We start from the raw sequence: 72089 nt of genomic DNA on the forward strand, positions 1-72089 counted from the left end.
AAAAAAAAAAAAATGTACTTTGTCACACTGTGTGCAGCGGTATTAGAAACGCTTATTTTTTTTAATTTAAAAAAAAAAAAAAAAAAAAACAGTAAAGTTTGTGGTTTTATAGAAAAATAATCTTACGCCTTACGGCATCTTCCCCTCCACTTGTCTCCATGTCCTGCGTGGCCCCTCTCCTGCCGCCGATAAAAGTGATCTCGTGGCGAATCTGCCGAGGAGACTTTTTTTTTTTTCTCACTTTTTTTTTTTTTTTGTCTCACTGAAGAAGAGTATACCAGGGTTATGGCAACTAGGTGCTGCCATAACAATACCCCTCTTCAAACAGCTGATGTAAAATGATGGGCGGTCCGGAAGTGGTTAAGATCGCATGACTGCTGTAATCGGCAATTGCAGTGGTCATGTGGTTTAAAAACTCCAATCGCAAGGAGTGATCAGGAGCTTTCAGTAAAGTGATGCCAACTGTACCACGAGCGTGCCTGCTGTTGGCACAGGTGTATTGAGGGCAATTAATGTCAATATGCAGCCCTGTGAGAGACTGCATGTTTGCGTAGGGCTGCTGCCAAGGGGTTAAAGAGTATCGGTACTTGTTAACCACTTGACCGTTTGGAAGATTTACCCCTTCCTTATGACCAGGCTATTTTTTTTTTTTTGGCAATATGACCCTGTTAATTGACAGTTTCATGTATGTGTGTTCATACAGGTTTAATAGGTGAGGTGTCCATAAACTGCGTAGTGTATTTTCCCATTTCATCTTCCAGGACAGTACATGAGTCCATGGTAGATTGCTGTCCTGGAAGATTAATGGAAATGGAGTTAGCAGGTAACTAACTCTAGATTTCTTGGTAAGATAGTCTTTGGATCTGCTTGACTACTTTTTACATTTTAACCCTGGACAATCTTGTCTGCATTTCTCTTTCAGATCTGGGGCTTTATGATGAAGCATTGAAGATAATTCATGAATTTCCACAATATTATCCATTTGGACTCAAAGGGGCGGAATAACTTTCAAGATTTGAACAAAACAATACGTTTCCTGTCTCAGGTGGTTTCAGAGTTGCAGCAACTAACTGGCCAAAGCAGGTTGTCTGCTTTCCAGAACAATGTTACATCGAATCGCCAGATCCTCGAATCTAAAGGATGATTAACAGACTCCACTGGATAACGTCACCACTTGTGTTTATAGTCCAGTCTGTAATGTAGATGGATTGATGGCCCCTCAAATATGAGATTTGTAATATTTACAAATTGTCCACAATCACAAGGGAGCGTGCTGAGAATATCCACAAATGATTTATCTCCTTGGCAGATTTTTTTTTTGGCATAAACATGGCATTCTTTTCTCCATGATGTGTGAAAATGAAATGCAACAAGCCTTGCTACTGTTACTGAATTTAAGTTGGGTAGTATTTTTTTTTTTAATAAAAATAATTTTTTTGTTTTTCCTGGTGAGGCTGTTTTTTTTTTTCCCTCTAAAATATCAGAAGTGTTGTATACATTAAAGTGTCTCTTCACTGCATCTGAGCACCAAAAAACACTTTTTGATTCAATTTTAATATTTAAACCGAATTCACTGTCATGTTGCCATGCTTTATTTTGTTGAGAAATCACTTTAAAAAAAAAAACACCACCCTGGCATTCTTGAGCGAGGGCAAATGATTCATGTAGCACTTTACTTTGTGGAATTCATCTGCCCTTAGTTCAATCCGAGTTGAGCAAACAGTTTAAGCTGAGGAGGAGTTTCCCGAACTGCCGATGTTCAGGCCAAATGTCTGCATTTGCGGGGTGCCCGGTGGGATTTTCGCCTGCCGTGTGCACCACAATGCACTGCATGGTAAGCCCTGATTGGGTAAAACTTTGCCAAATAAGGGTGCAGTGAATAGCAGGTTAAGGAGTGGTTGGGAAGTAATGAGCTGTATTTGGGCTTCCACCCTGACAGCTGAATGAAGGGTTGAATTTAAAGTCCCAACTTTTCTTTTTGATTATTTTTTTGTAGCTGAATGAAAGGGGGGGGGGGGGGGGGGGGAGAGAGAGAGACAAAACACCTGTGTCAGGTGTCAATCCATATATCAGTTTTGCTGTAGCAGGTTATATATACAGTACAGATGTGCCACTTTACAGGCAGACTAAGGGGACTTCCTAGGCACTATATTTAAAAGAATTTTTATTGTTTCACCTCAAGCATCAAAAAAAAAAAAATCACTGCTCTTAAATTTTTTTTTTAATTTTTAGAAAATGTTTTCATTGATACATGTCCCCCAGGGCCCCATATTATTATTTTTTTTTGGTATGGCCAATAACTTACAATACAGTAAGCCTTTTCCGATGTTTGAGAGTTTTGTCGCAAACTGAACCAGGGAGGGTTTAGCCCAACTCTAATTTCAGAGCAGTCAGAAGGCCCCTTTTTAGAAAACTATAGGAAGGAGATTGGCCAAAGGACAAGTCTTTATATACAGTGAAGATTGTGAGGCTGTTATTATTAACTCTTGTTTAACCAAACTAGTACTATGCAATGCATGTGATGGAAGAAACAAGAGAATACATAAGGCTAATGATAATTGATCCTAGAGTGATTGATCCTACTGTCTGTACTTAACCCCCCCCCCCTCAGGTTTTTAAGATAAACAACATATTCTAATGCTGATTGGATACTGAATAGGTCAGTCTTATGAATGGATGCATGCTAGATTTCAAAAATTGGCATCAATAAGCAGCTCTGATAGTGTGTGGAACACACATTGGTAGCATTGCCTATGGACTCACTCAATACATATGGACCACTTTTTCCAACCCATTGTGCAGGTGCCAACCTCTTACATCTGGGATTTCTTTTTGATATCCTGACCAATCACACATGGGAACCCTCCTACAGCTGGCTGTTGCTAGAGGTCACTTCTCTCACCACATAACATAGGTCTCAAAGCTGTAGAATTCTCTCTTTTCCACCATTCCTATATCAACTACAAACAAGCTAGTAAACAAAAACTGAAGGCTGTTTGGCCTAGAGAAGGGGGGGAGGGGAAAGAAATCTTCCCCAGGGACTTTTAAGGTGCTATTTAATAAACAGTATATTCAAAAAATATCTATACAATCATATTGAGTAAAATTAATATTTATTTGTATTAAATCACATTAAAATATTCATGCCTCACTTCAAGAGTGAGACATGTAAGTAAGAACAATACGACATAAACAATGTCACCCAAAAATTATTTTTTTTTTCTCCACATTAGACAGTGTAACAAGAAGCAACTACTTAAAGGTGCCAAGACAATCTGCCGCTCGATTTCTTCCCCCTTCTCTAGGCCAAACAGCCTTCAGTTTTTGTTTATTATTTAATCATGGGATGTGGTGCTTTCAGTTGACTACCTCTGTCCTCCGTATACTTTATTGCTACAAACAAGCTAGCTTCATTTTAGAGGCCCTTGGGACACTAGTCTCTCTTATTCTCGGTACTATTCCTTCTACACTAAGAATGGGGCATTATTCCTGTCTTGGATACCAACAATAGGGCACTATTCCTCTCACTGACTACAACTGCAAGGGGACCTATTCTTCCTACTGACACCAATTTCCTGCCCTGATAACAATGCAGCACCATTCCTCCCAATGATGGGACACCATTTCCTCCAACATCAGCTGAGGTCAGGACTCTGTGCAGGCCAGTCAAGTTCCTCCACATCTTTATGGACCTTGCTTTGTGCACTGGTGCGCAGTCATTTTTTAACAGGAAGGGGCCATCCCCAAACTGTTCCCACAAAGTTGAGAGCATAAAAATGTCCAAAATGTCTTGGTATGTTGATGCCTAAGAGTTCCCTTCATTGGAAATAAGGGGCCAACCCCACACCATAATCCCCCCTCCACCAAATGATTAGGACCAGTGCACAAAGCAAGGTCCATAAAGACATGGATGAGCAAGTTTGGGGTGGAGGAACTTGAGTGGCCTGCAGAGCCCTGACCTCAACCTGATAGAACAGTGGTACTCAACCTCAGTCATCAAGTACCCCCAACAGGCCATGTTTGCAGGCTTTCCTGTAGGGCTGAAACTACTAATCGATTGACAACTAATCGATTATGAAATTAATCGAATACTATTTTCTTAATCGACCAGCCGATTAGTTGGTCTGCATACAGAATGCATTATTTGTTTACATATCAGGAAATACAGTGCAGCACACATACAGCTCAGTACGTGCCTGGGAACTTGTGAATGTGCGAGGAGCAATGCCTCATGGGACATGTAGTCCTGGGCAGGAAGTGAGTGGTTCTAAAGGCAAAAGTTTTCTTTACCTTGCTATTGGGGCTCTCTATACTGCACAAAACAGCAAAAAAGCAGTATAGAAACAGATCAAAAGCAAACTGCATAGGTGTGTACCGAGCCTTATGCTGGCCACACGGATCAATTTTCAGACAAGAATATTCAGATGAAAAATCTTTGTACATTCGCTGAATGAAAGAATGTTGTTTGAAATTTTCACTTGCTTTTAACATTCTGTTTTAATAACAATGTAATTTCTGAACAAAAACCATATACACTGTCTGAAAATTCCTTTGACCAAGCAGTTTTCTAATATTTCTAAATTTTCCTGTCACTGTGGTTGAAAACAAACATCAATTCGACCCCGCTAACGATTCGGAAATCGAACGAACGTTCTTAAAATGACATTTTTTTTGAAGGAAGACATTGTTTTTGTATGGCCGCCAGCATATAATATATTACAGTTCAGTTTGAAAGTCTGCAAAACAGTCTAACTTTTTAATTTTCTTTAAATAAAAAAAAAAGATCCAAGTCTGATGATATTTACCAGATTCAACCTCTAATAGTATATACAGTATCTCTCTTCTGTCTGTTATTCTCAGATTTTGCTCTCTAACCATATAATTGGTTATTTATAACTGCATAGAGATATTTAAGAATAAAATTGCCTTTTTTTAAACTTTACATATTAACTAAAATTATACACCACAATTTTAAGGTTATTAACCGATTAATCGAACCAATAATCGGCCAACTAATCGATTATGAAAATAATCGTTAGTTGCAGCCCTACTTTCCTATATCTTGCACAGGTGCTTTCAATCAGTCAATGGCTTGGTATTTTGGACAGCTATTTTATCTTAGAGAAATTCCCAAAACATGGCCTGTTCGGGGGTACTTGAGGACTGAGGTTGAGAACCACTGTGATAGAACACCTTTGGGATGAATTAGAGTGGAGACTGCGAGCCAGGCGTTTTTTTTTTGTCCAACATCAGTGCCTGACCTCACAAATGCGCTTCTGGAAGAATGGTCAAACATTCCCATAGACACACTCCTAAACCTTGTTGACAGCCTTCCCAGAAGAGTCAACGCAGCGAAAGACACAGCTTGTGGAACCACAGAACCCAGCCACCCTCCTGAGCACTTGTGACTTCTGTTATGGGAGTGGGTGGGCCAACTCAATATTGAACCCTATGGACTAAGACTGGGATGCCATTAAAGTTCATGTGCGTGTAAAGGCAGGCGTCCCAATACTTCTGGTAATATAGTGTATGTCCGGCCTTTGTGTGTTAAAGCCCACCCTCTTTGCCATCACACATATGCGTCACGTGGGTGACAAGCGGTTAATGGGTATTATTCTCACTGCACCCAGAAATAGTGTAGGAAGAGCATCCGAGATCAGCAGATTATTCATAGTTTTGTGGGTCACCGGTCCTCTTCAGAGTGATATTTTTATATGATGTTGAAACCCAGCAATCCACAGACCTGGGGGGTGAAAAATGGATCCAGACTGACCCAACAAACCTCAAGAGAAAAATCTCACTGCATTGTTCATTATTAAATCTAGGCACAGGTCTTTATTACTTTTTGTAACAATTTCAATCCAGGTAAGCAAGTAAATACTCATTTATTTTACACAGTAAAGTACAAAAACTTTGACAAAACCAACTGTGGTCAAATTCTGCAGCTGTCCTTGTAACAGTGTCCCTGTAGAAGTATATCTGTTACATTGGTCTTGGTGGATGTCCTCTGGTTGTCATTATAGTCCATATCTCCAGCTGAATAAAAGGGAGGAGGAGGAGGAGGAGGAGGAGATGTCCTACACACAAGTCCTGGCTGTGACTATGGTTGCATAGTCTCTGCAGGCACCAGATTCCCTGTCGTATCCAGCTGCATACACTTACAGGAACACGCCGACACCGGGCACTCTGTGTGATCCCTGCCAATCATAAGAAAAACAGTTACATTAATATATCATTTGGTCACCTTTACAGTGCTATTTTAAAAGAGCAGTATGGGAATCAGTTTTATTTTTTTTGTAGAATTATACTTACCTAGCTGTCCCTCGCCAGCTCTAACACTGAAAACCGAGCGATCAAACACTGTCGATCACTCAGTTCTCACAGCTCCGTGAGCAGAGAGAGCTAGTGATTGTCAGTCACTCACTCATTCATAAGCCTGAATAGAAAAGCCAGATTAGACTTTGCCAAAAAAAAAAAAAAAAAATCTAAAAAAGCCGGACCAGTTCTGGAAAAGCATTCTTTGGACGGATGAAACTAAGATTAATCTGAACCAGAATGACGAAGAAAAAAAAAAAAAAAAAAAAAGAAGGTGTGGAGGAGACTTGGAACAGCTCATGATCCAAAGCACACAACGTCATCTGTAAAACATGGTGGAGCTTGCAGTGATATAGCATGGGCATGCATGGCTTCCAGTGGCACTGGGTCATTGGGGTTTATTGATGTGACAGAAGCAGCCGGATGAATTCTGCAGTGTTTAGAGATATACTTGTGATCAAAGTAAGAGCGCTACCTTGTGCTAAAACAAAATACATCAATAACACAAAAATGCCAATACTGCCATGAACCAAAAAAAAAAAAAAAAAAAAAAAAAAAAAAAAAAAAAATCAATGCTATAAGTAAATGATAATCCATAAAAATTAAAGTTATGCTTGCCACTAACATCTTTTCCAGTAGTGTTTCAGGACAGCCATTATGAGAGAGCTCGGCTCCTCCCCTCTTTGGGAAACACTGCGCCAGCCCATACATTTCAGCTTCCCCCTGCCAGACCTCAGTAATTTGTGTTTCCTCCGGCGGGGAGACACTGCTAGGAACCTAGTCTGACAGTCAGGGAGGCTGTGGCTATGGAGTCCTATAGGAGAGGTCAGGGCGCTCCCAGGGACTGCAGTAGGTTACATACCTGACTGCAAAAGCACACCACCCCATCTTCTCCGGGTGTGGGCAGAAGATCCGGGGGCCCATTATCCTGTTCACAGGGAGGCAGCTAGGCTCTCCCCATACATGGATGTGACTGCAGTGGAACTCAGGCGGGCTGAGTGGCGTGAGACGTCACTTCCGGTGGGGGGCGGACACTTTCCCTTTGACCCACGACTTCCGGTTTCGGGTTGTGGTGCTGATAAACGGGCCATCCCTACCACATCAAAGGGAACTCCTGGGGTCTCCAGGGAGGACACTATGGAGGAACCAGACAATGCGACCTCAGGTTCCCAAGAGGAATCAGAGGGAGAAGACTGGGATGGGGAGTCCGGGAAACCCTCACGGTACAAACTCTCCCTGGAAGAGGTAGAGGACATCTTGGGGGATATTTTTACACCACGCTTGGAATTCAGGCAGACAAAAAAAACCCCTGAAACTCCATGACCAGATGTATGGAGGCATGGCATAACAGAAAAAGAAGGTTTTCCCAGTTCATGATGTCCTGGTTAAAACAATCAAAAAAGAGTGGCAGGATCCTGAGCGGAAACCTTTGTTCTCTAGAACTTTGAAAAGAAGGTTCCCCTTTTCAGACGATTCCTCGTGTGTCTGGAATAAATACCTCAAACCGGACGCCTCCTTCTCCCAGGTCTCCAGGCATATGGATCTGGCCTTTGAAGATATGGGAGCTTTAGCAGATACTATGGACAAAAGAATGGACTCCCTATTAAAGAAAAACTTGGGAATCAACCATAGGAAATCTGAAACCAGAAATGGCCGTCACGGTAGTGGCCTGTAACCTGGAACATTGGCTTTCCCAAATTCAGGCTCATATTGAAGCAGGAACTGCCAAGGAGACCATTTTATCATCTTTTCCTACTATTCTGCGAGGTGTGGCGTATATAGCGGATGCGGAAAAATTTACATGTAAAAAGTTCATGAAACTTCAAAACTGCAGTGCTGATTCAAAAAGTTTTCAAAATGAACCAAAATAAAGTGCCAAGTGCTAAGGAGATGATCCGTGGGATCCGTGCTCCCCTCTGTATGCCCCCTCACTCACCAGAAATCCAAGAGGGTGGCTGGGTTCTGTGGTTCCACGAGCTGAGATCGATATATCGCAATTTCCGTTTGTTTAAATAATGAACAATATCCACTCACATGTTAAAACATTGCAAACAGCGTTAAAAACCCAGAAATGGAAGTAGCTATCGACTTGCGTCTCACCAGCCAGAAATTGCACCACCACCTGCTATATCGCTCTCTTTGCCATTCATCCCTGATGATTTGCTGAGAACAAGGCATGGCACAGTTGGAGAAACAGTGCATGGCCTACAGAGCTCAGCCGTCCTCTGCTTAAGAGTCTATGATTTCTGGTGGGAAGCCCTGGACTCTTGAACACCACACGCTGCAGCGAGAGACACAGCTTGTGGAACCACAGAACCCAGCCACCCTCCTGAGCACTTGTGACTTCTGTTATGGGAGTCCTGGATTTCTGGTGAGTGAGGGGGCATACATAGGCGAGCACGGATCATCTCTTTAGCACTTTATTTTGCACATATTGAAAACTTTTTGAAGCAGCACTGCAGAGTTTTGAAGTTTAATGAACTTTATACATGTACTTTTTTAATGGATCATTTACTTACATCATTGATTTTTTTATGGTTAATGGCACTATTGGCATTTATTTTTTGTTATTAATGTATTAGTAAAGGTAGCGCTCTTACTTTGATCACATATTTAAAGGCACATGCATTTTAAGAGCAGCAACCCTTATTATCTATTCTTATTCCTTTAGAAATATACTCTTAGCCTAAATTCAGCCAAATGCAGCAAAGTTGATTGGACGGCACTTCACACTACAGATGGACAATGATCCCAAAACACACTGCAAAAGCAACCCAGAAGCTTTTGAAGGAAAAGAAGTGGAATATTCTGCAATGGCTGAGTCAATCACCTAATACCAACCCAACTGAGCATTTCACTTGCTAAAGGCAAAACTAAAGGCAGAAAAACCCACAAAGAACAACTGAAGACAGCTGCAGTTAGAGCCTGGCAAAGCATCAGGAAGGAGGAAACCCAGTCTTTGGTAATGTCCATGGGTTACAGACTTCAGGCAGTCATTGCAAGTAAAGGATTCTCAACAAAATATTAAAAATGAACATTTTATTTAGGATTATATTCATTTTTCCAATTACATTTGAGCCCCTGAAAATGGGGGGACGGTGTATAAAAATGGTTGCAGTTCCTAAAATTTGTACTTGATATTTATGTTCAACCCATTGAGTTAAAGCTGAAAGTCTGCACTTGAAATTCATTTGGATTGTTTCGTTTAATATTATTCTAGTGGCATACAGACCCAAAAGTATAAAAATTGTGCCTGTGCCCAAATATACAGTATCTCACAAAAGTGAGTACACCTCACCTCACATTTTTGTAAATATTTTATTATATCTTTTCATGGGACAATTACACTTTGCTACAATGTAAAGTAGTGAGTGTACAGCTTGTATAACAGTGTAAATTTGCTGGCCCCTCAAAATAACCCAACACACAGCCATTAATGTCTAAACCGCCGGCAACAAAAGTGAGTACACCCCTAAGTGAAAATGTCCAAATTGGGCCCAATTTGCCATTTTCCCTCCCCAGTGTCATGTGACTCGTTAGTGTTACAAGGTCTCAGGTGTGAATGAAGAGCAGGGGTGTTAAATTTGGTGTTATCGCTCTCACTCTCTCATACTGGTCACTGGAAGTTTAACATGGCACCTCATGGCAAAGAACTCTGAGAATCTGAAAAAAAGAATTGTTGCTCTATATAAAGATGGCCTAGGCTATAAGAAGATTGCCAAGACCCTGAAACTGAGCTGAAGCACGGTGGCCAAGACCATACAGCGGGTTAACAGGACAGGTTCCACTCAGAACAGGCCTCGCCATGGTCAACCAAAGAAGTTGAGTGCACGTGCTCAGCATCATATCCAGAGGTTGTCTTTGGGAAATAGAAGTATGAATGCTGCCAGCATTGCTGCAGAGGTTGAAGGGGTGGGGAGTCAGCCTGTCAGTGCTCAGACCATACGCCGCACACTGCATCAAATTGGTCTGCATGGCCCAAAAGGAAGCCTCTTCTAAACATGATGCACAAGAAAGCCCGTAAACAGTTTGCAGAAGACAAGCAGACTAAGGACATGGACTACTGGAACCATGTCCTGTGGTCTGATGAGACCAAGATTACTATTATTATACGAGATTTATATAGTGCCAACAGTTTACGCAGCGCTTTACAATGTATAGGGGGGACAACACAATTACAGTACAGTTCAATACAAAAAGGTACAGGAGGGCCTAGCTCGTAGAGCTTACATTCTAAAGGGAGGGGGTGGTGGTACAAAAGGTAATAGCTGCAAAGAATGATTTGATGGGGGTGGCTCAGGGACAGCTGTGTGGGATAGGCTTCCCTGAATGAATGAGTTTTCAGGGATCTCCTAAAAGGTGAACAGGGTAGGGGCTGATCGGACATTTTGGGGCAGGGAATTCCAGAGGATGGGAGAGGCTCTGGAGAAGTCCTGAAGGCGAGCATAGGAGGAGGTAACAAGGGAGCTAGAGAGAAGGAGGTCCTGGGAGGAGCGGAGGGGGCAGATGAGGTTGGTGATGTAGATGGGGGCGATGTTGTGAATGGCCTTGTATGTTGTGGTTAGCATTTTGAATTTTACACGGTGGGGTAGGGGAAGCCAGTGAAGGGATTGGCAGAGAGGAGCAGCAGTCACGGATCGATTAGTGGAGGTGTATTAGTCTAGCAGCAGCAGAATTCATAATAGACTGAAGGGGGATTAGCCTGTGTAAGGGTTGGCCATTAAGGGGAGAGTTGCGGTAGTCGAGGTGGGAAATAATCAAGGAGTGAATAAGTTGCTTTGTGGTGTCATTAGTCAGGAAGGGTCGAATCCTGGAGATGTTGCAGAGGTTAAGGTGGCAGGATTTAGCCAGTGATTGGATATGGGGGCTGAAGGAGAGGTCAGAGTCAAGGATTACACCCAGGACTCTGGCATGTGTGGAGGGAACAATGGTTGTGTTGTTGATATTAATGGTGAAGTCACAGGAGGGGGACCGTGAAGGAGGAAATATAACAAGCTCAGTTTTTGAAAGATAAAGTTTGAGGAAGTGGTGTGACATCCATACCGATATGTCATTCAGCAAGTTTGAGATCCATGAGGAGATCGAGGGGGTGAGTTGAGGAGTGGAGAGATAGATCTGTGTGTCATCGGCATAGAGGTGGTATTGGAAACCATGGGAGGTTATCAACTGGCCCAGGGAAGAGGTATAGAGTGAGAATAGGAGAGGCCCAAGGACGGAGCCTTGGGGTACCCCAACAGAAAGAGGAAGAGGAGCAGAGGAGATGGAGTTGTGACACTGAAAGTGCGCTGAGACAGGTAGGAGGAGAACCAGGATAATGCAGAATCACGGAGGCCAAGGGAGTGTAATTTGCTGGGGAGCAGGTGGTCAACTGTGTCAAAGGCAGCAGAGAGGTCTAAAAGTATGAGTATGGAGTAGTGGCCATTGGTTTTGGCAGTTAGTAGGTCATTGGTGAGTTTTAGTAGGGCAGTTTCAGTAGAATGTTGTAGGCGGAAGCCAGACTGTAGGGGGTCGAGAAGGTTGTTGTCCGTGAGGTAGCGACTCATTTGGTCATGAACAAGGCGTTCAATGAGCTTGGAGGCAAAACGGGAGCAGGGAGATAGGTCTTAAGTTATTCAAACAGGTGGGGTCTAGTGAGGGTTTTTTTGAGTATGGGGGTAAAAATAAATAAGATAAAACTTATTTGGTTCAGATGGTGTCAAGCGTGTGGCAGGAACCAGGTGAGGAGTACAAAGACAAGTGTGTCTTGCCTACAGTCAAGCGTGGTGGTGGGAGTGTCATGGTCTAGGGCTGCATGAGTGCTGCCACCATTGGGGAGCTACAGTTCATTGAGGGAACCATGAATGCCAACATGTACTTTGACATACTGAAGCAGAGCATGATCCCCTCCCTTGGCCACAGGGCAGTATTCCAACATGATAACGACCCCAAACACACCGCCAAGACGACCATTGCCTTGCTAAAGAAGCTGAGGGTAAAGGTGATGGACTGGCCAAGCATGTCTCCAGACCTAAACCCTATTGAGCATCTGTGGGGCATCCTCAAATGAAAGGTGATGGAGCACAATGTCTCCAACATCCAGCTCAGTGATGTCGTCATGGAGGAGGGGAAGAGGACTCCAGTGCCAACCTGTGAAGCTCTGGTGAACTCCATACCCAAGAGGGCTAAGGCAGTGCTGGAAAATAATGGTGGCCACACACAATATTGACACTTTGAGCCCAATTTGGACATTTTCACTTAGGGGTGTACTCACTTTTATTGCCAGCGGTTTAGACATTAATGGCTGTGTGTTGAGTAATTTTGAGGGGACAGCAAATTTACACTGTTATACAAGCTGTACACTCACTACTTTACATTGTAGCCAAGTGTCATTTCTTCAGTGTTGTCACATGAAAAGATATAATATTTACAAAAATGTGAGGGGTGTACTCACTTTTGTGAGATACTGCATATGGACCTAACATTATAATATAAATATATATATTATATTTATATTTACACACAGCCTTAAAAAAATATTCATACCCCTTGCAATTTGCCACATTTTGTCATGTTACAACCAAAAACATAAATGTATTTTATTGGGATTTTATTTATTTGATAAACCAACACAAAGTGGCACATAATTGTGAAGTGGAAGGAAAATGATAAATGGTTTTCAATTTTTTTTTACAAATAAATATGTGAAAAGTGTGGGGTACATTTGTATTCAGCCCCCCCTGAGTCAATACTTTGTAGAACCGCCTTTCACTGCAATTACAGCTGCAAGTCTTTTTGGGGATGTCTCTAGAGACATTTTTACACCTGGAACAGCTCACAGTCTTATTTCTGAACAATGGTTTTAAAAAAAAAAAAAAAAAAAAAAAAAAAAAAGATATTCAGTGCAGAGCTTGTTATATATAAGACAAGCTCTGCACTGAATCTAGGCCATGGACCCTCGCCCGCCCAGGTCCCACATTCTCACCTGAACCAGCTCATCATGTGGCCAGCGTGGCCGCCATGCCGACAGTTGTGACACCAGGTGAACCAATTATTGAACTGCGCAACTTTCTTCTCCTTGCTGAGGTCTACCTTCTCATCAGACTTTGACACTCCTAGACAGAAAACACATCCGTTAAGTAGAGCTGAACTCCGGTGAAACAGCTAAATGCACAAACATAAAAAGAACACACACGTTATGCGAGATACACAGCACAGCCCTGTCTGGCAGGGAAGGAGACCTTCATCTCTGTGCAGTCAACCAACACGGGTCATGACAAATCCTCAGTCTGTGACTGGACAGCGCAAAGAGAAAACAGCAGACTGATAAGCTTATCTCTACCATTCTGCTCTCTCCTCCTATCACCACACACCCTGTTAGCGCCTGAGATTTTCAGCACAAATGATTGGCTCCTTGTGCCGTTTCTACCTCTCCTAATCTAAGCTCTGCTGTACAGGTACTACAAGCTTTGATAACAAGTCAAATTTAAGACCTCACACTGCTTACATTAAAGAATATGTAAACTCAGCACTTCATTGTACTGTACAGCAGAAGCTCCATTCTCCGTACAATGACGTATTTATTCATACCAATATCCACATCATACAGCTCCTCTGTGTGGTGTACAGTCTTGGATAATGAGAAAACTATTAGACCCCCGCGCTTATGGTGAAAATGAAAAACGAGGAGCTGCAGACTCCATCAATAAATTCACCCTAAGGTAAATCTAGAAGAAATGTGAAAAAGAGGGGATAGGTATGGCGCTGCTCTTATCAAGAGGTGACCTACAGCCTCTAAATACTTGAGGGGTGTGTGTCACGGGTGCATTTAGTGCAAAAAGTGACAATAAAAGTGCAGAAAATAAATATTTGTATATTCACAAAAAAATCCTACTAATCCAACCGCTTATATATATTGTTATGTTCAAATGAAAATAAAACAAAAACACAATCCTGTGCAAAACCTGCAATTCAAAGTGACATTTCTGTGCAAAAAAAATCCAACATATATGACTGGTGTATATTGTTGCTGTGAAACTGGGTTCAGAAATATATATATATATATATATATATATATATATACACACACCGTCTTTAAACCCTGGTGTATAAAAAAAAGTCCAATAAAGTGACAATGTGCTCTGGGCGGGACTATACACCGTCATTGCATCACTTCCAGTTTCGAGCCGTGGAGCGCAGATTGCTCCGCTTTTCTGTTTTTAACCACTTGACAACTGGGCACTTAAACCCCCTTCCTAACCAGACCAATTTTCAGCTTTTGGTGCTCTAACATTTTGAATGACAATTACTCAGTCATGCAACACTGTATCTATATGAAATTTTTGTCCTTTTTTTCACACAAATAGAGCTTTCTTATGGTGGTATTTAATCACCGCTGGGTTCTTTATTTTTTGCGCTATAAAAGAAAAAAGACCGAAAAATCTGTAAAAAAAATACATTTTTCTTCATTTCTGTTATAAAATTTTGCAAATTATTAATTTTTTACTTCATATATTTTGGCCAAAATTTATACCGCTACATATCTTTGGTAAAAATAACCCAAATCGGTGGATATTATTTGGTCTTTGTGAAAGTTATAGAGTCCAAAAGCTATGGTGCGAATATCTGAAAATTGATCACACCTGAAGTACTGACGGCCTATCTAATTTCTTGAGACCCTAACATGCCAGAAAAGTACAAATACCCCCAAATGACCCCTTTTTGGAAAGAAGACATTCCAAGGTATTTAGAAAGATGCATGGTGAGTTTTTTGAAGTTGTCATTTTTTCCCACAATTCTTTGCAAAATCAAGTTTTTTTTCTTACTTTTTTTTTTCACAAAATTGTCATATTAGCAGGTTATTTCTCACACACCGCATATGCATACCACAAATTACACCCCAAACATTTTTCTATTACTCCCGAGTACGGCGATACCACATGTGTGAGACTTTTACCCAGCGTGGCCACATACAGAGGCCCAACATGCAGGGGAGCACCTTCAGGCTTTCTGGAGTGCCCAGGCCAATTCTGACATTTCTCTCCTACATGTAAAAATCATCATTTATTAGCTAGAAAATTACATAGATCCCCAAAACATTATATATGTTTTTTAGCAAAGACCCTAGAGAATACAATGGCGGTCGTTGCAACTTTTTATCTCGCACGGTATTTGCGCAGCAATTTTTTTAACGCGTTTTTTTTGGAAAAAAAACAGTTTTGTGCTTTACAAAAACCAAAACAGTAAAGTTAGCCCAATGTTTTTGCATAATGTGAAAGATGAAGTTACGCCAAGTAAATAGATACCCAACATGTCACCTTTCAAAACTGCACGCGCTTGTGGAATGGCGCCAAACTTTGCTACTCAAAAATCCCCATAGGCGACGCTTAAAATTTTTTTACTGGTTACATGTTTTGAGTTACAGAGGAGGTCTAGGGCCAAAATTATTGCTCTCGCTCTACCGATCGCAGCGATACCTCACATGTGTGGTTTGAACACCGTTTTCATATGTGGGCGGGACTTACGTATGCGTTCGCTTCTGCATGCGAGCACACAGGGACAGGGGCGCTTTAAAATTTTTTTTTTTTTTTTTTTATTGTTCATTTTACTTTATTTATTTTAGTTTGATGCTTTTTTCCCCAAAAAAATTTTTTTGACCACTTTTATTCCTATTACAGGGAATGTAAACATCCCTTGTAATAGGAATATGGCATGACAGGTCCTCTTTACAGCGAGATATGGGGTCAATAAGACCCCACATCTCACCTCTAGGCTGGGAAGCCTGAAATTAAAAAAAAAAAAAAAAAAACAATCCTGGCTTCGATCGTAGCGGTGAGTCGGTAGAAGCACCGGAGGGCGGCGGGAGGCGGGGACATCCCCTCTCGCCTCCCGTAAGAACGATCAAGCAGTAGAACAGCTGCTATGATCATTCTTATGGTGTAGGGAATCGCCGGCTGAAAAAGCTGATATCTGAATGATGCCTGTAGCTGCAGGCATCATTCAGATATCACCGCACAAAGTCAAGGACGTTGTATGACGGCCGGTGGGTGGGAAGTGGTTAAAACGCATTATTTTTTTTTAACACAAAGTTATCCATTTATACAATATTTCTACCACATAACATGTACATACCAAAAATTACACCCCAAAATAGATTCTCCTACTCCTCCTGAGTACGGCGATACCACATGTGTGAGACTTCTACAGCCTGGCCACATAGAGAGGCCGGGTACAGCCGAGTATGGCTCAGTATGGCGGGGTATTGCAGAGTATGGCGGGGTATTGCAGAGTATGGCGGGGTATTGCAGAGTATGGCGGGGTATTGCAGAGTATGGCGGGGTATTGCAGAGTATGGCGGGGTATTGCAGAGTATGGCGGGGTATTGCAGAGTATGGCGGGGTATTGCAGAGTATGGGGGGTATTGCAGAGTATCGCTGAGTATGACTGGGTATCACCAAGTATTGCAGAGTATTGCGGGGTATTGCAGTGTACTGCGGGGTATGGCAGAGTACTGTTGGGTATTGCAGAGTACTGTTGGGTATTGCAGAGTACTGTTGGGTATGGCAGAGTACTGTTGGGTATGGCAGAGTACTGCGGGGTATTGCAGAGTATTGCGGGGTATTGCAGAGTACTGCGGGGCATTGCAGAGTACTGCGGGGCATTGCAGAGTACTGCGGGGCATTGCAGAGTACTGCGGGGCATTGCAGAGTACTGCGGGGCATTGCAGAGTACTGCGGGGCATTGCAGAGTACTGCGGGGCATTGCAGAGTAATGTGGGGCATTGCAGAGTAGTGCACAGCATTGCAGAGTAATGTGGGGGTATTGCAGAGTAATGTGGGGCATTGCAGAGTAGTGCACAGCATTGCAGAGTAATGTGGGGCATTGCAGAGTATTGCACAGCATTGCAGAGCGTTAGGGATGGCTGAGCATGGATGGATGGATGGCTGGATGTCTCTGTGCAGGGCTGTGGGCACTACACATCCAGCCCACAGCGCTGCAGCCATCCATCCATCTCCCTCTCCACTCACAGTGTACCGATCAGTACACAGGAGGGGAGGAGAGGAACCGGCGTCATCAGATGACGCCGGTCTGTTTACATGTGATCGCGCCGTCATTTGACGGCGCGATCACATGGTAAACGGCCGCGATCAGTGGCCATTTACCGGGACCCGGCGGTCATGGATGTGTTCGGATGCGCGCCCCAGCGGGCGCGCGAGAGGGGAATTCTGGGAGGACGTCATAGTACGTCCTCCCAGAGTTATCCAACCGCCCTGCAGCCGTCATTCGGCTATGGGCCGGTTGGTAAGTGGTTAAACACTGTTTTCGCTTTTAATGATTGTTATTAAAATGTGAGTACCCATCAGTATTATTAATAAATTTTTGGATATTTGTACGGTATCACACTATGGAGTCTCTTTCCTCTCTACATATGGGCAACATCTAAGCGGTTAACAGTGAGGAGACCACTTACATCGCAGACAAGGAGACACTTTGAGAACACAGGACAGGAAGTTTCCTCCCACTCCACAGTGGCTCATACTGTGAAGGTGAAATACCTTCTTGTGGGGTGAATAATAGCAGTGAGTGCGTTTCTTATGGGGCACTGTTTTCCAAGAAGCACAGAACAATTTGAAGGAGCACATTGTCACTTTATTGGACTTTTTTTTTTTTTTTTTTTTTTTTTAATATACCAGGGTTTAAGGACGGTATATGCATATTTCTGAACCCAGCTTCACAGCAACAATATACACCAGTCATATATATATGTTCCATTTTTTTGCACAGAAATGTCACTTTGAATTGCAGGTTTTGCACAGGATTGTGTTCATTTTATTTTATTTTTAACATAACAATATGCATTATATATAAGCGGTTAGGAAGTTTACACAGTAGGATTTTTTGTGGATTTTTGTGAATATAAAAATATTTATTTTCTGCACTTTTATTGTAACTTTGTATTAAATGCACCCATGACACACACCCCTCAAGTATTTAGAGGTTGCAGGTCACCTCTTAATAAGAGCAGTGCCATACCTATCCCCTCTTTTTCACAGTACAGTCTTGGTTGGTCACACAGACAGCTGGGTGCTCACACACAGGTCCACTTTCAGGAGAGCTGTCTAACTGGCATCATTTTGAAGCCTAATGTCAGCTTAAAACCAGCACTACAGCCAATAACAGGAATGTCCCAATACAGGATCTCTTAGTGACAAGTATCAGTACAGGAAATGCTGGATGTAGAAGAGAATGACAGATCCTCACCTGGGCTGCTGGACACTGGATTCCCCATGTTTATAAGGCACAAAGCACAGCGGGGGAGAGGCTTGCGGCACCCGGGGCAGCTGGTGAACTTGGATTTGGTGGGTGACCCGCTGACTCCGTACTGGCTGAGCCCTCGGCCCTGGTGGGGGACTGAGGAGCAGCTGTAAGAGATGGACTTCCCGCAGAAGTTACAGCTCACAAATACCTGAAAGGTTAGATCAAATACAGACACAAAGATGATTAGTGGGAAACTATAGATATTTTGGGTTCATTTTAATTCAATGTTCATATGTTTTTCTATCTGGAGTTTTAGGCCCCATTCACACTTGTTCGACTTGGGACTGAAAACTCGGACGACAAGTCGTACCCCAATGATTTGCAATGAGTACCGTTCATATCTGTGTGACTTCAAAAGTAGTCCCTGCACTACTCTGGTCCGACTGATGCGACTTGAGGGCCATAAACCTCAAGATTACACAGGCACTGCTTCAAGGCATGACTTTCAGGTCACACAAGTGTGAATGGGGCCTTATATTCAAACCAGAGTCGTGTCTTCTCTGTGCGCCACTTTTAGGAAAAGCCTTGTGCCAGAGGCAAGACGGTTTATGGCTGGTGTTTAAATTCAGTTTATAAGAAGCTGAACTGGGTATGGGGCATGAAAGACTGACAGGTGCAACGGGGTTTAGGGCTCCTTTACACTTGCTTCAAAAATATAGCATTGGATTAACTTTTCTTGAAAGCTCAATGAATGGCAATCAAATGCCCTAAATAAAATGGTAAGCTTACAGTCTTCTTCACACATTGTGTTTGCTTTGCTTCAAAAATTATAGCCCATGTCGCTTTCTTGGTGTTTCAAAAAGTCTCCAAAGCCTCCATAGAAGTCTATGACAAAGCTTGCTTACCGCAAATACAGCTTTTAAATGGCTTTTATTCAGCATTAGCTTCGCTTCGTTTGGAGGTAATGCAGGTATGAGATATCCCAGGATGCACTGGGAAATCAACAAGTAAACCAGAAAGACTTCATCGGCAGTCACTTCTGGGTTCATGTGTATATATTCTGGAAGTGTCTGGATCTGGTGTGCAGCGTGGGAACGCTATAGCAGAAGGTGAGCGCGACTGGACAGTGAGGACTAAGTGGCAGCGGATCAGTAGAGCTGGGGGACTGGAGCAGGAGAAACTAGCAGATATCACATGTGGTGAGCAGCATGTGATTAATATAGCAGGAGGTGAGTGGGGACTGGAGAGAGGAGGATCAGACAACTGGGGGATCAGCAGAGCTGGGGGTAACTACTGAGCAGGGCATCAGCAAAGCTCGGGGGGGGGGGGGGGGTAACTACTAAGCGGGGCATTAGCAGAGCTGGGGGGGGCAACTGCTGAGCATACTAAAAAGCTGGGCATCTGCTAAACAAGGGTACTAATAAGCTGAGTATCTGCTGAACAGGGATTCTACTAGGCCCCTTTAATACAAAACAGAAAATTAACACACAGGGCATTTGCTTCTTTAACTGCTTCCGGATCGCCCGCCGCTCATATACTACGGCAGGGTGGCCCGGCTGCACGAAACAATGGACCTGTACGTTCGATTCTTTTGGGTCTGGGGCGGGCGTGCGTTTATAGCGCAGAAAATAAAAACCGCAGAGGTGATCAAATACCACCGAAAGAAAGCTCTATTTGTGAGAATTAAAAAAAATAAAAAAAAAAGGACATAAATTTTATTTGGGTACAGTGTCACATGACCGCGTCAGTTAAAGCAACGCAGTGCCATATCGCACAAAATGCTCTGGTCATGAAGGTGGTGAAACCTTCCAGGGCTGAAGTGGTAAAGGTTCAAAAAAGCATCACAGAAGCAGCAAAAACACATCATAAAAGCATGTTAAAGCGATAGGAGCTTTAAAGCGGAGTTCCTTCGTTTTTTTTTTTAAAGTCAGCAGCTACAATTACTGCAGCTGCTGACTTTTAAAATATGGACACTTACCTGTCCAGGGCGCCCGCGTTGTCGGCACCCAAAGCCAATCTATCCCTCGGCTGTCGGGTGCTGCAGCCGCTATCCTCAGTAAGGGAATCAGGAAGTGAAGCCTTTCGGCTTCACTTCCTGGTTCCATACTGCGCATGCACGACTTGCGCTATCCCACTGGTCCCTGCTGTTATCTAGGACCCGTGTGTCTCCCAGAATACAGCGGGGGGAGGGGGGGGGGGTAGGAAGTGGCGTAGATAACCATGGGTGGCGTGGGTATCTATGCCCGGCAGTGGGAGCAAAATACCTATATTAGACAGGTATCTGCTCCCCCCTGAAAAGGTGCCAAATGTGACACCAGAGGGGGGGAGGAACCGGAAAAGCGGAAGTTCCACTTTGGGTGGAACTCCGCATTAAAATTTGTTAAAATTAAAGCATAGACTCAACAAGCACTTTTTGCGGTCTAAACATCATGACTGTCTGCAGTGTGAGAAAAAAAACAAGAGTTTTACTTTACATAGCCTTTCAGCATTTCGATTGAAAACAAGAAATGACAGATGAGCCAAACCCATAAGTGTTCAGAATTGTCATAAGACAGAGCAGTCAACAATAAAAAAAACTCCAACGCATTTCAAGATTTTTCTGATGAAGGAGGACTTTTGCAGCTCGTAACGCATAAGGCCCTGTGTGAATGGGGAGCAGACAGCTAGACCCATAAATGAAATGAATAAATGCTCCATGGCACCAGCATGCTTCCTTTGTAATGTTCATCACGTAACACTGGTATTTTCTTTTGGCATTTATGTAGAAGCTACACTGGGCATCTGAATGGGTATAACCATGACGTCTGAGCAGCTGTAGTGTCCCACTAGAACATCTTCCCCTTTGCAGACAGCCTCACCTGTGCTAAAGGCTTGGAGCTGGGATCCAGTTTGCTGCGATGGATGTCAAACTCCGCTCTCTTATGCCAAAACCTCCAGGCGTCTAGAAGGTTCCTGTAGCTTTCTATCCAGTACTGCACTCTCTCGTCTTTCAGCACCTCAGGAGAACCCTGAACAAGATAAAGACAAATGTGCTATTGTGTAAAGAAAACCTTAGACCAGACTGCCTCCATCATGGTGATGTCTAATAATATATTATATACAGATTTGTCCAACATCTTGTTCAGGAGAAAGGACTTTAAGAAGCATAGCTGTGAATGTCATTATTGACAGTTCTTTGTAGTTCCAAGTAAGAGACAATAGTACAATTAAAGCTCCAGCTATAAGCTGTAAAGGATGTGATGGCAAGCATTGCTTCTTCTAAATAATTAACAGTCTCTTTAAAAGGTGGCCTGTGCAATACAATGTGACATCTACTCCCCCCATATGAAAAAAAAATAAAATTAAAACTAAAAATTAAATTAGATGGGGGGGGGAAGCATGAAATCTCAGGTCCCAGTCACTATCTGTAGGTGCTAAAGCCATCACCAGTGCTTCCAGGATGCAGTAAGAAGCTGCAATCTGAGGCAAAAATCTTTTCCTTTTTTTCTTCTAATATTTAATTTTTTAGCTTTAAATGTAGGAATTCTATTGTTCTATAAATGCACTATATACATTTTTGTTTTGATTTTTTTCAACAAACCTAATTAGTTTTGTAAGCTTGCAGTCCTAAAATCATCATCTTAATACATCCTGCAGTTATGTTGTGTGGAGGAAGGAATCCATAGAAATATATTTAGGCCTCGTTCACACCTGAGCGACACTAAGGGCCCTTTCACACTGGTGCGGCGTCAGCGGTAAAACGCCGCTATTGTAAGCGGCGCTTTACCGTCGGTATTCGGCCGCTAGCAGGGCAGTTTTACCCCCCACTAGCGGCCGAGAAAGGGTTGAAAAACCACCGCAAAGCGCCTCTGTAGAGGCGCTTTGCCGGTGGTATAGCCGCGCTGTCCCATTGATTTCAATGGGCAGGAGCGGTGAAGGAGCGGTATACACTCCGCTCCTTCACCACTCCGAAGATGCTGCTAGCAGGACTTTTTTTCCCGTCCTGCTAGCGCACCGCTCCAGTGAGAAAGCCCTCAGGGCTTTCACACTGGAGAGACAGCAGCGGCTGTTTCGGGTCAGTTTGCAGGCGCTATTATTAGCGCAATAGTGCCTGCAAACCGCCCCAGTGTGAAAAGGCCCTAAGTATTGCTTTTTTTTTGCATGGTTTTGTGGTGTGTTTTTGAGGCGGCAACATTCATTCTGAATGGACCTCCTTCCGCTCCAAAAACGCGCCAAAGCTGCTCGTGTACCAAATTTTGTCACTGAGCCAGGCATGCTTGGTGTTTTGCTGCAATTTTCATGCATTTTGTCGAATGACAATAGGGGCAAATCGCACCACATTTGGGGTGCCATTTAAAGATAAGGGCATCGCAATTGCGTCTTGTTGCGATTCTGGAATTGCACAATGCTGCCTGCGATTCTAATACGCTCAGGTGTGAACAGGGCCTTGGATGTGCTTGCTCACCGCTCACTATTGTAGTAGGCTGAGGGTTGTGAGCATCAGCTCACTTAAAAAAGAAAGGACTTAAGAAAGGACTGCAATCCAACTCCACCCATAATCCCAAATACCTAGCAGAGTTAAGAGTTGGAGTGATAAGTGTACCTGGAGCAGCCAATTCTTGCAGGGACTCACCTGTAACATACAGTAACTGGCAGTCTGTGCGTCACCCGTTCTATCAACATAACTTTCCATCAAGTCCACTCCATCCTTTGTTAATCCCGTCAGTACAATTCCTTCCAGGTTTCCCTCATCCTTCATATCCTGAGTCAGCTTGTCAACGTATTTCATTAACTGTAATTTACAAAGAAAGAAAAAAAAAAAAAAAAAAAGGGGGATTTAGAGCGGGTACTAAGGGGTATGTTTGCGTTTGAATTTTAACATTGTTCAAATTTGCACTTGTCTTTAGTACTGCAAAGCCCGAACCCTGACATAACCAAATTAAGAGATTTTCGACCAAAACTTTAAGCCCAACCCTAGGAAATAATTTTTTATTGTTACAATTGTTCTCCGGGATCAGTTTTGTGCTGCAGTACCCCTTTTGGGCCACAATATGTAGTCAGTAGTTGAATGACACCATATTATGAATGCAAGGTGTCATGGTCCTGCCCTCTGTAAACAAAGGACTCCAAAATGATACGCCCTCAGTGTACTGGTGCAGAGAATGGTGCTGACTCCGTAAAGACCACCCAGCTAGGAGAAGAGGCAAGAAGGAAAACACAGAGTAGTCATGTGACAGGCTTAAGCAGACTTTCGTTAATCCGAGTGGACGTCATAGGAAGTCCTCCTAGGGCTGCGCTGTGATTGGTCACCAGCTGTGTCCGCCAGGCACAGCTGATGACTGATCAGTGTACCGGCCCTTTGTTAGTACCATGTGATCGCTGTGACCAATCACAACAGGTCACATGACAATTGTAAATAATGAATGGCTTCCTTTCATGCCATTCGATGTGTACAATTGTGTTGCTACCCTGTTTCCCCGAAAATAAGACCTAGCGTGATTGTCGGTGATGGCTGCAATATAAGCACTACCTCCCAAATAAGCCCTAGTTAACCACTTAAGGACCAGCCTCGTTTTAGATTTTAGGTGTTTACATGTTTAAAACAGGTTTTTTTGCTAGAAAATTACTTAGAACCCCCAAACATTATATATGTTTTTTTTCTAACACTCTAGAGAATAAAATGGCGGTCGTTGCAATACTTTTTTTGCACCATATTTGTGCAGCGGTCTTATAAGCGCACTTTTTTTGGAATAAATTCACTTTTTTTTAAATTTAAAAAAAAAAAAAAATAAGACAACAGTAAAGTTAGCCCAATTTTTTTTTTATATCGTGAAATATAAATTTTATGCCAAGTAAATTGATACCCAACATGTCACGTTTCAAAAATTGCGCCCGCTCGTGGAATGGCGTCAAACTTTTAGCCTCAAAAATCTCCATAGGCGACGTTTAAAAAAATTCTACAGGTTGCATGTTTTGCGTTACAGAGGATGTCTAGGGCTAGAATTATTACTCTTGCTCTACTGGTCGTGGCAATACCGCTCATGTGTGGTTTGACCACCGGTTTCATATGCGGGCGCTACTCAGGTATGCGTTCGCTTCTGCGCATGAGCTCGTTGGGACGGGGGGGTGTTTAAAATTTTTTTTTTTTTTTATTGATTTTACATTAATTTTATTTATTTCTACACTGTTTAAAAAAAAAAAAAAAAAAAGGGTGTCACTTTTAATGTAAACATCCTTTGTAATAGAAAAAAAGCATGACAGGACCTCTTAAATATGAGATCTGGGGTCAAAAAGACTTCAGATCTCATATTTACACTAAAATGCAATTAAAAAAAAAGTCTTTTAAAAAAAAAAAATATATGACATTGAAAAAAAAATATGCCTTTAAGAGGCGTGGGCGGAAGTGACGTTTTGACATCGCCTTCACCCAGCAGTGTCATAGAGACGAGTGGGCGCCATCTTAGCCTCACTCGTCTCCAGGCACAGCACAGAGAAGGACACGATCGCCTCCGACGGCTCCGGTAAGCGGCGGAGGGCACCGGATCGCGGCGGGAGGCCCCCCTCCCGCCACCGATAAAAGTGATCTCGTGGCGAATCCGCTGCAGGGACCACTTTTATCAGAAAGCCGGCGGCCAGACGAAAAACGGGGATACCGGGGTTATGGCAGCTAGCTGCTGCCGTAACAACGATATCCCCCTTCAAAGTTTGGACGTACATCGGCGTGCGGTGGTCCGGAAGTGGTTAAAGCCCTTGTAGGGCTTATATTGCAGCCATTACTGACAATCACGCTAGGTCTCATTTTCGGGGAAACAGGGTAGCCGAGTGGTCACAGTGATCACATACAGACAGGGCCAATCACAGCCCATCTATACCATGTGATTAGCTGTGGCAAAATTACAGACAATAACAAAAACACACTGAATGAATCAGTTTCATTCAGTACAAATTCACTGGTATAAACAATCATAATGTGTTAAAATAAAACCCTGATCAGTACAGTGTTTTTTAAAAAATAAAATTAAAAAAAAAAAAAAATCATAGATTTCAAATGTTAATTTTTTTTTTACTACATACTGTTACTATTCAGTGTCCCTGATTACCGCCACACCTGTTTTATAACACTGTACTGCACTAGTATAGTGAAAATATATATATATGTATGAGCATTTCTTCAAAAGACAAAAAAAAAAAACAAAAAACGAAAAACCCTCGCCATGGCGCTTATGGAATACCTTTCCAAAAAAGGGGTCATTTGGGGTATATTTATACTGTCAGTACATCAGGGGAGAGAGAGAGAGAGAGAGAGAGAGGAGAGAGAGAGAGAGAGAGAGAGAGAGAGAGAGAGAGAGAGAGAGAGAGAGAGATGAGAGAGAGAGAGAGAGAGAGAGAGAGAGAGAGAGAGAGAGAGAGAGAGAGAGAGAGAGAGAGAGAGAGAGAGAGAGAGAGAGAGAGAGAGAGAGAGAGAGAGAGAGAGAGAGTTCAGACCCCTTAAAACCTGGCCTCCCCTGTGCACTGAGACTCGGGTGATCACCGATCCAGTAAGGGGCCGGTCCCGGCCCCTTACCATGTGATCAGCTGTCAGCCAATGACAGCTGATCACATGATGTAAACACGAGTCGGTAATCAGCGTGAGTAGAAAAAAAAAGCCGATCATCGGATATGAGGGACATCGGTCCCGAAGTGGAAGAGGCAAATCTGCTTCATCAGTGCCACCTAATAGTGCCCACAAGTGCCAATCAGTGACACCTAGCAGTGCTGCCTATCAGTGTAACTGATCAGTGCCCATCACTGCCGCCTCATCAGCGCCCATCACTGCCGCCTCATCAGCGTACATCAATGAAGGAGAAAAATGACCTGTTTTAAATTTTTTATAACAAAAATATAAAAAAAATTATTTATTTATTTTTTTAATTTAGTTTTTTACATTTTTTTTTAACAAAAAGTAAAAACTGCAGAGGTGATCAAATACCACCAAAAGAAAGCTCTATTTGTGTTTGATTATACTGATTGGACTTGATTAGGAAAGCCACACACCTGTCTATATAAGACCTCACAGCTCACAGTGCATGTCAGAGCAAATGAGAATCATGAGGTCAAAGGAACTGCCTGAAGAGCTCAGAGACAGAATTGTGGCAAGGCACAGATCTGGCCAAGGTTACAAAAAAATTTCTGCTGCACTTAAGGTTCTTAAGAGCACAGTGGCCTCCATAATCCTTAAATGGAAGACGTTTGGGACGACCAGAACCCTTCCTTGAGCTGGCCGTCCGGCCAAACTGAGCTATCGGGGAGAAGAGCCTTGGTGAGAGAGGTAAAGAAGAACCCAAAAATCACTGTGGCTGAGCTCCAGAGATGCAGTCGGGAGATGGGAGAAAGTTGTAGAAAGTCAACCATCACTGCAGCCCTCCACCAGTCAGGGCTTTATGGCAGAGTGGCCTGACGGAAGCCTCTCACATGAAAACCCACATGGAGTTTGCTAAAAAATACCTGAAGGACTTCAAGACGGTGAGAAATAAGATTCTCTGGTCTGATGAGAGCAAGGTAGAACTTTTTGGCCTTAATGCGAAGCAGTATGTGTAGAGAAAACCAGGCACTGCTCATCACCTGTCCAATACAGTCCCAACAGTGAAGCATGGTGGTGGCAGCATCATGCTGTGGGGGTGTTTTTCAGCTGCAGGGACAGCATGACTGGTTGCAATCGAGGGAAAGATGAATGCGGCCAAGTACAGGAATATCCTGTACAAAAACCTTCTCCAGAGTGCTCATGACCTCAGACTGGGTCGAAGGTTTACCTTCCAACAAGACAATGACCCTAAGCCCACAGCTAAAATAACGAAAGAGTGGCTTCACAACAACTCCGTGACTGTTCTTGAATGGCCCAGCCAGAGCCCTGACTTAAACCTAATTGAGCATCTCTGGAGAGACCTAAAAATGGCTGTCCACCAACGTTTACCATCCAACCTGACAGAACTGGAGAGGATCTGCAAGGAGGAATGGCAGAGGATCCCCAAAAAGGTAAAGTGTTGACCGCGCAACTGTCAAATTGACAGTGGGAAAGTTCAAAATTCGCCTGAGCAGGGGGTGAAAGTGTCCGGTGTTGTGGGTTGATTAAAGCGAAGCTCCACCCAAAGGGGAAGTTCTGCTTTAAGCATTCCTCTCTCCCCCTCCCCCCCCCCCTTCCTATGCCACATCATTTTTTTGGAGGCGGAGCAGGTACCTAGTTTTGACAGGTACCTGCTCCCACTACCGCTCAGGCCTCCTAGGCGACTCGAGCGGAAGTTCTCCTCTCTCTCCAATCTTCTTTGACACGTTACAGGTCCCAGCAGATTGTTCGACTATCGAGGAGGCACAACTCGCACCCAGCTGTGAAGTCGCAAGCTGTCACAGCCGGCTGCCAGGAGGAAGAAGGAAGAGGAAGGAAGGTGGGAGGGAGGAAGGAAGGAAGGAAGGGAGGGAGGGAGGGAGGGAGGGGAGGAAGGAGGAGCCAAGGGTTCAGGCGGCCCCATTGCTGGATCCTGCAACAGGTGAGTGTTTAACATTTATTTCCATTTCTTAAAAAGTAAAAGTAATAAACTTTAATTAAAAAAAAATAAAACACGGACTCACCTGAGCGTCATTTAGGAACAAACAAGCAAAGGCCACGCGATCCCTGACTGCCATGGTGCACTCGAACTGAAAGGAAACAGATATACATGAGGAAAGACTGGGCAATAAGAAAAAAAAAAAAAAAAAGGATTAAGGGCACTTTCACACTGGGGCGGGCATCAGAGGTAAAGCGTCGCTATTTTTAACGGCCGAAAAAGGGGTAAAAGTGCCCAAAAAGAGCCACTTTGCCGGTGCTGCCCATTGTTCTCAATGAGCAAGGGCACTTTAGAAGCGGTGTATACACTGCTCCTACAACGCCTCAAAGATGCTGCTTGCAGGACTTTTTTTGGAGCGTCCTGCCAGCGCACCGCTCCAGTGCGAAAGCACTCGGGCTTTCAGACTGGAGTAAGAGGAGAGGCGCTTTGCAGGCGCTATAGCGCCTGTAAAGCCCCTCCGTGTGAAAGGGGTCTTAGGGCCATGTCACAAAGGTAATCTTGGTAAAGGGGACAAAACCACCAGTGTCAAGATCACAAAGACTTCCCACAAGAGTCTATGGATTCGCTCCCTTGCTTTTAGCGATCGAGATTCACCAAAGTTCAGTGCCAGAGAGGGAGCAAGTCCACAAAGGTAAGCAGAAGGCTCTCCAACATGTGCATCAGAGGTCACCCAACTGACACCAAGCTTAGAGTACTCCCTGTATTTAAAAGTATTTAAAGTGTCTCTAGAGGCAAAACCTTTTCATGTAGTTTTGGATAGAGCCGGGCTAATTACAACCTCGTTTAAGGCCAACTCCAACTTTTAGGCTGGATTCACACCTATGCATTTTTAGTGCTATTTGCAATTTGCACTACAGTCCATTGAACATGGTTTCCTATGGAACACGTTCTGTAGTGTAAATCTGCAAAATGCAAAAAGCACTAAAAATGCATAGGTGTGAATCCAGCCTAAGACCACGTTACACCCATATTAACATGATGCCAAGCAAACCCTCACCTCCAAAACGCTGAGGTCTGCAAATATTTTGCCTTCCCAGATTCCTCTTTTTCCCCCTCATAACATGCCAGTGAAATTTAATGATTTTTTTATTAACTACTTTATTTTACATTCAGTGACATCATTATTGGGTCTCTGCGCTTCTTCAGGCAATGCAGGTAGATCATTGCTGGTGGGAGGGGCTGGTAGGGTGCTGTACATAGGTCAGGGTTTCTCAACTCCAGTCCTCCAGGCGCCCCAACAGATCATGTTTTCAGGATTTCCCTCAGATGAAACGGCTGTGGTAATTACTAAGGCAGTGAAACCGATCAAATCACCTGTGCAAAATAATGAAAATCCTGAAAACATGACCTGTTCAGGAGCCTTGAGGACTGGAGTTGAGAAACATTGACATAGGTTCCTGAAAACATCCCTCACAGCCCTCTGCCTCTTTAATCGTCTCTAGAGCCCTCAGCCCTGAGGTAAGAAGTGGCATGTAGTTTGGGAGGAGTTATGAAAATATCAAAATGCCTTGATGGGCGGAGAAAAGTCTGGAGGAGGTGTTCCTTCTCGGGCTTCATTTGCATACAGACTAACCTAAATAATGAGAGCAAGAAAATTGTCACCAGCGCACAATGGATCTTCAGAATGAGTCCAAAGCTTTAGGCCCCTTTCACACGGACGCTTCCGACTGGGTACGCCTGTCAGTTTTTCAGGCGGATCTGATCGGAACCTCCATTTTTCTCTATAGGGTGGCGGATGTCAGCGGACATGTCGGTTAACATCTGCCGGCATCTGATCCGGTCCACTAAAAACAGACGAATGGGGATCCCTTCCCCATCCGTCCAGCAGATCAGACGACAGTTGGATGAAAACTGACAAGTAGTCCGTTTCCATCTGACTGCCCCATACAGAACAGTGGGCTGTGTCGGTGTTCGCACTGCATCAGTGGAGCGGACACGGACCTGTCATCCATCTTCTCAGTGGAAATCAGCGGAGAGATTCCCTGCTGAGCGGGCAGATCCGGGCTGGAGTCCGCTCCGTGTGAAAGGGGCTTTATTCAGCAATCACATTACAGCAAATGGCAACGTTTCTGAGCTGGAGGGGTCCTGCAAGGGTCTGAAATGTAGCTATCTGCTGTAACGTTGTGATCACTGAATAAAGCTTTGGACCCATTCTGGAGATCCAGGGTGTGCTGGTGACATTCTTTGGTTCTATTTATGGTTCCAGACAGTGGTCGCTTCATCACCCTCTTGCATATACAGCCATTTCTACAGGAATGTGTGCGTTAGGAATAGTGCGTTGCACCCTAAATAATGCACACATGTAATGCTTTGAGGAACTCAGATCCAATGAATGAAAGGAATGGGCCAGGAACAGCTGGGGAGGAAAGAACTAGGTGATGCTGGATGTCCTCCAGCCAGGAAATGAGGAGAGTTCTGACTTGCTGTAGTTTCTCTGTGAGAAGCTCACAATGTGTGTGTTGAAATCAGTCCAGGAATGAAGCCTGTTCAACTGTGCAAGACTAAAGAGAAGGCTGGAGTTGAGCTTTAAAGCAGTCCCACCCAAAAATGGAACTTCCGCTTTTCTGAATCCCCCCCCCCCCCCCCCTCCGGTGTCACATTTGGCACCTTTCAGGGGGAGCAGATACCAATCTAATCCAGGTATTTTCTCCCACTTCCGGGCATAGATAGCCGCAGTATCTGCGGCTATCTACGCCATGTCCGGCACTTCCTCCACCCCCCCCCCCCCGCTGTCTTCTGGGAGACACACAGGTCCCCAGAAGACAGCCGGGTCCAGTGGGATCGCACAGCGCGACTTGCGCATGCGCAGTAGGGTACCAGGCTGTGAAGCCGCAAGGCTTCACTTCCCGATTCCCATACCGAAGACGGCGGCGCCTCCACCCAAGAGCCGAGGGGACAGATCTGCTTCGGGTGCCGACATCGCGGGCGCCCTGGACAGGTAAGCGTCCATATTTTAAAAGTCAGCAGCTGCAGCATTTGTAGCTGCTGACTTAAATACATAAATAGGCGGAACTCCGCTTTAAGTTTTTATTTCTGTATGTCCTCGCTGGAAACATTCACCCCAATCTCTCCTGGTGACCATTGATTCCAGGGACAGAAAATGACAGGAAAATACTAAATTTCACGGCTGTCAAAGCTGAGATTCTCCCCCACTTCCTGTCAAGTCTTCAGGGAAGGAAGTGTGGAAAATCTCCCAAGGAGGACATAGAGAGCCACAAACATCCGACACAGCTTCTAACCCTTCCCCAAATTATATAAAAAAAGTCTGATGTTCTCCTCTCATAACAGTGATAGACATTTCACAATGTTCCATCATACCAGGACGGATTCATAGCAGCCGGGATCACTGGTGAGAAATGCAAACATGACCGCCAGGTATGGGTTCCTGAGCTGCACCCGAAGAGAGCTGCACATCTCACGCCACAGCGAATTCTTCTCATCCGTGTAGCCGGACAACGCCATCGCCACCACGTTCAGGTTCAGGTCACCTGTAAAGATAAAAAGGGAAACGTTTTTATTGAATTAAGGAAAAAGAAAATGCTGTGTCCAGGATTCCCCCCCCCCCCACCCAGCCCCTCCTTATACTTACCTGGAGCCTGACTTCGAGCCAGCGCTGTGCATGAGCCCTCCTCACAGGGTGGATTGATAGCAGCGGGAGTCATTGGCTCCTGCTGCTGTCAATCAAATACTACAACAAGGGAGGGGAGGTGGGGCAAAGCCTCGCTGTCTTCGTCTATAGATGCAGGCAGCCGGGCTTGGGAGCAGGTACGCATGAGTATTCCCCTCCCAGCAAGTGGCTAAACAAACAAAAAAAATTAAAGGTTTAGAATCACTCTAGGGTTAAGCTGTCCTTGTAACAGACAAATAGTACACAAACACATGCATGAATAGCCCCTGCTGAGTCCACATCAGAACTCTCCAATCAGCAAAGCTCACACTACCTTCAGATTGGAGAGCTCTAGCTCTGTCTCAGCAAGGGGTATCTCAGACCTCTGCGGATAATCCACTGCTTCCACAGAGAGCAAGGATTCTTTTCTGCAGCATGCAGGGGCATTTTCCACCCCAAAATTGAATAAGCATACAGAAGTGGACTCAAACAATCAGTGATGTGATATTAAAACTGCACAGACTGCGGTTTAGAGCGACAAATAAGATCTGCGATGCTTGTTCTTGTAAAATGCGACTTGTGTCAGAAATGGAAAAATTCCTATTTGTGCAACATGAAGGTCTCAATTTATGTACCATGCAATTTAAAAGATTGCATTAGTAGTTGGCGCCTTCATATAAACTATGGTCGCTGCAAAATAAATAACAGATAATTGTCCAATTTGCGACAACTTTCATCCTCTTAAAAGTATAACTAAAAGGCAAAACTTTCTCTTTTAGTTTTGGATAGAGTGGGATAGGATTAGAACACCTGTCAGTTTTTATTGCCTTGTCTGTGCCTCCTCTCCATTTGTCCTGCTTACCATTATCATTGAAAGTGAAAGTAAAAGAAAATCCTAAATTTTGGGTTGTCCTCAGAAAAGTAATAGAGGAGAAATCTTCTAATACGAACACTAGTTCTGGTGACCTGGGGGTCCCCAAGGGATTCCGTATTTTGCAGGGATTTCTTCTCACTTCCTGTGTGGCTATGGGACAGGAAGTGAAGGGAAATCTCTGCAATGGGACACAGATGGCGGAAAAAAAAAAAAAAAAAAATCTGAAAAAGGGTAATAACCCTCTCCCTTACTCTATCCAAATGAAAAAAAAAAAAAAAAAAAAAAGTTTTTCCTATAGTTGTACGTTAAATGGCTGCTGATGTTGCATATGAATGACAGGCACCATTAAAAAGGATAATAGTTTGGGTCGATTTTTACAGCTTTTTAACCACTTCCCTACTGAGCCAATTCTGCCATTTTTCTCCTACATCAAAAATAAATTTTTTTGCTATAAAATAACTCAGAACTCCCAAACACACACACACACACACACACACACACTATATTTGGAGTTCTGAGTTGTTTAATAGCAAAAAAAATTATGATATATCTATCTATATAAAGATCAGAGGCCCTAGAAAATAAAATGGTGGGTGTTACAATTTTTTTATGTCACATAGTATTTGCACATCGATTTTTCAAAGGCAATTTTTTTTTTTGCATTAAAATGAAAGTATTTAAAAAAAAAAAAAAAAAAAAAAAAAAAAAAAAAAAACACATTTATAACCCCATTTGTTAAAATATAAAAGATGTTATGCCGAGTAAATAAATACCCAACATGTCATGCTTTAAAATTGTGCACGCTTGTGGAATGGCGCCAAACTATAGTACTTAAAAATCTCCATTGGGGCGACGCTTTCAACATTTTTACAGGTTACCAGTTTAGAGTTACAGGGGAGGTCTAGTGCTAGAATTATTGCTCTCTCTATAACGCTCATGGCGATACCTCACGTGTGGTGCAAACACCGTTTACATATGCGGGCGCAACCTAGGTATGCGTTCTCTTTTACGTGCAAGCACGAGGGGAGGGGGGTTTTTTAAATTTTTTTCTTATTCTTCATTTTACACTGTCTCTAATTTTTTATCACTTTATTCCATCACAAGAAATGCAAGACATTTATCTCTGCTTTCCAAAAAGAAATGGCAGTGTTTACATCTGTCAAACCAGAAGTGACACCATGATCTTGCTTCTGACCTCCCAGAAGCATAGAGGACCATCTGGTCCGCAACCACCTCTGTGATAACCCGGAGGAAGCACTGAATTGGATTCCGGGATCTCCAATCACAGGGGAGTGGAGGGGGGCCAAAGACATCCCCTCCCGCTGCCTGTAAAAGCCATCCAGCAGCTAATCAGCTGCTAAGATGGTTTTTACAAAAAAGGGAAATCGCTTGCTGAAAAAAAGATACCAGGATGATGCATGTAGCTGCAAGACTTCCTTCATTCCATGGACGTCCTACAGCTTGGAAGTGGTTAAACTTTTTTTTTTTTTAATTCAACAACAGAGTTATTACATGACTAAGGACTTTCAGAGCACTATAGGCTATCCAAAGAGACAGTATAGTATAGTGTAGGAGTTGAAGGAAGCTTTACACAAGGACAGCAGTCACTGGTCCCAACAGGTACTTACAGGACATGAATGCAGGAGGGAAGTAGCTTCACCTACCCTTCCCCGAGGTTGCCCCTTTATTCAGTATCTGTATGGCACGTCGGATATCCAGGTTGAACAAGGCAATAGCAGCTGCTCTCTCCATTCTTCTTCCTGTTCTAAGGATGTCAGGAAAGGACCAATGTTCGAGTCGGCACCCTTCTTCCTCCAGCCGCACAGCTGCAGAGCCAGGCCGCGTTCCTCGCTGACGTAATGTACGATGTCCGCTTGGCGATCAGAGCCACTCCAGCTGCTCCTGACGCTCTCCGCTGTTCCATTACAGGAAGGACAAACAACAATGCTTTGACTATAAATGAGTTAAGATTTTTAAAACCCCTGCTACCAAATAAAGAGGCCTACTTATAGAGCAGTGAATGAGACTTTCACCAAACATTCTTTGTTGGAGAATCTTCCATGCCCATGTGTTGAAATGAGAATGATTGAATCTCCACCAGAGAATGTTTAGTGAAATTCACATCCATGGCTTTATAAATAGACCGAATAATTTGTAATGATATTCAGTACATACAGCCATATTTCATTTGGTGGTTTTAAAGCTTTGTTGTTTTTTTTTTTAAATAACTAAACAGGTGTATACTTAACTGCTGCTCCAAACCTCCTGGCTCCTCCCCTCCGGTTGAAAGCCCCCATAGAAAGCTTTTATGGGGGCACTCCCAAGCTGCCCTTTCTGCTCCCTTGTCACCGGCTTTGATTGACAGCCAATGGCTCTAATCAAATCCTGAGTGACCAGGAAGTGGGGGCAGAGAAGAGCTGCAGACATCCACAGCGCTGGATCGAATGAGGGCTCAGGTAAGAAGGGGGGACGCTGAAGCCTAAACAATGTTTACCTTAATGCAAGGAATGCATGAAGATCAAAAATGTTTAGGCTTTAGAACCACTTTAGTACATACTCGCTGTGTAACACAATTAGTAGTGCTCTACTGCTCCTTCTCACAAGGCGAATCTATGAATTAGCCCACATAATGGAAACAATGTACTCCCTGTGGCAGACATCTGATCTCAACAGCTCTGAAGGGAAACAATGGGTAGTATTCCTTTTACTTATGAATGGCCAGTTATAATCTGTTATTTACATACATTTTTTTTTTCTTAAACAACCTATAGTTTGTTAGAAACGGCTTCTGAGGAAGTCTAGTCCAGATATTCACAGCAATAACTGTACAGAAGTTTTTCTGGATGTGACGGGTGAACTGCTTTCTCCAGATGCAAAAACATTGTCCTCTGCAATGACCTGACAGTGAACAAATTTGAGTGCACTATAGGGACTAGAGATGGTCCCAGGCGTGTTCGGGATTCTAGTCCCAACCCACCTACCCGATCCTGCCAGGAAGCCGACACTGCGCACCGCTAATTACAGGCAGTAAGAAATTTCCAGTGCCTGCGATTAGTGGTGTGCAGTGTCAGCTTCCTGGCGGGATTGGGACTAGGATCCTATACATTTTAACCCTTCCCCGAGAAAGGAAAGATCTGCATAACTACCTCTTCTGAGGACGCTCCAATCCGGTCACATGATCAGGTCCCAGTGCCGGCTTCAGTGTAGACGGACAGCCGACAACAGATAGGCCAAAGTAAGTCTATGGTTGACATCACTGCATAGGCTCTGCAGCTGTTGTCGACGATCTCCCCTCTTCATTGAAGCCAGCAGCTGGAGAGATCATGTGTCCAGACCAGAGCGCCCTCATCAGGGGCAAGTCTAGATTTCTTTCCTTTACAGTAGGGGTCCCCAACCCTTGGGCCTTGGGACCGGTAGCAGTCTGTGGCCTGTCAGACATCGGGCCATACTGCCTCCTGTATCCATCCCTTCAGCTAACTGCGCATGTGTCAGCTCAGTGAAGCAATCAAGGAAAGCAAGCAAAGCGCTGAGATTAAAATGCCAGGCAACAACAGTGTCGATCCCCGGGACACACAGGGGGTTACTTCTCTCCTCTGCTCATACACTGCACAGAGAAAGCTGCATCTGGTAGCAGGCAGCAGTGCCAAGAGACACGCTGCATCCGGAGACAGTGCCAAGAGACACGCTGCATCCGGAGACAGTGCCAAGAGACACGCTCAGGACTTCCACTGATTCTGCATTATGGTGAGTTACAGGATACGTTCACTTTGAAAAAATAAATGCACATTTTTTTTTCCAGGAAAAAAAAAAAATAAAAAAAAAAAAAACGTGCATTTATTTTTTTTGGAGCCTGAAAGCATTGCATCAGCAGATTGCTGGTGCCATGCAGGCCTCCTGCAGGCCTGTCAGTGTATCTGTGTGCCCGTACATCTCGTACGGGCAAGCAGATACACTGACAGGAAGAATCAAAGAACTACCCCGTGGTAGCTCATTGAGAACCACAAGCCGACATCCGCAAAGGTTCATTCACGCACAGAGCTCGGTGTATGGATGATGCAGCCGTGTGGGCAGAGACTTAAACGACCACGCTGATAGTAAAAACCGACAGCTAGTATGGGGAACTTCTCCCTGTACTGCTGTCACAGGGAGGGGGTGGAAAAAAAAAAAAAAAATAATCAGGCAAACGGGTAGAACATTTACCATGTTCCTAAAGGAAAACTTATCCTTTAAAACTATTTCATAATATATGACAATGTAATAATAAAAATATTGCGCTTCAATCATTAACGATTGAAGCACGAAGGCCAGCAATTCCCCAGATAACACTGCCATCAACCCCCCCACCCACTCCTTCCTCAAATTTTATTCCATGAAACCGGTCCCCAGTGCCAAAAAGGTTGGGAATCGCTACTTTACAGGGTAGTTAGAATAGGCTTAGTTAGGATTTGCTTATACTTCCACCTTAAACGCTCAATGGAAAATTATTTATAGCTGTATATTAAGATCACAAAGCTATCTAATCCCCACCCCCCTTCGGAAACCCAAGACAGATACAGTATAACCCTATTTCAAATTAGTTTTAGCCTCTTACCAACTGATGACTTCACAATGGTTTTAATACCAGCGAAGACCAATGATCCTTTGTTGCTTGAAGATTTCTGATCTATGTCTTCTGCATACTGCTTCATAAGTAATCAGAAATATAGGAAAACCACAGGTGCAAAATAAATGCAATTCATTCAGTACATCTCAACAATACTGGAATATTTATCCATGTCATGTCCTTTTAAAATGATGCAAGTATAGAAAACACCTGATCTGCCAGAGATTCAGGGAGCCGACATCACGCTGCCTCTGGTGCACTGAAATCCCAAACATTGCTGTCAGATTTGCCAGCGATCTTATGTAGTGTACAGAAAACCTACCACTATGTCACAGAGATTGGGGTGAGAGCGCGTTCTACAGTTCAAATCAGAAGTGCGTAGCCTAGGGTGACAACACTGCTCTTTCATTAGATACATTAAGGTAAGGGAGTGTTTTCACCCTAGAACAGGAAACGTGTTACTGGTAGGTAAGGATGAGCTCCGGCGTGTTCGCATGCTGCACGTGCCGAGCCCGCCAGGAACTCAGCACTGCGCATCGCTAATCACAAGCAGTGAGACATTTCCAGATGTGCGGCTGCAGAGATCTGGAAATGTCTCACTACCTGTGATTAGCGCAGCACATTGCCGAGTTCCTGGCGGGCTCGGCAGGTGCAGCAAACACGCCGGAGCTCATTCTTACCTACCAGTAACACGCTTCCTGTTCTAGGGTGAAAACACTCCCTTACCTTAATGTATCTAATGAAAGAGCAGTGTTGTCACCCTAGGCTACTCACTTCTGATTTAAACTGTAGGAGCCGGAGCTCATCCTTACTGGTAGGATCACCAGCTGAAAATAAAGGAAGACGAAGGAAAAAAAAAAAAAAAAAAAAAAAAAACACAAATAAAAACAAATGCACTGTCATAGTGGTCACATGCTCGCAAGCCGGCTACCCATCTTTACCCCGTACCAAGAGCTGCAGCACAAACATTGGCTGCCCAGCGATGCATATGTGCAGCGTATGGGCCACCCTTTTGGCTCTGCACATGTGTGTTGGGCAATCGTAAAGGGGGTAAGCATGTTGCTAAAATACGTGAAGCAGCGTGGACGCTTATTGAAGCCAACTAGCAGTTTGGTCAAACGGACAAGCAGTGCTCCCCAAACTGGAGCCGAGGGGGATTTTAAAGGCTATAAAAGTTTTGTTTTTTTAAATATAACAAATATGTTATACTTACCTGCTCTGTGCAGTGGTTTTGCAGCACCGATCCTCCTCTTTTTGGGTCCCCTGCCAGTGCTCCTGGCTCCTCCCCCTCGAGCAGTGCAACCAGAAAAAGTCTGGGGGGCACCGCTGTTTGCTTGCTCCTGAGCCGCTGCTCTATGCGTCCATAAGACACAGAGCCACGACTGGGCCCGACCCCAGCTCTCTTCTCATTCGCTCACTGGCTGTAATTAACAGCCAATGACGAGGGAGAGACCCCATACAGCCGAGGCTCTCGTGAACATCAGATGGGGCTCAGATAAGGTTTTGGGGGGCTGGACACAGAAGAACCTTCGGCCTTTAAAACCACTTTAACAAAGCTTGTAGAAAGCTCTGCACCTTAAACACCTTAAAGGGGTTCTTCACCCTCCATGCCATTAACCCACCTCTCCTTCGGTGCTCTGCATAATTAGGATTTTTTTTTTTTAATTACTCCCCCCCCCCCCCCCCCATTGCACGTCATTCGCATAGGCGAGCAACATGCACTGCTCCCTCTTTGCCTCCCAGGATAGGAATGACACATATCTCAGTAGGCAAAGCCTTTTTATTCAGTAAAAGAGGAGGGGAGGGCCTAGCAGGGCGTCATCAAGAGACATCATGGCAAATTTGCCTCTAGGAACTCTTATGTAAGGGACAGTATACACAAGGTATTGATTGCCTCAACTGCTTCTCTCCCCATACAGGTAAATGGGAATGCAAAAGCACCTTGAGGCTGATTAATTCAGCGTGTAAGAAAGTCAAATTCACCTGTCATCGAGTGCTGAATGATCTCAAATGTCCCAAACTGATAGTAATTCTAATCTGAATACACCCAAAAGCAAGCTACATTCTGTTCATCGAACTGAGCCCAAGACCCCTTTCACACTGGGGCGGTTTTCAGGTGGTTTAGCGCTAGAATAAGGCCTCTGCTAAGCACCTGAAAACTGCCTCCCATTCAATCTAGTGTGACTTTTCACACTGGGGCGGTGCGCTTGCGGGAGGTTCTGAAAAGTCCTGCAAGCAGCATCTTTGGGGAGGTTTGGGAGCGTTGTGTTTAGCGTTCCCAAAACGCCTGAAAAGCAATTGGGAAGCGCTGCAACACGGGAATTTTTAACCCCTTCTTTGGGGTTAAAAGCACCACTTAAACATCGCTAAAGCGCAGCTAAAACAAGCGGCGCTTTAGCGCTAATGCAGCCCCAGTGTGAAAGGGGTCTAAGTCAGTTTGGCCTATGTCATGCTAGTAATCCTATTGCTGGCAACAACTCACAAGTGACCAGACTGAGAACAGAGAGAACATCTAACTGCTCCTACATCGTCACTCCCTTGCTAGCCAAGCTTGCAAGGTGTCACTCCACTGCTGCTCCCTTGCTTGCAAGAATCTGCATCATTTTAGCTAGTGAGGAAGCAACACCATAGGGGCAGGTGAGCGCTCTCTTAAAGTGGAACGTCACTCTCTCAGTTCACATTGATTATTTTGAATCCTTATGCCCCGTACACACGATCCGAAAAGCGGATGACGGATCGTCTGAATTTTTTCACGTGCTAGTCTCAAGTAGAAATTGAATAGGTTACTAAAAGTTACAAAAATTCTCACACGACAGGGAATAAAAAAAAAAAAAAAAACTCGGAAGTGATGTCACGTGTTGTAGTGTATTTGTATTGTATTTTCAGACAACAACTGTACTGATTATATGAAAATCGTACGATCTGGTATCATATTAGAAAAATGTTTGTGCTTGTCCGATCGGATAACATCGGATGAACTGTCGTGATCGGCTATTAAAAGCTGTGTACTCCCCATCAGATTATCGTACGATCGACTAGAAAGCGGTATTTTTCCTACGATTTTCAGATCGTGCGTACGGGCCATTAAGCTGCTAGCATTAGTAAATAGATAGGAAAGATTTACTTGTGTTAAACTTTTTTTTTGTTTTTCCATTTCTTTAGTTACTTACCTACCTAGTTTCCACACATCACACATCCCAGGAGTATTCAGGAGGGGTTCTCTCAGCTAAGCACACCCTCCTGCCTGTGTTCCTCCAGATTTTGTAACAGAAGTGACGTTCCATCACGACCATCTTGGTACACCTCGCATTTGCCCACACTTATGCCCCGTACACACGGTCAGATATTCCGACGGAAAATGTGCGATCGGAGCTTGTTGTTGGAAATTCCGACCGTGTGTAGGCTCCATCGGAATTTCCGTCACACAAAATTTGAGATCTGGATCTTAAAATTTCCGACAACAAAATCCGTTGTCGTACATTCCGATCGTGTGTACACAATTCCGACGCACAAAGTTCCACGCATGCTCGGAATCAAGCAGAAGAGCCGCACTGGCTATTGAACTTCATTTTTCTCAGCTCGTCGTACGTGTTGTACGTCACCGCGTTCTTGCCGATCGGAATTTCCAACAAGATTTGTGTGACCGTGTGTATGCAAGACAAGCTTGAGCCAACATCCGTCGGAAAAAATCCATGGATTTTGTTGTTGGAATGTCCGATCGTGTGTACAGGGCATTAGCCTACAGTCTGAAGTCGCCAAGCGGACATCTTTTTGCACCCACTGAAATCTTGCATTTCACACTTATTTTTACCACTAAACTGAGCTTATGTCGTGACATACTGTATTTAGAAGTCCGCGACGTCGTTTTGAAAATTCAACATCAAAACAGTGTAATGGACTTCTAAATGTGTAAAATTATTATTATTATTATACAGTATTTATATAGCGCCAACAGTTTACGTAGCGCTTTACAACTTGAGGGTAGACAGTACAAATACAATACAATTTGATACAGTAGGAATCAGAGGGCCCTGCTCCTTAGAGCTTACAATCTAAGATGCAAGACTTAGTTGGGTGTACAAAGATGTTTGCTCAGTAACCTCAGAGTGTGGGGTGTACCAAGATGGCCGTGACTGAGCGTCACTTCCGTTACAAGTTTTGACTGGTCGCCTAATCTGACGGAACACCTGCCTGCCTGAGCTAAGGGCAGATGGATTCTAGGAAGCAAATGCTACCCGATTCATCTGCCTATACTCAAGATGGCCACGACCAGAAATGTAAGGGGGAGAGGTTTTCTAAATGACTTCAACAAAATAAAGCATGGAGACATGGATGGATGGAGGGAGGAACAGGACTGCTAGTGCAACATGGCTCATGAAATTAAATATTTGATTAGCAATCCCTTCAAACAAAAACAGTAGAAGGATATAGTGCAAAGTGTACCAAAGAGATTTTAGCTGAGGGTCTTCATGTCCCGCCAGTAAGTGATTTCTCCAGACTTGCTCCGTGTCCAGTCCGTACCTTGATAAAGCTCTTAGGCGCATTTTTGTAGCTATGTCTCTATCTATAGAGCTGTCCTTCCCTTCCTCTGTACATTCGTATAGTTGCCTACTGCAGGCCCACATTAAAGAGGTAGTAGGACTCCAGGCCAGTGAGATACGCTCAAAAACAGTAAAATCAGTCATTGTCCTGTTGGGAGTGACCACCACCATGCGGTTCTGACTGGTTGGGTGCCAGGCAAATGAAGCGATGTAGTTATCACAAGGCTGTACGCTCCTTTCTATAATAGTGGGTTCGGTTTCGTCACCGATAGGTGTGGGTGTGTGCTGCATGTCGTACAGTCTGATCACATTACTGTCCCGGGTTAACGTGGCAAGTAAGCCCGTCCTTGTTGGACACCAGGCCACCTTGCTTAGCGGCTTTGGTTGTTCGGTAAGAGTCAACACTGGCTTTTCAAACTTTCTAAGGTCCCAGATTGCCACTTGGCCCTCAAAGAAGGATGCCACCCGGTCATGGAAATGTGGGTCTACCGTCACCCCCTGGACGGCTTTGGTGTTGACAAATATTTTCTGGTTTGTGTTCCGGAGGTCAAAAATAGCCAAGTTGCGATGCATGCCGGCTAGAAGGAGCTTCTGTTCTCTTGGAAGCCAACAAAGGGAGAGGCATGCGTCATTCTGTCCAAGTTCGTATAGTGGCTTTGTCACCACTAAACACGATTCACCATCGGTGGAGGAAAGACGGACTTTCTCCATAGGGACGGCTATGTCAGGCGTGTATTTGCTGCTTATATCCCAAATCAAGACGGAGAAGTCAGCTCGGTGTTTGTCCAAACCGGCGGCCAGCCAGTTACTGTCCACGGGATTCCAAGCCAATGTATTACATTGCCGGGCGTGCTTAGGGACAAACTCTTTCCCGATCAACTCCTTACACTTAGAATTGTGGTCTTGGCCTAGACTGGTAAGGACAACTCTGCCGTTAGCTTGACCAACCGCCAGAAGGCATTCTGGGTCATATTTTGGGTACCAGGCGACACATTTCATGTATGGGGTGTCAGAGTTGATGGCCAGCAGGGTTGCCGTGGTTTCCTCGGACAGTCTCAAGGATCCGGCTTTGAGTTCAGAGCTGGTGCTGGCTGCTGACTCGATGTGGTAGAGGCTGAGCTCAGAATCGCAGACCACAAACCTGTCCACGTGGTGGGGAGCCCACAGGATGTCCGGTTTGGACCCGCTCATTTTTGCAGCTCACGGAACACTAGAAAGATAAATATACAGCTGTGTGATAAATCCTGGAGGTGAAAGAAGAAAATACATTTTACAGAAGTAGAAGCAATTGGGAGAATATGCATCTGTATACAGGTCTGATCCCTATTCTGGTAGTTAGTACTCACTAGCAGTTGTAAGTTGAGTGGTTCCCAACTTGTAGCACTTTACGAAGCATACAATGGTATTCAGTCGGACAAAATACAAGGACGGACTCAATATGATTTATTTATTGTTTGGAAGGGAGGGGGTATGTTAGAGGGGAGGAATGGAAGGGAGTGGGATGGGTTAGAGTGGGGGGGGGGGGAGAATTGAAGGGAGCGGGATGGGTTAGAGGGGAGGAATGGAAGGGAGCGGGATGGGTTAGAGGGGAGGAATGGAAGGGAGCGGGATGGGTTAGAGGGGAGGAATGGAAGGGAGCGGGATGGGTTGGGGGGGGGGGGTGGAAGGGAGTGGGATGGGTTAGAGGGGGGGGGATGGAAGGGAGTGGGATGGGTTAGAGGGGGGGGATGGAAGGGAGTGGGATGGGTTAGAGGGGGGGGGATGGAAGGGAGTGGGATGGGTTAGAGGGGGGGGGATGGAAGGGAGTGGGATGGGTTAGAGGGGGGGGATGGAAGGGAGTGGGATGGGTTAGAGGGGGGGGGGTGGAAGGGAGTGGGATGGGTTAGGGAGAGCTGCACGATTCTGGCTAAAATGAGAATCACGATTTTTCTGCTTAGAAGATAGATCACGATTCTCTCACGAGTCTCGCAGCGCAACATCATCTTTCACATTAAAACAAAAAAAATTGGTATAACTTTACTGTTTCTTTTTTTTTTTTTATTCATTGAAGTGTATTTTTTCCCCAAAAAATTGCATTTGAAAGACCGCTGGGCTAATACAGTGTGACATAAAATATTACAGCATTTGCCATTTTATTCCCTAGGGTCTCTGCTAAAATATATATAATGTTTGGGGGTTCCAAGTAATTTTCTAGCAAAAATATTGATTTTAACTTAAGAAATAAGTGTCAGAAAAAGATTTAGACTTTAAGTAGTTAAACTTCCTGCATTTACACTTTGTTGAAAACTTGGCAGACTGGGATTATTTATTTACAGTTCTATCCCTTTGATCTAAGAAGGAAGCTTAGTTACAATGTTTCAAGTTAAAGACTTGTCAGGCTGCCCAGATGCTTTCTTTTGACAGCAGAGTGAGCAGATAAGTCTCTCCACTTGTTATATGAAAGAATGGGCAAAATCTGCAGGAGAGATCATCAGAGGGGGTGAATCGAGATCACGATTTTTTTTACGATTAACTGTGCAGCTCTAGTTAGAGTGGAGGAATGAAAGGGAGAGAGGAATGGGAGGGAGTGGGATGGGTTAGAGGGGAGGAAGACAGGTCGGAGGGGGAGGAATGGAAGGGTGGTGGACAAGTCAGAGGAGAGATTTAACCACTTCCCGACCTCCGTATTCAGAATGATTGGTGCAGGGTGGTCGTGTTATCCTGAATGGGCGTCATATGACGTTCAGCAGGATAAGCCACGGGGGCGCGCAGAGCGGCGATCGGCGGGTCGCTCTGACACACCGCATCTCCAATCTAGGTAAAGAGCTTATGATGTTGGCTCTTTACCATGTGATCAGCTGTGTCCAATCACAGCTGGTGACATAATTTATCGGCTTTTCCTCTATTCACGCTGACAGGGCGCGACTAGAGGAGAGACAAATCAGCAGCTCTTCTAACAAGGGGGGGGGGGTTTGTGCTGATAAATCAGTAATGCCCACCAGTGATGTTTGCCAATCAGTGCCCACATGTGATGCCAATCAGTGCCTCCTCATCAGTGCCCTTCAGTGAGGGAGAAAACTTACTTATTTACAAAATTTTATAACAGAAACTTTTTTTTTTCCCCAACATTTTCAGTCTTTATTCATTTATAGTGCAAAAAATAAACCCAGCAGTAAAAATTTCATATGGGTACATTGTTGCATAACAGTGCAATTAAATGAAATATATGGTGCTGCGCTGTTAAAAGATAAAGCTAAAATCAAACTAGAATTAAGTAATATAATGTTAAAAAATATCCAAAACAATAAAGTATACAGTAAATTATAAAGGTAGCAGTACACGTGAAAAAAATTCCCAAATAGATAAATGACTACAGTCTTATAGGTGGATGCAAAAGTACAGTGATGTATACATGGGATTGCTCAGTAGTCGGCTGTATGTGCTTTCATCTTCCAATAATTTGTTCATAATTTCAATGTACTGCTCTTTTGAGAGGATCACAATCCCTCCTCCCTTATCTGCTGGTCGAATGACCAGGTCTTTCCTCTTTGCGAGTTTCCGAATGCCACTTTTTTATATAACTGAGCAACCCCATCTTTAAGTGCAGGAAAGCACTGAAACAAGTAGTCCATTTGGGCCTAAAAAGAAACATACTTAACAAAAAAAGAAGCCAGATTTTTAATACTAGACTCCTGTCGCACACCAATTTTTTTTCACCGCACCGGTCCCGAGGAGCTGCAGGCAGGAGTTTTTAGGCGAGTCCGCGGCTTTGGCCTAGTCTGCGAGGCCGGACGCCGCGGACTGGGCCGAAGTCGCGGCCTCGCCTAAAAACTCCTGCCTGCAGCTTCCCAGGACCGGCGCGGACTCGTTTTTAATATTTTGATACCTACATTTGTCCATATATAAGATTTGTGCCTCAGTGTGCCACTTCCATTTTAAAAAATTGCCCGATACCCCCATATTACAATACGCACCTTTTATTTATTGTTGTCTATTTTAATTTGATGAAGATACCATCTCTACTATATAATGTAGTATGCATAAACTATATCTGCAGTATCTGTTGACGTCAGTTCTGGTGTCCCCCTCACCCCGATATCCAAAGTTCATAGTGCCGCTATTTTCGATATAAGTAAAACTTTATTATCTTTGAGAACGGCTCCTGGTGTGGATCGCCAGTTTTTTTAGATTCCCAATAAATGTCCTTATTTGCCTTTTAATGTTTTTATTTGCCTTTTAAGTATTTCATCGAATGTCTCTAATAAAATACCTCCATATAAATGTTCCTCTAGCAGCGGGCTACTAGAAAATGGCCATAAAAGATCCATCCAAACATGGCCGCTAATATACTTTATCATTGAGCTACAAGAAAATGGCCGCTCATTTGACTTAATGCTCCAGACTAAAGACATTTCCAGTGCCAGTCTTTATCCCCTGATGAAGTCACGTGACTGGTGATACTCGTTGGGATGGACAGACACCGGAAGTGACGTCAACATACGAGCTCGCCGCTCGTGGTGTTTTGTTTTTAACTTAAAAACGAAATGCGAGTACGCCTTATTACTTTTAACAAATAAAGACAGTGTCTTCAAAATACTACACTACCCGGAATCCTCCCTTTGCTTCTTCCTCCACGTTACATATACATCCATTGGGAGAGAAAGACCACTGCGTCACTGCTTTGAGAGTATACCACCAAGAAGCAAGCATTGTGAACATCATTGATCTTCATTATTACATACACATGCGGTTGCCTCATAACCGCAAGGTAAAGAGGCCATCTTCACTGGAGTGTGTTGCACAGAAGAGGAGAAATTATTTTCTGCACATTGTGTTTATTGCACAGAAGAGGAGAAATCACTTTTGCATATTGCATATATTTGCACAACTTTCTGCACTTTAAAGACAAGTCACTTTATATTTACACTCAGTTGGAGAATGTATACATCACTGTACTTTTGCATCCACCTATAAGACTGTAGTCATTTATCCATTTGGGAATTTTTCTCACGTGTACTGCTACCTTAAGCATTCACTGTATACTTCATTGTTTTGGATATTTTTTAACATATATTACTTAGGTAGTTCTAGTTTGATTTTTATCTTTTAACAGCGCAGCACCATCTATTTCATTTATTTAATGTGTGCGGGTATGAACTGATCCTTTTCGGTGCTTGCAGCAGTTAAATTACCATCTTCATAACAGCGCGGGAATATATATACAATTTATGACTGCGCAATTGTCATTCAAAGTGTGACACCGCTGAAAGCTGAAAATTGGCCTGGGCAGGAAGGGGGTAAAAGTGCCCAGTATTGAAGTGGGAGAGGGGGACAGGGGAAGGATTTGAAAGCAGGGTGGGTCGGGGGATTTGAAGGGAGGGGTTAGAGGGAAGGGGTTTGAATAGAGAGGGACGGGTCGTGGGGGGATTTGAAGGGAGGGGAGCGGGTCAGAGAGGAAGGATTTGAAGAGAGAGGATTGGGTCAGAAGGAAGGGATTTGGATAGAGGGGTACGGGTCAGGGGGGATTTGAAGGGAGTGGGACGGGTCGGGGGGGGTGGATTTGATAGGAAGGGGACAGGTCAGAGGGGAAGGATTTGAAGAGAGGGGTACGGGTCAGGGGGGATTTGAAGGGAGGGGGGCAGGGCGGATTGGGGGGGTGGCATTTGAAGGGAAGGGGTTGGGTCAGGGGGGGATTTGAAGAGAGGAGGGATTTGAAGGGAGAGGAATGGGTCAGAGGGGAGGGTTTTGAAGGGAGGGGAGGGATTTGAAAGGAGGGGGACGTGCCGGGGGGGTGGATTTGAAGGGAGGGGGACGGGTAGGGGGGGTGGATTTGAAGGGAAGGGGACGGGTTCAGAGGGGAAGGATTTGAAGAGAGGGGTACAGGTCAGAAGGAAGGGATTTGGATAGAGGGGTACGGGTCAGGGGGGATTTGAAGGGAGGGGGACAGGGCGGATTGGGGGGTGGCATTTGAAGGGAAGGGGTCAGGCCGGGGGGGGGGGGATTTGAAGAGAGGGGGATGGATCAGAGGGGAGGGATTTGAAGGGAGAGGAATGGGTCAGAGGGGAGGATTTGAAAAGGAGGGGGGCGTGCCAGGGGGGGGGGATTTGAAGGGAGGGGGACAGGTCAGAGGAAGGGGGATTTGAAAGCAGGACAGGTCAGAGGGAAGGGATTTGATGGTAGGACGACGGGTCAGAGGGAAGGTTTGAAGGGAGCGGAACGGGTCAGAGGAGGGGGGGGGGGATTTGAAAGAAGGACAGGTCAGAGGGGAGGAGGACAGGTCAGAGGGAGGGGGATTTGAAGGCAAGGGGATGGGTCAGAGGGAGGGGAGCATTTGAAGGGAGGGGGGCAGGGCGGATTGGGGGATGGGTTTTGAAGGGAGGGGAATGGGTCAGAGGGGAGGGATTTGAAAGCAGGACAGGTCAGAGAGGAGGGATTTGATGGGAGAGAGACAGGTCAGAGGGGAGGGATTTGAAGGGAGCAGAACGGGTCAGAGGGGGGATTTTAAGGGAGGGAGATGGGTCAGAGTAGGGGGGGATTTGAAAGAAGAAGAAGGACAGGTCAGAGGGGAGGGATTTAAAGGGGGGAGGACGGGTCAGAGTGAGGGGGATTTGAAGGCAAGGGGACGGGTCAGAGGGGAGGGATTTGAAGGAAGGGGAACAGGTCTGAGGGAAGGGATTTGAAGAGAGGGGGACGGGTCTGAGGGAAGGGATTTGAAGAGAGGGGGACGGGTCTGAGGGAAGGGATTTGAAGAGAGGGGGACGGGTCTGAGGGAAGGGATTTGAAGAGAGGGGGACGGGTCTGAGGGAAGGGATTTGAAGAGAGGGGGACGGGTCTGAGGGAAGGGATTTGAAGAGAGGGGGACGGGTCTGAGGGAAGGGATTTGAAGAGAGGGGGACGGGTCTGAGGGAAGGGATTTGAAGAGAGGGGGACGGGTCAGAGGGAAGGGATTTGAAGAGAGGGGGACGGGTCAGAGGGAAGGGATTTGAAGAGAGGGGGACGGGTCAGAGGGAAGGGATTTGAAGAGAGGGGGACGGGTCAGAGGGAAGCATTTGAAGGGAGGCGGACAGGACGGATTGGGGGATGGGATTTGAAGGGAGGGGAATGGGTCGGAGGGGAACATTTGAAGGGAGGGGGGCAGGGCGAATTGGGGGATGGGATATGAAGGGAGGGGATCAGGTCGGGGGGGGGAATTGGAAAGGAGGGGGACGTGTCAGGGGGGATGGATTTGAAGGGAGGGGGATGGGTCAGAGGGAAGCATTTGAAGTGAGGGAGGCAGGGCGGATTGGGGGATTTGAAGGGAAGGGGTCAGGTCGAAGGAAGGGGGGTCTAATGGGAGGGGGGATGGGTTGGATTTGAAGAGAGGGGGGGATGGGTTAGGGGTATAGGAAGGGAGGGAGTAATTGAATGATAGGGGAAAGAAAGCTTTGGGGAGGGGGAATAGGTTAGAGGTAGGATTTGGAAGGAGGGGGCTGGGTTGGATTGGGGGAGGGATGTTTAGGAGAAGGGGGGGGGGGTTCATATTCTTTTCTGGAGTAAAGCTTTAATATATTGCGCCCCCTCCCCCGGTCACTTTATGAGATATCAGCAGCCCTGTAATGAGTCCTGTTCATACTTCTATCTCCGGGGCGGGTTTTCCTCACTGCCCCTCCTCACCACTCCCCGGACACTTCTTACCTTCATGTATGTGACCCCCCCCCCCGAACACACAATGTCCTCTTCCTGGATCACATTTCTACATAGGACAGACATACCATTGTGTTTTTGGGGGGGGGGGGATGTGTGAAGCGGAGGAAGGAAGTGTAGAGACTTCTAGGACAAAGCTCTCCTTCTGGTGAGAATTCCCTTCCCCCATATACACAGACAGTCAGGTGTATGGGGGCTCTCTGTACTTCATACACCCAGGAGAACGCTCCGCACTCTTCTCCCCCATCATGCCCCTATTACCTGTCAGTGAATCGGCAGATGACAGAGCGGGACCCCCCCGCCAAGTGTCAGAGCCGCGTACCCACACCTCTCTCACACATCATCTGACCTGTGATCCGGAACTACGTCACCACGTCGGCAGCGTCAGGTCGGATAGTGTACGGAAATGGGTGTTTAGGGCGTGAGCTATGTTGCTGGGGGGGAGTGGTCACACCATTGTGCTCCGCCCATATCCCCTCTCTCAGGCTCTGCTGTGCTGCTCCCCTCCCCCCTCCCCAGCATCTATAGAGACAGTGCAGAGACAAATGCCAGCGGCCAATGGAAAATGCTCCACCACTCACTGAGGGTTCATTCATACTTCCATAAGACGTTCCCTCTGAAAAGTGATTCACAGTGGATTGCTTTTCAGAGGGCAACTAGAAGGTGTTATGTTGCCCCCTTAATGCCCGTTTTTAACCCTGAAATGTGCGCGCCACAATTTATTTACATTTCTTATTGCTGACAACCAGCAGTTTATAATGGAGCTAATTTGCTGCAAATACAAGCCACGTGATTGGCCCATAGCTCCCAACTGTCCCTGATTTGGAGCAATGTCCCTCTGTCCCTCTTTCGTCCTCATTTGTCCCTCATTTTGGTCTGATCTCTATAATTGTATATAAAATGCACTTTTTATCATTCAAAAAGTGTTTCCCAGCGCTAAACCTTTCCTCCGATTTCTAAATAGCAGCATTTGTACATTCCAAAGCCAATATAAAAGAATAGAAGTGGGGAAAACCAGCAACTTGTGAGTTTAAAGCAGAGTTCCACCCAAAAGTGGAACTTCCGCTCATCGGATTCCTCCCCCCCTCCGGTGTCACATTTGGCACCTTTCAGGGGGGGAGGGGGGTGCAGATACCTGTCTAAGACGGGTATCTGCACCCACTTCCGGGAATAGACTCCCATGGGAGTCATGCCCCCTCCCCGCTGTCTCCTGGGAAAGACACAGGTCCCAGGAGATAGCGGGGACCATTGAAAAAGCGCAGCGCGACTCGCGCATGCGCAGTAGGGAATCGGGAAGTGAAGCCGCAACGCTTCACTTCCTGATTCCCTCACTGAGAATGGCGGCGGCAGCACCCGAGGATCGAGGGACGGTTCGGTTTAGGGTGCCGACATCGCTGGACCCCGGGACAGGTGAGTGACCTTATTTTAAAAGTCAGCAGCTGCAGTATTTGCAGCTGCTGACATCTAAAAAAAAAAAATTTTCGCGGGACTCCCGCTTTAACTAATCTTTTTTTTTTTTTTAATTCTCCTTTAAGGGGGCGTGTCCTATGCCTACATACTATTGCTAAGGCCAGGTTCACGCTGGTATGACATACGTACTAGGAGCTCATGTCACATGACGTGTATAAATCAATGGTTCCCTGTGAGAGCCGTCCTAACTGGTCCGACTCATGTCAGTCCCACTTTGAAAAAGGTTCTTGCACTACTTTGGTCCGACTTCAGCCTATTCAATATCATTGAAGTCAGATCAAAGTCGGATTCATCATCTTAACTGATCCCACTTGTGGCGTGCGACTTGTGCTCTTAGGATCTTGAACCTAAACCCCACGCCAAAATTAAAAAAAAAAAAAATGGCGTTGGGATACCCCCACCCCCAATTCCACACCAGGCACTTTGAGTCTGGTATGGATCTTGAAGGGAAACCCCACGCCAAAATGAAAAAAAAAAAACATTGCGAGGTCACCCCCAAAAATCCATACCAGACCCTTATCCGAGCATGCAGGTCAGGAAAGGGGTGGGGGAGCTGAGTGAGCGCCCCCCCCCTTGGACCATACCAGGTCACATGCCCTTAACTCTGCTCCCTCCACCCCAAAGCACCTTGCCCCCATGTTGATGGGGACAAGGACCTCTTCCCAAAAATCCTGGGCGGTGGTTGTGGGAGTCTGCGGGCAGGGGGCTTACCGGAATCTGGAAGCCCCCTTTAACAAGGGGGCCCCAGATCCCAACCCCCCCCCCCCCCCATGTGAATGAGTAAGGTGTACATTACTACTCATTCGCCCAAAAGAGTGTCAAAAATAAATGAAAACAGTACATAGGTTTTTGACAAAGTCGTTGTAGGTCCAACGTGTCTTTTTTCTCCAGTGATGTCTTCTCCCTCTGCTGTCTTCTTCCTCTGGTTCTTCCTCCGGGACTTCTCCTTCTGCTGTCTTCTTCCTCTGGTTCTTCTCCTTCTGCTGTCTTCTTCCTCTGGTTCTCCCTGGTTACTGGTTAAATCAAACTACTTATACTGGCTGTAAGAGCAAAGGGCTTTCTGATATAAGTGATCGGGCGGCACTTTCACAGGGCTCTCAAAGGAGCGCCCCCTCCGTGATGGCGGCACCTGCGGTGGTTCCTGGGCTCTCCTGTTCCACTGGGTAGGCTTGGACCACAGGAATCTGCTTCTGTGGTGAAAGCAGGAGGAACTCAGGGAACATCCATTCCCTGATCCCTCCTGCGGCTAATGACCCCGGAAGTGTGATGTCTACATCACTTCCAGTGGCACAGCTAGTGTAGCCAAGGATGTAGCTATTCAAGCACGATCTGTGTTTGAATAGTTGCATTGGAGGGCAGGGCATATACTGGGGGTCTAATACACCCCTATTGTCTCCATAAAGAGGACCTGTCACCTACCTATGCTATCATATAGGGGACTTGTTAACCTTCTTTGATAGCAACAATGTAAGAAAAACAATAATAACAACATCTTAATAAAAAAAATGTGTAGTAAAAATAATTTTTAAAAAAGTAAAGCATCCCCGCACACACCCCACATAAAAAGCACATTGTAGGCTGAGCACGTGTATGTAACATCAATTGCGCCACACATGTGTGGTTTCGCTGCAAACGTCAGAGTGAAAGCAATAATTCTAGGGCCATAATTCACAGTTAACTTTAAACTGATGACCTGTAAAGGCTTGTCTATGGAGAGTTTTGAGTACCATAGTATAAGTTTCCACAGGCATGCACAATTTTAAGACTTGACATGTTTGGTATCTATTTACTTGATGCAGCCCAATTATTTATATTTTACCAAAAAATGGTTATAATATTGAGTTTGTTTGGCCCTAAAATTAATTTTAGTGTAACTTTCTCTATAAAATATGTATTTGATAAATAAAAAAATGAAAAAAATACTGTGGTAGACAGTTGGTTAATTATAAACTGCCTGGTCTCTACCTCTGAAATAATGGCCTATCAAAAATTCTTTAAAAAGTGCAGATAATCTGTACAATATTGTTATATTCTGTCACAGGAAAAATACAATGTAATTGTTACTTTACAGATGCAGTCTGCCTGCTTTTTACCTCAGAAATTGCATCCTATTAAAAAAAAGCTAAGATTCGTCTAGCCAATACATAGAACTGTTATTTCTTATAAAAATAGTATAATTTATTATTTCTCACTAAACTCTTCCAGCTCGCATGTGAAAACATTGCATCCAGTTATAAAGGATGAAATCATGTGCAGCACATCTGTACAATTTTTATATCCTGTCTCAGAAAAATATATCGTCTTTTATATAATGTATTATTTCTGCCTGAAATCCGCCTGCTCTTTCCCTCCGAAATTGCTTTTTATTAAATAGGATGACATTAGGTGCAGAAATAATAAAGTCTCATTTAATATTTATGGAGGACATCTGCCTGCTCAATTTTTATATTCTGTCTCAGAACAAAATACTGTCTAATTCATTATTTCAGGCTAAAAATCTGCCTGCTCCGTCCCTCTGAAATTGCATCTTATTAAATAGTATTAAATTGGGTGCAGCAAATCCATTCAATTGTTGTAATCTATCTCTGAAAAATTAAAGTCTTATTTAATATGTATGGAGGAAATCTGCCTGTTCTCTCCCTTCTGAAATAGCAGGCTATCCAAAAAGGCCTAAAAGCTGTTGTGTAAGTCTCTACAATTTTGTCTGTCTTTACTCATAAAAAAAAACTGCAAGCATCCTAGCACAACCAATGACTTGGTTCCCAAGAGAACAGAATTTTCTCTGCCCAGATCTACTCCACCTCTTGATTTTCATCCGGCTGCTAAGCCTTACAAGGGTAGGAGGACTCCAATGCGGACACTGATATTAGAGGAGAACTAAGATGTAAGTGCAGACTCCGATTAGGACTCTGATGTAAAGGGGAATCAGTAAGAAGGACTCTGATGTAAAGGGGAATCAGTAAGGAGGACTCTGATGTAAAGGGGAATCAGTAAGGAGGACTTTGATGGGGACACTGATGTAAAAAGGGACCCTGATAGGGATTCTGATCTAAAGGGGGACATTGATGGGGATCCTGAAGTAAGGGGAACTCTGGTGGGGACCCTGGGTGTAAGGGACACGGTGATGTAAAGGGACTCATCCAAGTAGCAAGCTTTTTTTTTTGACCTTCAAATATTTGCTAATTGTACAATGTGAGCTTTGTACTGTACTGTAGGGTTTGGAGACACCTTGTCTATTGCTATATTCCAATCACATTTTATGAAAAATGGAACCAGCAATACTGTGACCAATACTGCCATACTTTTCAATAAAGTATTCAGCTGAACAAAGCAACCATAAACGCTAAACATTTAGCATCATCAATGGAAGTTGATGTTACACTAACAAGGGATGCAGAAAAAGGGAAGAAGAAAAACACATTTTCAGTTTGTGTTTTTAATTATGTTTGTATACTCTCATCTAGTGTAATGCATTTGACTTGTGCTTTTCTCAAGTATTTGTTTTATAGATTATTCCTCCCGAAGAAGCGGTGAATGCACGGCGAAACTACTAGAGGAAAAGCCAATTTTCAGATATACTTCAGCAACAGATATCTCTTGGGGGAACCGTGAGTATTTGTTTTTTGAAAAAAACTTCTTCAAATTGTTTTTTTTAATGTATTTGTATGTCAATTTTTATATGTAATAATTTTTTTTTTATATATTAACTGTGTTGTTAGTCATCAGTACCGAGATAGTCCACCACAACTATTGAGGCTGGGAATAAGTATATGGTCAGCTTCAGCAACTGCCCTACTTCCCCACCCTCACGCTTTTTCTCTATATTAATTTGGATGATGGTACTTTGTTATATTTAGCTAAACTTTATTATATGAGGCTATATTCCCAGTTAAAATTATACATTTTGAGCTTTTGCAGTCTGCTGTGTTACATAAAAAAAAAACACTTATGCAATATCCTGATAAAGAGCAGACGTTGGTGGTTATTTTCTTAGGGTAAATAAATGGGGCTGCGCAAACTACAAAAAAGTTGCGTCTCTCCTCTATCGATGGGCCACGGTGCACCTTGGACAGCCTAGTAGTCCATTCCCAGTGCCTTGCGCCTGCGCAAAGGCCACCGCACATCAGCCAATGACTTCACACGCCGGCTGAGCGGCGTGCATATAAAGCAAACACGCTCACCAGACTGTCTGTCTACACTTCAAGGGTGACCATACTCCATCACAGCCGTATACAATGTAAAAAGAATCACATTAAACAAGTGACTTGCCTTTTAGCATCTCAGTGCATCTACTCTAGCTTCACTTACAGTGTATTGACTTTTTTCATAGTTATATCTGCTGCCATCTGTTTAAACCTTCCTTGATAAGGGAGACAGCTGATTTGCAGCAGGTTTTTGGTTTGTGATTTATGCAACCACAGCCTGTACCTATCTGATTTATATTTCAGTAATTATCCATTAATTCTTTTTCCTATTTACTATCTTACTGATTATCATTTAATGAGAGCTGCATTATGCCCATCCCTTAGCCCAGGTTCACACTGAGCTGCGGGAAGGAAGCCCTGCAAGTTCAGCTGAACTCGCACGATTTCACTCCCACGTGTCAGTCCCGATTTCAGCTGCGATTTCACAGACATAGTACAGAAACAACGCTTTGAAATCAGTGTGGCGCCGCACCGATTAGGACTGTGCCACTGCCGGCAATTGCCGCCGATTTGACATGCGATTTGACATGTCAAATCGCTTGTCAAAACGCACCAGTGTGAGCCTGGGCTAATGCTTTTTCAGCATCTTACTGCCTGCCTCTTCTCTCCATCTGTGGCAATTAGACACGTGCGATTAGTTTCGTACGAATCGAAAATTCGTACGAATTTCCATAAATTCGTACATTCGGGAGGATCCGAAATACGAATTGCTATGCTTCCGAATTTTGTACGAAATATTAAATTTCGTTTACGAATTTCGGATCCAAATTCCGTTACAACGGAAACGAGAATGTTAGTTAATTACAATTATTCGTTATGATGAAGTTAAAAAACCCAGGAAGTCAGCACAGCACAGGGATGGTGGGAGCCCCTCATAATAAATTCATCATAACGAACATTCGTAATTGTTACAAAAAGTTAACGAACCTAATGAAAATTCGTATTTCGGACGAATCCAAATTGAATTTCGGACACGAATTACGAAATATGAATTAATTCAAATACAAAATGGAACAGAAGGAAACGAAACAAATTTATTGACGGCGCACATGTCTAGTGACAACTTCCACACGGCACCCTTGGCTCATTAGCATATCAACCTCTTGTGCTGTGAGTATGTGCTATATATAATTATTTTGGGGTGCAATTTCACGCTGTATGGCGCTTATTAGTTTTTATCTTCTTCTTTATCATTATCTATGTCCTATTTCAATTAATTCGTTGTTAATTCGTAACTAATGGAGTACTATCATATATTCTAGTTTGGTCCACCACCCCATCTTTGGATTTTGCTGGGAGACAGTGGCAGCTGAGTCGGGTGAGTGGTGACGCAAACGTTAATTCAAACCTTTGTTATATTGATCTTTTTCGTTTTTTATACTATCGAAAATTGTCAATGTAATTGTCTTAAACTAAGTTTTGTTTCTTACATAGTGATATACCTCTTGTTATTAATATATCCCATGAGGAAGTCCAAGGTGATGAAACATGTCAGGATAACCACCATACTATCACCCTCTGTGGGACAAGAAAACCTATTGGTCTAAAGGCGCACCTTAAGACAAGTTGTATTTGATGTTTATTTATGTTTGTTTGACAATAACAAACTTTTAAATTGTCTGTTCTGTCTTAATAAAAATATATAAAATATTTTTATATGCAAAAAAATCCTTGTTTTCAACATTGATGGCACCCAGAAAATCCCCTCAAAAATTACCTTTGTATCTACAAAAAAGTTGTGTTTAAAAAATTTGAAAGAAAATGCATGTTTTTTTTTTTCCATTTTTTTCTTGATAAAAGCCTAAGGAATAAAAATATGTATATCCAAAGCTTCACTGAAAAACACATTTGGGTAGACTACAAGTGTTAAAATGAACGAAGACTAGGACAAGGGTTATAGGGAGAAACAGGTGCAGGTCCTCTCTCCTGCCAGCAGGTGTCAGTATAATGCTATAACATAAACTTTAATATCGTTCTTTCTTATCCACAATTCAGCAGCACACCATCTGGCCTTGTGCATTATTTTGCAGTTGCTCTAAAATATGATAAAAAAGCAACTGGAGCATGAGAATTTGGGATTACTGTGGGATATTTCATTTATTTCAGGCTTATTGCTTTAGTGCAATTTTTCTACGTACGGAGCTCTGTTCTTATAGAAGCCAACTGACCTATACTCCATTATTGGTGTGTTTGGTTTAACCAGTTAATAAAAGGGAGCAGAGATGTGCATGACATAGTTACATAGTCTTGTTAAAAAAGACACAAGTCCATCCAGTTCAACTAATAACAAAATAATGTTTTGTTTCATATTAGTTTGTTAATTCCATCATTTCGCTTCGTCATATTCGTTATGATAGGATGATTTGTTGTTGAAATATGCTTAGTATATTCGTTGTTTCTGAATCGATTCGTAGTTGGGAAATTATTTCAGAAGATCATCTATTTCCGTTTTAACGTGCTAATTTGTTATTTCTGGAGATTACTTATGTAGTATGTACTCTGGGTTGGATGGAGGTGGATCCATCAGAATCTCTGAATCATAACATTATTCGTTATGTTATAGTCCAAAAAGCACTTTACAGAAATAAACATTAATTCTACCACAAAGGCCAATATGTTGGACCCTACTCTAATGCCGCGTACACACGGCCGGACTTCCCAACACAAAAAGTCCGATTGGAGCTTTTGGTCGGACATTCCGACCATGTGTATGCCCCATCGAACTTTTTCTGTCGGCATTTCCGACGGACTCAGATATAGAACATGTTCTAAATCTTTCCGTCGGAAATGCCAACGGAGTTTAGCCCGTTGGCAAGTCCGGCCGTGTGTACGTGGCATTAGATGCAAATGAATACAAGTAATAGCAGGAGTCCTTGCGGAGAGAAATGCTTTCATTGTGCAGTTGATAGCAGTACTGTCTGCTCACCAGAAGTAACAGGTAATAAGACACAATACAACATCGACAAGGTATCACCCGGTGCACAGAGATGACTTCACACGTGAGCCTTCACCAAAACCATGCACTTACCAGATGGAGGCTTTTACTAAGCATCAATCCATATTTAGAACCCCGTCACCTTCAGTCAATCCCACCAGTTGAGCAGGGACTGGTATCCGTAACGCCACACTAGGTATAAACAAGCTCACCAGCAAGGAGCCCAGAAAAGCTTTTATAGGGTAGTATTTATTGGCTTACAAAAGTCCATACAAATGTTAAAACCATAGTAACACATCAGTGAGTGCACTTACAGTGGTGGCCACCACTCCAAATACATGGAGACAGTGGCGTGGCATCACCAAATAGGCCACTTCCTGTCTTTCAGGGAAGGAGACCTGATTTTTCTCTGCTGCAGTTCAGTAACACTAATGCCGTGTACACACGGGCGGACTTTTCGGCATCAAAGGTCCGACGGACTTTCGACAGACTTTTGACGGACTTCCGAACGAATGGATCACACCAAAGTCTGACGGATTCGGCCGTGATGATGTACGACCGGACCAAAATAAGGAAGTTGATAGCCAGTAGCCAATAGCTGCCCTAGCGTCGGTTTTTGTCCGTCGGACTAGCATACAGACGAGCGGATTTTTGATTTTTCGACCGGACTCGAGTCGGTCGGAAAGATTTGAAACATGTTCCAAATCTAAAGTCCGTCTGATTTTCGACCGAAAAAGTCCGCTGCAGGTCCGATGAAGCCCACAAACGGTCAGATTGTCCGACGGATTCGTCCCGTTGGACCAGTCCGGTCGAAAAGTCCGCCCATGTGTACACGGCATAAGGCTCTGTTCACATCTAGGTGTATGGGGGCGACAATCGTGGTAAAATTGCACAAATAGAATTGCAGGACGCCCGTTGCCCAAAAGAAGCTCATGCACTTCTTTTGGGCGACTGGTGTCCCGCGATTCTGTTCGCGCCTTTTTACCGGGATTGTCAACGGACGAATCGCGGAAAATCGCGCCGCTTTTGGGATTCTATTGAAATAGACGGGCAAAGCACTGGGTACACATGGGCGTCCCACGATTTGCCACTATTGCGAATCGTGGGCAGAATCATGGCGATTCCGCCCGCGATTTGGAAAGCGGCAATGTGAACGGAGCCTTACAGGTCTTGTCCCTCCCCCAGCCTGTGATTGGGCAGTGAAAGGAGAGGCAGTAGACTGATGAGCCCATCTCTCTGTCAATCTGCTCTCACCTCCTATCAGCATGTTCCTTGTTAGCACAAAAACTGACCGGCTCCTTGTGCTGCTTCTCCCCCACCTAGCCTGAGCGCAGCTGTTTGGGGATTGCTAGAGGCTGAGCCAAATTCAAGAACTTAGGGCCCATTCACACCAGGTGTGGTGGGACTGCTTTGGACGGGTATTCTAGTGCAGTCTAACTGTGATCTGCGTATCGGCACTGCACCACAGTGTAAAGTGTATGTGAATGCAAACAACTTACAAACCACACAGTGGCATTGGGCACTGTTAACATAACACACTCGGTGGCTTTTGCCAGCTTCATGGATGGTAATACTAAGCTGCTCTGCTGCCGTCTATCAAATGGTGGACATTGGACAGCATGGCATCAGCTGCATCTGCACACTGTCTCTTGAAGTCGGGGGAAGAAAACTGACCATGCTAGACCAGATCTACGATACTTCCATGCCTAGTGTGGTCAGTTTGAAATGTAGACCAAGAGGAACATGCATTATCACCAGGCATTTAGTAAATAAATTGAAAATAAAAGTCATACAAGCTAATCACTGTATTTTAGGAACTATATATAAAACACAAAACATATATAGAACCCCCTTGCCCACTGATTTGCCCTGTATTGGCACTATATATCCACTGGAGCATTTGTATTTTGCAGAGTAGGGAATGGACAGCTACACATGTATTGCAATGCAAGTGAACTAAAAAATCCCTGTTTTTGTACAGTTTGTTAGAAATGGCAGAGTGCAGAAGGTTCATCCAACATTTTTAGTGTTAAAGGATAAGTTCACCTTTTGAGAAAAATTATTAAATGCACATATTTTTTGCAGGGAAAAAAAAGTGCATTATTTTTTCCCTAAGGAGCCTGGAAAGGGGGTGCAATGCCACATTCCTGCAGACAAGCCCTGTAGCTTTGAGCCCGTACCTCCATATGAGGCTGCACATCAGTGACCTCGCAGTCCATCCTGAACTTTAGATCGTCAGCCGCAATGGCTGACTGGCTGTAGTGGTAGGGTATTAGATAGAAAGATCTGGATGCCGCACACTGGATAAAGTAGAAAACTTGTCTTTATTGTAGAGATAGGACCATCAAAAGTACAAGACAATCATGCAGAATGTACAGGATCAACTGACGCGTTTCACTGAGTGCTTTCGAGTGTGAAACGCGTCAGCTGATCCTGTACATTCTGCATGATTGTCTTGTACTTTTGATGGTCCTATCTCTACAATAAAGACAAGTTTTCTACTTTATCCAGTGTGCGGCATCCAGATCTTTCTATCCAATACCTTGCTCTATTCAGCATTTAGCCAGCACCTGGGACTCTTCAACTCTGAAGGCTTCACATTAACTTTACACCTGGGTCTGGATCCACCTGAGCGGTGAAACACTCTCCTGGCTGTAGTGGCAGTTCGTGTATTCACAGCAAACTGTGAATGAATGATGCGGCTGTGTGGGCGGAGCCCCGCATGGCCACGCAATTTTCAAATAGTGACAGCGGGCGGAGGAAGAAGATCTCCTCAGTCGCTGTCACAGGAAGGGTGGAGAGGCTGCAGCTGCTGGAACTTGTTACATGTTACACCCTAAATATGTTTCAAAAGGTGAACTTATCCTTTAACACGTGGTCTCACCCTCTTTAGTACCTGATGGGCTATATATATGTATAAGCTATTTGAATCTAAGCACAAGTACAGTCTACCTTATTTCTATTGCGTTGCAGGTCAGTGGCCAGACCTGAACCTTGCAGCTATCCTACAGCTTGTGTCTATCTACCCCATATTGGCACTATATCCACTGTAGCATTTGCATTTTGCAGAGTAGAGTAGGGACTGGCCAGAGAGATATTACTTTGATGGAGTTGACCAGCTTACGCATGTATTGCAGTATATGTGAACTAAAAATCCCTTCTCTTGTGTAAAGTTTGCTAGACAAGATGTATAGCAGTGTACAGAGGGTTCATCCAAGATTTTTAGTGGAACAATCATAGGGTATGTAGATATGACATGTGAACTACATGACATGCTGATCAGACACACATCACCCCCCCCTTCCAGGGAGGAAACCCACAGAACCTGTTTACCAGATGTTGCCAGTGTTTCAGGAACTGTAGCAGGCCCCTAGGGGAATCATTAAACACGCAAGACTGTAGCATTGGAAGCATGCGTTTACTCTGTGAATATTTTACATAGGCAGTTTGGGGACCCTGAGTTTTATCCAGACGGCTTGCCGTTTCATATATTTGTAAATTGACATCTTATATCTTTGTTACATTAAATGTGTGCTTTACAAAATAATATTCATTTAAATACAGTGCCTTAAAAAAGTATTCATACACCTTTAAAATTTTCCACATCTTGTCATGTTACAACCAAAAACGTAAATGTATTTTATTGGGATTTTATGTGATAGACCAACACAAAGTGGCACATAATTGTGAAGTGGAAAGAAAATGATAAATGGTTTTCAAAATGTTTTACAAATAACTGTGATTGTGAAATGTGAAAAGTTTGGCGTGCATTTGTATTCGGCCCCCCTCAGTCTATACTTTGTACAACCGCCTTTCGCTGCAAATCTTTTTGGGGATGTCTCTACCAGCTTTGAACATCTAGAGAGGGACATTTTTGCCCATTCTTCTTTGCAAAATAGCTCAAGCTCTGTCAGATTGGTTGGAGAGCGTCTGTGAACAGCAATTTTGCCACAGATACTCAATTGGATTTAGGTCTGGCCTTTGACTTGGCCATTCTAACACATGAATATGTTTTCATCTAAACCATTACATTGTAGCTCTGGCTGTATGTTTAGGGTCGTTGTCCTGCTGGAAGGTGAACCTCCGCCCCAGTCTCAAGTCTTTTGCACTCTAATAGGGCGTACACACGGTCGGACTTTGTTCGGACATTCCGACAACAAAATCCATGGATTTTTTCCGACAGATGTTGGCTCAAACTTGTCTTGCATACACACGGTCACACAAAGTTGTCGGAAAATCCGATCGTTCTAAACGCGGTGACATAAAACACGTACGTCGGGACTATAAACGGGGCAGTGGCCAATAGCTTTCATCTCTTTATTTATTCTGAGCATGTGTGGCACTTTGTCTGTCGGATTTGTGTACACACGATCGGAATTTCCGACAACGGATTTTGTTGTCGGAAAATTTTATCTCCTGCTCTCCAACTTTGTGTGTCGGAAAATCCGATGGAAAATGTTCGATGGAGCCCACACACGGTCCAAATTTCCGACAACACGCTCCGATCGGACATTTTCCATCGGAAAATCTGACCGTGTGTACGGGGCATAACAGGGTTTCTTCTAAGATTGTCCTGTATAGATGTCTCCATCCATCTTCCCATCAACTCTGACCAGCTTCCCTGTCCCTGCTGAAGAAAAGCATCCCCACAACATGATGCTGCCACCACGTTTCACGGTGGGGATGGTGTGTTCACGGTGATGTGCAGTGTTAGTTTTCCGCCACACATAGCGTTTTGCTTTTAGGCCAAAAAGTTCACTTTTGGTTTCATCTGACCAGAGCACCTTCTTCCACATGTTATCCTTTTATTATTTGCACTATTTATATGTTGTATTTTTCTATGGTGACTGCGCTGTGAACAAGGCTAAGTGCCGAAACACGTCAGCTGTCACATTTTAATGGTCATGTAATAATAAAAGATTACAGAAGAATTTCCATGGTTGCTGGCATTTCATTTTTTTTTCTTCCACATGTTTGCTGTGTCCCCCACATGGCTTCTCACAAACTGCAAATGGGACTTCTTATGACTTTCTTTGAACAATGGATTTCTTCTTGTCACTCTTCCATAAAGATCAGATTTGTGGAGAGCACGACTAATAGTTGTCCTGTGGACAGATTCTCCCACCTGAGCTGTGGATCTCTGCAGCTCCTCCAGAGTTACCATGGACCTCTTGGCTGCTTCTCTGATTAATGCTCTCCTTGCCCGGCCTGTCAGTTTAGGTGGACGGCCATGTCTTGGTAGGTTTGCAGTTGTGCTATACTCTTTCCATGTTCAGATGATGGATTGAACAGTGCTCCGTGAGATGTTCAAAGCTTGGGATGTTTTTTTTATAACCTAACCCTGCTTTAAACTTCTCCACAACTTTATCCCTGACCTGTCTGGTGTGATCCTTGGCCTTCATGATGCTGTTTTTTTTTTTTTTTGGGGAGTTGTATCTGGAGTTGTGTTTGGGCGGGGGTGGTTTGGGGGCAATGGATATGTGTGATTTGGACCTTTTGTTGTATAATGAAAAGAATCAATAAAAAGTATTTGATTGAAAAAAAAAAAAAAAAAGGTTCTCTACGAAACCTCTGAGGGCTTCACAGAACAGCTGTTTTTATACTGAGATTAAATTACACACAGGTGGACTCTAATTAATTGAATTCTGAATGCAATTGGTTCCAGTAGATTTTAGTTAGGGGTATCAGAGTAAAGCAGGCTGAATACAAATGTACCCCACACTTTTCACATATTTATTTGTAAAAACTTTAGAAAACCATTTATAATTTTCCTTCCACTTCACAATTATGTGCCACTTTGTGTTGGTTTATCACATAAAATCCCAATAAAATCCATTTACATTTTTGGTTGTAACATGACAAAATGTGGAAAATTTCAAGGGGTGTGAATACTTTTTCAAGGCACTGTATAAAAGTGCGGAAACTTTTTGAAGACCCCTCTTATATAGGTTCATGCTCCATGCATTTAAAATTCAACATCTAAGCAGTCAGATGGAGTTCTAAGTACTGTATTTCACTATAGAAACTCACTTTACTGTTCTAAATACTTGTAAAATGCAAAACTCCGGTGGGTGTAACAACATGTCCGCTTTCCCCCTTCTTAGTGAATCCTTACTGTGGATGAGTGTGGGGTGTAGCAAGATGGTGGCAACAGAACGTCACTTCCGTAGCAAACTGCAATGGGTCGCTGAATATGTCGTTACAGGGGCAGAGCATGGGTGACCTTCAAATAATGCCCCCCCCTGAAAAAAAGTTCTGCGGACGCCCATGCTTGTGGCGCGTTCCTGCGGGTTAGCTGCACTGAGCCATAGACTTCTATTATACAGTATCCTGTGGGTTTGGCGTGCTTTCAGAAAACCCACCACGCTTGCAAGATGTAAAAGAAGTCTATGGCTCAGTGTAGCTAACCTGCAGGAGCGCTGCACTTCACCTTCGGATCAGTGTAAAAGCAGCCTTATAGGGGGCTCAGGACAGTAAAGGCTCATTTACATTTGATGTTTGGGGGGGGGGGGGGGCGGTAACACCCCCATACATAGTTCACTGTGGCGCATGACTGGTTACCAAATCACTTAGGTGGCCCTCGCTCTTCAAAGGGTTGGTTGAGCACCCCTGCTTTAAAGTATTTCGGGAACCAAATATTAACGACAAGAGTTTCTGCATATACAAAATCTATTGAATGCAGATTTTGAATCCTCTACTCTCAGGTTGTGTACAGCTGTATAACCAACATATGGTAGACAGATGTTTGTATATGCAAACCTAACATATTTCATAGAGTGCACCTTTCAGTGATTTTACAGCTCTGCATGAATACATTTCTGGCATTTCAGAACAGCTTTACCTTGTTATGGTTAGAAAGCAGTTCTTGAGCCCGTTAAGTAACTTTGCCTAGGCTGAGATGATGTCATCCGTCATTGGGTGCACCATGAGACTATGGAAATAGTAGGGACATGCTGAAGGTTTTTTTTTTTTACCCTAATGCATTCTATGCATTAAACTATAATTAAAGGCAAAACTTTTATTTTAGTTTTGGATAGAGTGGAGATGGATTAGAACACCTGTCAGCTTTTATTGCTGTCTGTTGTTGTGGAAAATTTTATTAATGTATGTTGTCAGATGTCCCCCAGTGTCAGTTTTGCTGTAATACGCTCATGCGAGTGTATTCACACATACAGATGTTGGTGGAAGACCATTGGCTGCGGAAACATTCCCGTGGACACGGCAGATTTGTTTGCTCTTTTAGGGATGTTTGTGTACCAGGAGACTGGCCACCTCCTGGCGACTGCAATAACGTTTCAAGCAAGCAGATCTGCGTACATGGGAACCATAGCATAACCATAGAAAATGATGGCCCACTGAGCCATGATAAGAGTACAGCTCGTGTCATTGGTAGCAGTGGGAATGTGCACACGATCGTCACAATCACAAGACGCTTGCCGTATGGCTCTGCACACGACTCTGCACATGTCACTACTGAAATTCTATTTGAATATATACATGTGTGTGACTGGTTCTTTTGAAAGAATACAAGTGTCTGATTGGCTGATTCTGAAGCCACCTCCTTCCTTATTATATGTTATTCATGTTTACGGTATAAATAAAAGCAGTAGAGCATTCTATGGCAGGATTTTGCTAAGCTCAAAGTGATACCAGCGTCTGTCTGTGTTACTTGGAGATAAACAAGCAGGCTTTCCCGGAATTATACAAGGAAGCTATGATTGTGCTTATTAGAGCATGGAATTATTTGCTTATAGGAGAAGCTTTATTTAATCCACAACAGATGATGGGGCAGAGATTTCGGAGCCAACAGAACTTTCTTATCCAGCGGACCTCGAAGGGGGAATGAGGATCTAGAACCATACCAGCAAAGGCCGGCCTATGGTAAGACAACCATACTTCAAGTTTTTTTGAACATTTTTGCTGTTCTGTGTTCGGGATCTTGATTTCTCTGTCTGCTGTATGGGGTAAGTTCTGCTAGGCAAAAGAACCTTGTTTTTTTTGTTTTTTCGCTTTCTGTATAATGGCGGGACTTTAATTGTAGGATATATTTTTGTCATTGTAAGTAGGTCTATTAATTGGGGGAGTACCTATATTCAAATCCTCTATAGGTCCCATTTAATACATACCTAAAGTGAATGCTGTGTGTGACTGAGCAGGCTTATAAGTAACTGTATGTTGTGAAATAAGTTTGTGATGTATATGAGAAATAGAAATAAATTGTGATTATTACCTATGTATGGGACCAACAAGCCAGTTGTGTATATTGTTTAACCAATTCAGCCCCGGAAGATTTGGCTGCTCAATGACCAGGCCATTTTTTGCGATACGGCACTGCGTCGCTTTAACTGAAAATTGCGTGGTCGTGCGACGTTGTACCCAAACACAATTGACGTCCTTTTTTTCCCACAAATAGAGCTTTCTTTTGGTGGTATTTGATCATCTCTGCGGTTTTTATTTTTTGCGCTATAAACAAAACAAGAGTGGCAATTTTGAAAAAAACACAATATTTTGTACTTTTTGCTATAATAAATATCCCCAATTTTTTTTTTAAATACATTTTTTTTCTCAGTTTAGGCCGATATGTATTCTTCTACATATTTTTGGTAATAAAAATCGCAATAAGCGTATATTGATTGGTTTGCGCAAAAGTTAGAGCCTCTACAAAATAGGGGATAGATTTATGGCATTTTTATAATTTTTTTTTTTACTAGTAATGGCGGCGATCTGTGATTTTTATCGAGACTACGACATTATGGCGGACACATCGGACACTTTTGACACATTTTTTGGGACAATTATACAGCGATCAGTGCTATAAAAATGAACTGGTTACTGTATAAATGTCACTGGCAGGGAAGGGGTTAACACTAGGGGGCAATTAAGGAGTTAACTGTGTTCCCTAGTGTGTGTTCTAACTGTGGGGGGAGGGGACTGACTATAGGAGATGACGGATCGTGGTTCCTAGCTATTAGGAACTCACAATCTGCATCTCCTCTACTCACAGAACAGGGATTTGTGTTTACACACACACATGTCCCTGTTCTGCCTCTCGTGCCCGCGATCGCGCGTGGCCGGCGGTCATCGCGACCACCGGTCACGAGCATCGGCACCCCCGCAGTGCAGCGGGCGCGCGCCTGCTATCCCGCTTAAAGGAGCTGATGTACAGCTACGACAGTTCGCGGGATCGTGCCGACCTTCCGCAGTATAATGACGGCGGCTGGTCGGCAAGTGCTTAACTGATGCAAGACATATGTCCCCATAAATGTAATAATATTTTTCACCTACAAATAGTTTAGTGAACTTTGATGTAGTTTAGAAAAGGCTTGGTTGGAAGTTGTTTTTTTTTTTTTTTTTTTTAAATAGCTGCCGCATATTCAAGTGGCCATGTGGCTGAGGGGGGGGGCATGCATTGTTGGGACATGTTTTAGGATTCTAGGCAATAGCATGGGGGGAGTTCTTTTGTTTTGAGGTGAAAAGATCAAGCATGAAAGCCGCATTTTCTTGGTCCTGTGTATCTGTTGACCTTCCAACTTTCAGAGTAAAGTATTGAACAGGAGAGTATGTTTGAGCCGTGTTATTTTGTGTTTTATGTAACTTTGGTGTTTTTGAATGTGTTGTTTGGTTGGACAGCCTGTGTTCCTATGGGCCCTAATTGATGTAGCCTAAAGTGTTTGTCTACGGTTAAGTGTTCATTCAGTGCCTTAATTGTGTAGTCAGTTTTTGTGGGGAGAAATTTTGGTTTTCTAGTGAAGAAATCTCGGTTTGTGCTGGTTTTGGCGGGATCGGCGACTGCATTTCATTTGTTAATGCCACCATTTTGTCGTGGTCCGGCTTTCGTCGGCCATTTTGCTGTAGTCTGGATTTCTTCCACCATTTTGTCGTGGCCTGCTTTTCGTTTGTTGCAACTGCCATTTCGTGTCTGCTGCGTTTTGGTTTTGGGTGGGATTGCTCTGCTTTTGGGCCAGGTTTCAGCGTTTAGAGAGGTTGAGTCATGTTTTTACAGGAGTTTCAGTAATCTGACTGCCCAGGGGACTTGGGAGTCGAGGGGGATTCCCTCCTATTTGCAATATGGGGGTTTATTCCACCCTTTCCTGGACAAAGGGTTTTTAGACATGTTGAAGTTTCCTATATGATGTTATAAAGTCCAGAGGGGGTAACCATAGCTATTCCAGGCTTTTCCTCTCCCTCCCCGTCCATTGATATGTAAATAAACCAGTTAGATGGGTTTTTAGAGATCAGCAGAGAACAGGCAACAGCAAGTTCTTTGCAGGATGTGATGTATCAACAGGAAGTTGGTGGGAGGAGCTTGGGGTCTTTTTGAAACAAGCATGTGGACAAAGGGACTTGTGTTTGGAAGGACGATGGAAATTACTTTGGTTTTTAAATTAAATTCCAGTTCTTTTGTGAAGTTTTATACTGTAATACAGTTTTGGGTAGAGAGTAAACGGGAGGCATCCACGTTATTGTTGTAACATCTAGGTACAGAGAGAAGCCACGTTGTTCTGTAGCGAAAGCGATCGTAAGTGTGTTGTGCAGTTTAGTCTGGAGACACAGTGTACGGTCGTACAGCGGAAGCACTTGTGTATGCCTACACTGTGAGGGGTAGAGACATAATTCGGGGGGTGATCTGTGGTTGTTGCCCAATGGTTTGGCATAGTTAATAGTTGGTTGTTATTACGGGTATTGCAGTGTAAAAGAGAGGTATTCTGTAGTTCTGTGCCAAAAGAGTTGGGACAACAAGCCATAGAGTTCAATAACGCCTCGGTTAGGTTTTCTAGTTGGTGGACTGGACCAGATAGTGGTTGTAGTCCATCAATCCACCATAGAAGAAGGCACCGGGCGGTGCTCTCCTAAATGGGTGCAAGGGTTTACCTGGACACAGGGGTAAGACTATAAGCCGATTCAAATCGGGGGGGGGGTTGGGGGCTGGGGATTATGTAAAACTGATGTTGAACTTTAAAACAGATATGATGATACAAAGTGGTTTGGGACTTTAAATGTACCTCCTTGGGTCTAATAAACACTAAACCAGTGGTATAAAAATAAACGTCTTTATTCAAAATGTTATACAATTTTTTAAAAAGGTTTGTTTTAAAAACAAATTTTCAAACTATTTGTCCAGGATGATGTTGTCCTGGCTTTGGGATCCAATTTTTCAGCCAACGTGTTTCAGGTTATTTATCACCAACCACTATGCAAAACTATACAGGTGATTTTTTTCATGTTCGCTTCTTCATTTTTATTTAACATACAAATAACCATAACTTATTGTACACCCTGTAAATGAACTCACTTTTTCCGTGAGTACTCACAAAGGATAAAACTTTCGAAGACATTATCTACTAAGTGTTTGTATGTGTTGATACTATACAATGGAATTTGTTGTTAAATACTCATTGTTTTATATATGATTTTTCAGGATCTAAGGCCCTGATGAAGTGGGTCAGCCCGCAAAACGCGTTGGATCAAAAATTGGATCCCAAAGCCAGGACAACATCATCCTGGAAAAATGGTTTGAAAGTTTGTTTTTAAAAAAGACTTAAAAAAAAAAAAATAATTGTATACCATGTTAAATAAAGACATTTGTTTTTTATAATCGATGGTTTAGTGTTTATTAGACCCAAGGAGGTACATTTAACCACTTCAATACCAGGCACTTAGACACCTTCCCGCCCAGGCCAATTTTCAGCTTTCAGCGCTGTCGCAATTTGAATGACAATTGCGCGGTCATGTTACACTGTACACAAACAAATTTTTCATCATTTTGTTCCTACAAATAGAGTTTTCTTTTGGTGGTATTTGATCACCTCTGCGGTTTTTATTTTTTGCGCAACGAATAAAAAAAGACCGAAAATTTTGAAAAAAAAACAAGTTTTTCTTTGTTTCTGTTAAAAATTTTTGTAAATAAGTACATTTTCTTCTTCAATGACAGGCAGTGATATGGCTGCACTGATGGGCACCGATGAGGTGGCACTGATGATGGGCACTGATAGGTGGCACTGGTATGCAGTACTGATAGGCACTCATAGGCAGCACTGATGGGCACTCGTAGGTGGCATTGATGGGTACTTATGGGTGGCACTGATAGGCACTGATAGGTGGGCACGGATGTACACTGATGGGTGGCACCGATGGACACTGATGGGTGGCACAGATGACACTAATCGGTGGCACTGAAGCCCCTAAGGGTGGCATTGCTGGGCATCACTGCAATATAATGGTGCCAATCTGTGCCCATTTGTGGGCACTGATTGGCACAGATTGGGCACATGTGGATGGCCATGGGGTACATACCTGGCCATCCATGTGTTGCCCCCTTACCTGGTGGTCCAGTGTCGTCATCTGAGGGGGGGCTGCATTGATAAACAATCAGCACAGACCCCCCTGTCAGGAGAGCCGCCGATCGACTCTCCTCTACTCGCGTCTGTGAGGAAAAGCCGATCAACGGACACGGCTGATCACGTGGTAAAGAGCCTCCGCCGGAGACTACCCCCACACACGATCTTTTGACTATGAACTTTAAAGGCTAAGTTCACCTTTGTTCACTTTTTTTTTTGCTAAAATTCCAGCTCCCCTATGTACCAACATAGCATTATTGTACTCGTTTTGCAAAAATAAAACAGCTTTACGGTAGTTCTACACAGGATTGCCTCACTCTCTTCATAGCCGTTTAAAACACACTGCTCGATTACTTCTGCCTTACTTCCTGAACAGACTTTAGGTCATGACAAAGGAGTTGACCAGCTAACTTCATTAGCACACACTGTGTTCTATCAGAAAGCCGCTACCCCTCAAAAAGTGCAACCGAAGTGACGTTCTGTCGCGGCCATCTTGGTACACCCGCACTAAGCCTACAATCAGAAGGCGGCAAGCGGACATCTTTTTACACTCACCGAAGTCTTGCATGTTAAACATATTTTTACCAGTAAATAGCTTATATCGTGAAATACAGTGTTTTGAAGTCCGTCAAACTGTTTTGATGTTAAATCTTAAAAGCAGCAGTGGTCTGTCAGATTAGCAAACCTGTGCGATCAGCAGGCTTGCTGCTGCTTTTAAAATTCATCAAAACAGTGTCACGGATTTTATAATACTGTACGACACGATACAGTGCCTTGCAAAAGTATTCACCCCCCTTGGATTTTTACCTATTTTGTTACATTACAGCCTTTAGTTCAATGTTTTTTTAATCTGAATTATATGTGATGGATCGGAACACAATAGTCTAAGTTGGTGAGGTGAAGTAAAATTAGAAAAATATATACATAAAACTATTTTTCAGAAATAAAAAAAATCATAATTGGCATGTGCGTATGTATTCACCCCCTTCGTTATGATGCCCATAAAAAGCTCTGGTACAACCAATTACCTTCAGAAGTCACATTATTAGTGAAATGATGTCCACCTGAGTGCAATCTAAGTGTCACATGATCTGTCATTACATATACACACCTTTTTGAAAGGCCCCAGAGGCTGCAACACCTAAGCAAGAGGAACCACTAACCAATCACTGCCATGAAGACCAAGGAACTCTCCAAACAAGTAAGGGACAATGTTGTTGAGAAGTACAAGTCAGGGTTAGGTTATAAAAATATATCCAAATCTTTGATAATCCCTAGAAGCACCATCAAATCTATCATAACCAAATGGAAAGAACATGGCACAACAGCAAACCTGCCAAGAGACAGCCGCACACCAAAACTCACGGACTGGGCAAGGAGGGCATTAATCAGAGAGGCAGTACAGAGAACTAAGGTAACCCTTGAGGAGCTGCAGAGTTCCACAGCAGAGACTGGAGTATCTGTACATAGGACGACAATAAGCCGTACGCTCCATAGAGTTGGGCTTTATGGCAGCGGCCAGAAGAAAGCCATTACTTTCAGCAAAAAACAAAATGGCACGTTTTGAGTTTGTGAAAAGGCACGTGGGAGACTCCCAAAATGTATGGAGGAAGGTGCTCTGGTCTGATGAGACTAAAATTGAACTTTTTGGCTATCAAAGAAAATGCTATGTCTGGCACAAATCCAACACATCATATCACCCAAAGAACACCATCCCCACTGTGAAAAATGGTGGTGGCAGCATCATG

The 72089-nt window shown here is 43.9% G+C and overlaps 2 protein-coding genes and 1 long non-coding RNA gene across 4 annotated transcripts in view; 2 read left to right on the forward strand and 1 right to left on the reverse strand.

Moving 5' to 3' along the window:
- RPA3 (replication protein A3) overlaps nt 1-1441 on the forward strand; it is a 10902-nt gene extending 9461 nt beyond the window's left edge. The window contains exons 4-5 of one of the 2 annotated variants that reach the window (XM_073629551.1): nt 762-823; nt 923-1441. In XM_073629551.1, coding sequence (XP_073485652.1) covers nt 762-784 — 23 coding nt within the window. In that variant the 3' untranslated portion in view covers nt 785-823; nt 923-1441. The remainder of the gene's footprint in view (nt 1-761; nt 824-922) is intronic. The other variant, XM_073629550.1, reaches the window with a different exon arrangement.
- A 4425-nt stretch (nt 1442-5866) lies between these two features.
- Nucleotides 5867-49787, reverse strand: MIOS (meiosis regulator for oocyte development). Its single transcript, XM_073629553.1, is given in 12 exon segments — nt 5867-6197; nt 13277-13406; nt 18553-18757; nt 21408-21557; nt 23162-23320; nt 28132-28197; nt 31425-31594; nt 34252-34335; nt 34338-34502; nt 37179-37277; nt 41620-42941; nt 49655-49787. Coding segments are annotated over 11 exon segments (2628 nt in total). The 5' UTR covers nt 42923-42941; nt 49655-49787; the 3' UTR covers nt 5867-6100.
- Nucleotides 49788-65604: 15817 nt separating this feature from the next.
- LOC141144149 (uncharacterized) lies at nt 65605-69560 on the forward strand. Its single transcript, XR_012244359.1, has 2 exons — nt 65605-65884; nt 69423-69560. It is a non-coding gene; the product is annotated as an uncharacterized lncRNA (long non-coding RNA).
- The last annotated feature ends 2529 nt before the right edge of the window (nt 69561-72089 follow it).

The sequence above is a fragment of the Aquarana catesbeiana genome, linkage group LG05, assembly GCF_042186555.1.
Source record: "Aquarana catesbeiana isolate 2022-GZ linkage group LG05, ASM4218655v1, whole genome shotgun sequence".
Lineage (NCBI taxonomy): Eukaryota > Metazoa > Chordata > Amphibia > Anura > Ranidae > Aquarana > Aquarana catesbeiana.